At 35.3% G+C, this 71,975-nt stretch overlaps 3 protein-coding genes and 2 pseudogenes across 5 annotated transcripts; 4 read left to right on the top strand and 1 right to left on the bottom strand.

Moving 5' to 3' along the window:
- The first annotated feature begins 4,656 nt into the window (after nt 1–4,656).
- LOC107871613 lies at nt 4,657–13,432 on the top strand (annotated as a pseudogene).
- Nucleotides 13,433–42,321: 28,889 nt separating this feature from the next.
- On the top strand, nt 42,322–48,096 carry LOC107870315 (annotated as a pseudogene).
- A 1,492-nt stretch (nt 48,097–49,588) lies between these two features.
- Nucleotides 49,589–50,029, top strand: LOC107871612 (glutamic acid-rich protein-like). The gene is made up of 2 exons (XM_016718539.2): nt 49,589–49,704; nt 49,807–50,029. Exons 1-2 carry the CDS (start codon nt 49,589–49,591, stop codon nt 50,027–50,029), a joined length of 339 nt encoding a protein of 112 aa, XP_016574025.2.
- A 2,450-nt stretch (nt 50,030–52,479) lies between these two features.
- On the top strand, nt 52,480–59,020 carry LOC107870314 (alpha-glucosidase). Of its 3 annotated transcripts, none has more exons than XM_047412510.1 (6): nt 52,910–53,046; nt 53,617–53,793; nt 54,882–55,591; nt 55,919–56,149; nt 56,403–57,049; nt 57,825–59,020. In XM_047412510.1, exons 2-6 carry the CDS (start codon nt 53,789–53,791, stop codon nt 58,680–58,682), a joined length of 2,451 nt encoding a protein of 816 aa, XP_047268466.1. In that variant the 5' UTR covers nt 52,910–53,046; nt 53,617–53,788; the 3' UTR covers nt 58,683–59,020. The 3 variants fall into 3 exon arrangements, with proteins under 3 accessions (XP_016572292.1, XP_047268466.1, XP_047268465.1); XM_047412509.1 differs by having other exon boundaries at nt 53,617–53,812; XM_016716806.2 differs by lacking the exon at nt 53,617–53,793 and having other exon boundaries at nt 52,480–53,046.
- Nucleotides 59,021–59,480: 460 nt separating this feature from the next.
- LOC124898416 lies at nt 59,481–60,687 on the bottom strand. Its single transcript, XM_047412067.1, has 2 exons — nt 60,217–60,687; nt 59,481–59,939 (listed from the first exon to the last, which is right to left on the bottom strand). The coding sequence occupies exons 1-2, from the start codon at nt 60,685–60,687 to the stop codon at nt 59,481–59,483; spliced, it is 930 nt and encodes a 309-aa protein (XP_047268023.1).
- Nucleotides 60,688–71,975: the final 11,288 nt, after the last annotated feature.

Below are 71,975 nucleotides of genomic sequence, written 5' to 3'. Positions count from 1 at the left end.
GTGTCGCTCTTGGTGAAAATATGAGTGAACAGTAATGTGTTATAATGATGAAGATTTAGCATTTGGTAATTCAGCTAACTTTTAAATTGGATTAAAATTCACAAATAAAAAATATTCATTATTTGTCGTTTTGTTGTATATTGTTCAATCTAATATGAGGCAGATCGGCCAACTGAGGAAGTATCCTTTCTGAAGGTGGACAAGAGTTTGGATTCAAGTTTTGTCATAGAACACACTCCGTGGTGGTTGGATTCACAGCTAAGGTTTATTAATTTTCTAGAGGGTAAGGTTCAATGGATTCTACAAAATTAGGAGCACATTAAGAGCACACTTACCAAAGCATCTAAGATACAAAGTTATTGTTCCATAACTGCTAAAGTTAAATTATCATCAAAGTTGTTGTACTAGAACTGCGAAGTTAAATCATCATTGTTTCGAATGTTATGTTGTGTGTAAACTTTATTTTAATTTGTCATTTAGCTGAAGTAGTTAAATTTAGTACAAAAATAAAGCACTTTTTTGGTTATTTAGATTTTTGGACTGACCTCCTCCACATTTTTGGAACATGATAAGCGAATTTTATTACAATTTCATGGCTATTTGAATGAGATTACTTAGTTTAAGGGGAGATGGGTATGGAACGGCCTAAATGTGCCCAAGCATAGCTTTATTTGTAGGCTTAGTGATCATTACATATTGCTCACACCGAAAAGAATGCAGAAAATGTACTATGGACATGATGTGTTATGCATAGTATGTATTGATGTTGAATAAGACCTCAAACATCTAATTGTCACGAATGTTCTTAAATGACTTACTGTAGTGAGTAGGTATATATGGAATAGAAACATCTCATCCTGACATATGGAGAAGAGTATTTAGAAAATTGAAATGAAGGTTCCGTAGAAGCTTTGAACATAGTGTTTTGGCTACTTTGTTATGTGCTATTTGGAGTGCTAGGAACAAGACACTGTGGAATCACAAAGTCCAACGATCAGCTATGATATGCGGCCAGATTAAAGAGGAGTGTAAATACAGGGTATAGGGCATAAAACAGTAAAGAATAGAAACCATTATAGAAGTTGTACAGGTGAAATAATACTAAACAGAGGTAGATAAGTAGAATGCTCTGATTAGTCCCCGACTAATGAGACATAGAAGTATTAGTGGTGTGCCTATGAGTTTTGTAATTTATTTAGTTGGTGATTATAAGATTTTCTTTTTTTTCACCCAAAAAAATAATAATTAAGGGGGTAATTATCTCTGAGTTCTGTCCCATCTTAACTCTCTTACGAAAAATAATTAAATCTTACTTTTTGAAATGATAACTCGGTATTTTTGTTAAATCCATAAGGACATATTTTTAATCAATATAGGTTGTGGTAGGACTACTCCACCCTTAACTAGGAGTCTCGGGTTCGAGCCCTAGGTATGGAGAAAATCCCTTTGGGAGCGCCACCCCCAGAATGGGCTCTGCAATGCGCGATTCAGATTAGTCAGGGCTCCAATACGGGTACCAAATACCCGGTGGAAAACCAAAATAATAATAATAATAATGACATTTTTAAATAATTTTTTTTCTTCAAATAAATCCCCCATTACTTAAATGAGAACAAAAATATAAAATGTTTTTGAGAATCGTCTATTCTACCATAGTCAAATCTTACATGACATTTCCAGTTAAATTTTTTATCAGTTGTAACTAGAATACACACATTATTTGGTTGGATTTACACTTAAAAGAATGAGTACTCCTTTTGAGAGCCGTGTATTCTTTCATTCATGTAATATGAGCAATCTCAAAAGAGTTTAAATAATTATTAGTTAACTATTCACAATGCTTACCCTACCTCTATGGGGTGGAGAGGTCAATTCTGATAGGGTCTCGATTCATCAAAAACGTTAATCGAGACAGATCTAAAAAACAAGAGTCACAATGAATCCATCTACTTTTTCTACCATATGGTATGCGAAACTCCTTTGTACAACTATATCATATGTATCGCAAGTTGGCGCAGGGTCTATTTACAGTTTATTTAAAAAAAATACTCCATATCAAAATTTCTCCAATCCCCTTAGTCGATCCTGAAGGATCTATCTGTCCACCAAAAAACTTTACACATACATATCTTAACAAAAAAAGATTCACGCCGCCTAGGGTTTATTTAAGAGAGAATGGCTCCCTATAGGAAAGTTCTTCATTTCAATATTCGAATCTATTGATCTACTAACAAGATTTTATCTCACAAACATCAGAACAACATTAAGAAAATTAAAGGAGCATACAAATACTCCATATCCCCTTATTAGATCTTGAAGGATCTATCTGTCTACAAGAAAAAATTCACACATCACATCATAACAACAAAAGATTCATGCCACCCAGGGTTTATTTAAGAGAAAACAACTCCCTATAAGAAAGTTCTTCATTTTAGGATTCGAACCTAAAGAATTTATCGATCTACTAACAAGATTTTATCACACAAACATGAGAACAACGTTTACAAAATCAAAGGAGTATAGAAATACACATAAACAACCAATCAAAAAGGAAAAACAAATCAAGTGTACATACAAACAACAAGTCTATAATTTATTTTAAAACAATAAAGATGAATCAATTAATTTATTAAAGTCTACCTATTATTAGAAGAATACTCATACAATTTTCCTGTACATGAATAAACAATAGTAGCAACTAGAGCATCACAAAAAATGGCTAACTCATTAGCTTTTTTCACTAATCCTTGTCTCCTTTTGGTGAAGGTAACATCGTTCTCAATTTTCTTCATCTCAATTTTTCTTCTCACCATTTTACTTTCCTTTTCAATATGCGAAAAAAAAAAAATGAGTCATTTGTGATGAGTTTATGTGTTTATATAGATATGTTGAATGCTTGAAGGATTGAAAGAAATTTTAGAATTTAGGTAAGAAATTTAGGAACTTACTCGCACACAGTGTTTATACCAGATCGAATTATCTTATCATGATTAAGTTAAGAAGTTTTGTGTTAGCGCACGTCGGTTAGTCATGGTTTATAAAAAATAGGAAAAAGTCATCGTTTACATCCTAAGCTATATTCGAAAAGTCTAAGACACACTCAACTTAACCATGAAAAGATAATTCCATCTGGCATAAAGACTGTGTGTGAGTAACTTCCTAAATTTCTTACCTAAATTCTAAAATTTCTTTCCATCCTTCAACATATCTATATAAACACATAAACTCATCACAAATGACTTATTATTATTTTTTTTTTTCACTTATTGAAAAGGAAGGTAAAATGGTGAGCAGAAAAATTGATATGAAGAAAATTGAGAACTCACAATATAGAGATGTTACCTTCACCAAAAGGAGACAAGGATCAGTGAAAAAAGCTAATGAGTTAGCCATTTTATGTGATGCTCAAGTTGCTACTATTGTTTATTCATGTACAGGAAAATTGTATGAGTATTCTTCTAATAATAGGTAAACTTTAATAAATTAATTGATTCATCTTTATTGTTTTAAAATAAATTATAGACTTGTTTTCTGTAGGTACACTTGATTTGTTTTCCCTTTTTGATTGGTTATTTATGTGTATTTCTATACTCCTTTGATTTTGTAAATGTTGTTTTCATGTTTGTGTGATAAAATCTTGTTAGCAGATCGATAGATTTTTTAGGTTCGAATCCTGAAATGAAGAACTTTCTTATGGGGAACCGTTTTCTCTTAAATAAAACCTAGGCGGCGTGAATCTTTTGTTATGATGTGATGTGTGAAATTTTTCTGGTAGACAGATAGATATCCTTCAAGATCGAATAAGGGGATATGGAGTATTTGTATGCTCCCTTGATTTTCTTAATGTTGTTCTCATGTTTGTGTGATAAAATCTTGTTAGTAGATCGATAGATTCTTCAAATTCGAATATTGAAATGAAAAACTTTCTTATAGGGAGCCGTTTTTTCTTAAATAAACCCTAAGTGGCGTGAATCTTTTGTTGTTCTAATGTGTATGTGTAAATTTTTTGATAGACAGATAGATCCTTCAGGATTGAATAAGGGGATTGAAGAAATTTTGATATGGAGTATTTTTTAAAAAAACTTTAAATAGACCCTACACTACTTTGCAATGCATATGATATAGTTGAACAAATGAGTTTCGCATACCAGATGATAGAAAAAGTAGATGGATTCATTGTGCTTAAAAACTTTTTACTCTTGTTTTTTATATCTGTCTTGAATAACGATTTCGATGAGTCGACACCGTATCAGGATTGACCTCTCTACCCCATAGAGGTAGGATAAGGACCGTTACGCCTCTCCCCTTTTTAGATTTCACTTGTGAAATTATACTGAATTGTTGTTATTATCGTTTCTATAGGCATTTAATAATTTAAAAATGTTTAGGTGGCGTTTTTTCCCAGAGTTCGCGAATACTACATAAAATGAATTATTGTTGTGTTGGGCCATGAGCAATAGGTTGGACTTACAAAATAGAGTGATGAAAAACCCAACAAAAAGGACATATAGATCAGCCTAGATCAAACTTTATTGGGGTTTTTATGATCACCGGCCATAGAAATAGAAGTAACGAACTAACCACAATAGTCGAATACTCAACTACTTAAATTAACCGATATATATTATATGTAGAATTCATTTATAATATGTGTCATTGATATATGCCAACTAGAAATGTATACAGTAAACTAAATCGACTTTTTGTGTAAAGATCCCAATAGAAATGAAGTATTAATCCTTACCAACTTCGCATACGCATACAAAAAAATTACATGTGATTTCTTACTTGGTGGAACGATCACAGATACAAAAAAAGTATGAAATAAACATCAACTTCCAAGACTCAGAAATCTTAGTAGTTCATTAGGTTGGCTACCTGAACTTCCAGTTCTCCGTTCTGAAATACTTGTCATATTTTATTTTACATGTTCCTTAAGAAAAACATTAACTAAATTAATAATTTGACTAAATTATTCTTATTTATTACTCCGTTCAATTTAATATTTAGTCGTTTGTGCGGTAATCGGTGACCATGGATTTGGAGATTGGAAGAGGAGAAGTTGGATGGCAGCTGAACCGATTCGAAGATGGAAAACGAAGCCCCGATAGACTGTTTGGTAAGTAGAGATGATGCCATTTTCCTTCCTTTTCTTCAATTTGGTTGGTGAGTTTGTTGTTTAGGTATTAGACAACATCTTTAAGTCTTTATTAAGATTGTGTTAATTGTTATTTAAATTTTACTTATATGATACTTTTTTTTTGCTAGTAAAATTAAAAGAAATCAATCACTTGCTTATTGCCAACTTGATTTTGATTCTTTTTTTATAATTATATTATTTAGATCAGCTTTCATGTTTGGTGTTTAGTTTTTTAAAAAATTAGATGTTTGGTCAATGGAAGTAGTATTTAAGGAAAGTAGAATAAGCATTTTTTCATAGCTAAAAAAAGTAATTTTCTTCTAAAAGCATTTTTCACTCATGATTAAATTAAACAAATTCATGGTGGTTGAGTGTAAAGTACCATACAATATTTTCTATTTCCCATATAATATGAAATTTAATTTTGCTTTAAAAAATTTCTAAACTTCAAGATTTTGAAACACCAGCTGAAGTTTAGTTAGCAGTTAAAAAATATTTTTTTTATAATGCTGCATTTAGTTCAGCGGTGTTGGGAGAAGGTGGGTGTGTTGTCGGTGGAGGATAAAATGCGGAAAGTGAGGTTGAGATGGTTTGGTCATGTGATGAGGAGGGGCACGGATGCCCCGGTTTGTAGGTGCAAGAGGTTGGCCTTGGATGGCTTCAAGCGGGGTAGAGGTAGATCGAAGAAATACTGGAGGGAAGTGATTAAACGTGACATGGAGCAGTTACAGCTGACTGAGGACATGATCCTAAATAGAAAGATATGGATGAAAAACATTAGGATAGAGGGCTAAGCCGTGTGGGCGAGTAGGCAGTAGTTAGGAGGGCTTTGGTTCTGATAATGTTCAATATTTTTGGGGATGTAGTGCATATGTTATTTTATTATGTCCCATGCCTTGGATGTTTTTTTTTTTTCTTGTATATTGTTCTTTTCTTGTGCCGGGGGTCTATTGAAAATAGTTTCTCTACTTCTTTGGAGGTAGTGGTATGGACTGCGTACGTTCTACCCTTCCCCAGACCCCCCGATGTGGAAATATATTGGGTTTGTTGTTGTTGTTGTTGTTGCATTTAGTTCAGCTTTCATTCGCGACTAGATTTTTCTACTATATAGAAGAGTGAGTTGAGGACGATCAAAGAGCAGATTCAATAATATTTTTCCCAAATAATAAATTTAGATTTTTTATAACAACACATTTTGGCCAAAATGCTGAATATTTATAGACCTTTTTATTTACAATGAGTTCAAATTGAAATTCAAGAGGGGGTTAAGGGAGTTATGAATTGAGAACTTTTATTTGAGTCGACTGATCAGCATTGATAGTCGCTCACCTGCAGGTTAGTATACTATGCAAAACTGAATAGAGTTGAAAACGTAAGGAAGCAAATAAGTAAGAGACACAAAGATTTATCCTGGTTTGAATCACTGATGTGATGTCTACTCCAGTCCCCTTGGGTTACAGGGACTTTCTTTAGAGCTTTCAATGGGAGAAACAAGTTACAGAGTGTTTGAACAACTTTCAAATCTTATTTTGTTATTCAAATCTTGTGACACAGCCTCAACTGGTATAACTACGTTGACTCGATCTTTCTCTTTTTGAAACTATTATTTCTTGAAAATTACAAAGGTTTATGAAGACTTGAAGATTGAGACGCACTAAGGATTTCCTGTGAAGTTGCGTTAGGCTTTCAATCTTTAATCTTCTTATTTATAGCCTTCATGTGATCCGACTTCTTTGCTCTAAAAGATAAACCCAAGGAATTTCTTCTCAATCAAGGATTTGAATTGATTCCTTGATTGAGGATTCACATTGTATTGTACGTCCTATTAGATATATCCCTTCGTATGGTATGATCTTCCTTTCTTAAAAATGGACTCTCAAACATAAATGTTCATATCAAATATGTCCATATAGAGGGTGTGATCTTCCTTCCATGGTTCCTTATGAGATCTACTTTTGACCTGTGATTGTCTTTAGTAGGATTGACTTCCCGATAGTTAGGAATCTAATGAGATCTTCTCATAATTGTTGTTCCAAATCCAGCTTCGACCTCCTTGTAGTTGGGGATCCAAGTTCAGCTCCGGAGAAGATCCTTCTTGCCTTAATTCCATCTTCGGTGTATTCTGCATTTTTCCTTTATTAATTTGTTATTATTAAAACATATTATGTCAATAGGCTAACACAAATTGTATAATCTTCCATTATGTTTTCAACATGTGGCTTATATAATTGTCAGCACTACTTTGCTAATGATGATGATTGTAACTGCAAGCAAGTTATCCGCATTCCCCATATTTCTTTTCTTTAACTATAATAAAATAGTATGGAAGAGAAACATTATCACCATATTACATGATAGTCATCATAAGCTATGTAAATCAAATGGGACACGTCTATCCATACTACTGGTGGTTTGGCAAATGGTAGGTAGGATATTTCACAATCATCAGCAGCAGCAAAGTAGTAGGCATATAATGGTGGTCCTTTTCCAAACTTATTAAAGCTGTGCATCTGCATTCCTAACACCAATTGCAATTTCCAATATGCATAACTGTGATTTATGCACAGGAGTTACAGTTATCTGATGGTGTTAGAATGAGATCCATGGAACATGATATTTCTAAACTGTTATAGGAGAAACACAAGATCTATGTCAAATAAATTTGACTATAAAGCTTATGAAGAACATGTCACCATGATTTTAAGTAACATGTTACTTGCATATCCTTTTAAAAGATCACTGCAAGTTAAAAAGATGGCATGATACATAAACATGCTCTTTAACTTGACCTCAAAGCACATCTATGATCTCCAATTTTGGATGTCCACAAGTTGGCACTTGAACTTGTATAAAGTTGAACAAGTTGATACACATGTTCTATGTAGCATAATACATGTAAGACGTCATGTAGGACAAGAATTGGCCTCGTAGACGCCACATAGGACATATGTGTCTACTTGTTCAACTTTATACAAGTTTAAGTGTCTGCTTGTGCACAACCAAAGTTGGAAGCCATAAATGTGATCTGAGGCCAAGTTAATGGACATGTTCATGTATTATGCCTTAAAAGATTAAGTAATCAAATTAAACGGAGAATAAGCTGTCTTGAAAGACTCTGTTGACACATGCAATATACCCCAAACCAGCATGCATTGCCATGCAAATATCTAATCTAAATGCTCTCTCTATATGGTACATCTATTCATAACTTGGCATACGAATCTCCATTAATCTAAAGACTCTTGACAAACACCGGACCTAAGGTATGTATGTGAATATACCAACTTACGGTGATAGTTAAAAGAATATATACCTATTTATTCTAGCACTGTTTTCTCAGTTGAGTTCTTAACCAAGATATTCTAGTACAATACAATTAATACAGAATGCTAACACTAAATTTTGAACACCAACCTTCCATGTGGAGAACACTGCATATTACAGCTCACCAGCCACATGTCGCGCGCTAAATGAAGAAGAGCTGTGAAAATTCTATTCGCTCTAATCCCCAAAAAGTTGTTTAAAGGTTAAGCAATTGATAAACCAAACGCCATTAAGTACGAAAGTATACCCCAAAGTTCTATTTCTCAGCCTATATATCTTCCAATAGAAACCACATACAGTTGAGTGTTGGACCATTGAATAAAGGACAATACAATATCTTCCATTTCCCATATAATATCATACAACAAAGTTAGATAGTATTATATTTTCCTCATCACAATGAACATACACAGTATTGATAAATCTATAAAATCTTGTACTATTATTGTTCTATCTAATTTTCTCTTGTATTTCACTTTTTTGGTTCAATTATTAGCACTTACAACAAATTCTGAACGAATTGGATATGGCTATATTGTTAGATCAGTAGGTGTTGACTCTTCTGGAAGGACATTAACTGCTCATCAAAAGTTCATCTGTTTTTGGACCTGATATTCAAAATCTCAGCCTTACTGTTAGGTAATGATCTTGATACTGATAACTTTTTATTGAAATTTCATTAATTCTAAGTAATTGCTTCGATATGAATTAAGTGATATTTGTAAAAAAGAGAGTAGTATTTGAAGATTATTTGAAAAAGAGTTGTAGGAAGTTGAATTTGTGTTTGGACTGCAAATTTATTGTAGTTTAGTGAAGAAATATACTCCACAACAACAACAACAACAACAATATACCCAGTGTATTCTCACAAAGTGGGATCTGGGGAAGGTAAAGTGTATGCAGTCCATACCACTATCACAGATGAAGTAGAGAGGCTGTTTCCGATATACCCCGGCTCAGGAAAAACACCAGTATAACAAACAAAAAACATAAAAACACACAACAGAATGATACAAGAAACAAGACACTCATAGATTAATACTATAAACTATCTATCCGAAATCACCAACAACGCCAAAACACATGAAGAGATATACTCGTTATAAAAAAGACGAAATTTCTAGATAGAAGGTTAGTAGGTATTCCAGCGTTGTCTAGTGTCCCATATCAGTATTGTTATTGTTACTTGCCTACTATCTTATTTTTTATTTTATTACCTGCTGTTTTCTTTGATTCATTAACTGTTTTATTTGTTGTTGCTGTTGTTCTTCTCTCCTTTATTAATATCATGGCTTCTTTACTACATTATTACCTTTCAATACTTGATTTTGATGGGCTTTACTGATGGGGAACAACCTTCCTACCTTCACAAGGTAGGAGGGGTAAGGTTGCCTACACACCATCCTCCGCAGACAGACTCATCTATTTTGTGTCAAATCATCTTTTAAATTTGATTATAGTGTTCTTTATAAACAAACTGATTAGCCTTTTCATGTTTACATGCTGATGGATTCTGCATCTTTGAGACAAAAGATCGTTTAAGAGTCAGAATTATGGATGCAGATCATAAAAGATGGGAAGTTCCTCAAGAATTTATCCCCTGTGAAACACATTCATCCCCCCGAAGCTCCCTCCTAGGAAAGCGTTCTTCGACCTCACTTCCATCATCCGAAGACACGCATTACTTCTACAAAATACCATTTATGACCTTAGTTTCACTCTCCACAACACCACCCCTTTTGGCTTCACTATCACGCGTCGTTCCTCAGGTGATGTTCTTTTTGACACCTCACCTAAAAATGACTCTCCAGACACGTTCCTCATCTTCAAGGATCAGTACCTTCAACTGTCCTCTTCATTGCCAGCTAATCGGTCATCTATTTATGGCCTCGGGGAGCATACCAAGAGAACATTAAAGCTCAAGCATAACCAAACATTAACTCTTTGGAATGCTGATATTCGTAGTAGCAATGTTGACGTCAACTTGTATGGTTCCCACCCTTTTTACATGGATGTAAGGTCTCATCCTGGGGTGGGGACCAGTATGGAATCTTGCTGTTCAATAGCAATGGTATGGACGTTGTATATACTGGTGACAGAATTACCTACAAGGTGGTTGGAGGGGTCATTGACTTGTACTTCTTTGCTGGTCCTGTGCCAGAGTTGGTCATGGAGAAGTACACAGAGCTCATTGGCCGCCCAGCACCCATGCCATACTGGTCATTTGGTGCGTAATTATACTAGCGAATTACCTATTGTTTCGTAGTGTTTATTCTGCTTACTAACTTCATATGACCTTAACTTTTGAATTTTGTTCAATACTTAAAAATGAGCACAGTTTCTTGTTGTCTTAAGTACTCGTTAATGCAGAGCCCGGTTATATAACATTATGTGATCCTACTTCTTTCAGTACTCATAATGTGATGGATAGAGCTTTTACTAGTTGTGAATATGAGGATTGTGTGTTCTTTCTACAATATATACATCTATTGTGAATTGTTGGCCACTGGATTTCATCAGTGCCGATGGGGTTATAAAGATATTACTGAAGTTCGGAATGTGGTTGCTGGCTATGAAGCTCAGATCCCTCTTGAGGTCATGTGGACAGATATTGATTATATGGATGGTTATAAGGATTTCACACTTGATCCTGTTAACTATCCACTTGACCAGATGAAGAAACTTGTCGATGCACTTCACCACAATGGCCAGAAATTTGTTCTCATATTGGATCCAGGTGAGTTCCGACATATTCTACTTATTGCTTCATTAGCGTCAGGTAGGCTACCTACATCACGCTCCTTGGGAGTGTAGCCTTTTCAAGGAACTTGTGTGAACGCTGGATGCTTTGTGCACTGAGCTGCCCCTTTTTTGTTGATATTTATACTTTAAGGTGATGTAGAAGTTTGGAAATTGCAAAGGTATTGGGTTGAATGACTTAATCAAAGCACTACTCCTGTTTCGTTTATGATCTCAATGACTTGTTCACAGGGATCAGCATAAATAGCTCATATGAGACGTACAAGAGAGGGATGCAAGCTGACGTTTTTATCAAACACGATGGTGTCCCTTATCGTGGCGAAGTTTGGCCAGGAAAAGTTTACTATCCTGATTTCATATATCCCCGAGCCAGAGTCTTCTGGAGTAATGAAATCAAGATTTTCCATGACCTTCTCCCTGTTGATGGGCTCTGGCTTGACATGAACGAGTTATCTAACTTCATCTCTTCTCCTCCAACCCCATTTTCTACCCTTGACAACCCTCCTTGTATGATCAATAACAATGGAAGCTTATGTCCAATTAACGAGAAGACTGTCCCAGCAACATCAGTACATTTTGGGAATGCCTTAGAGTACAATGTTCACAACCTCTACTCATTCCTGGAAGCTAAAACGACCAATGCTGCTTTCATCGATATTACTGGTAAAAGGCCATTTATTCTTAGCAGATCTACCTTTGTGGGTGCTGGCAAGTACACAGCACATTGGACAGGAGATAATGCAGCCACATGGGATGACTTGGCTTATAGTATTCCCGGCATTTTGAGTTCTGGATTGTTTGGGATTCCCATGGTTGGAGCTGATATATGTGGCTTTGCTAGAAATACTACTGAAGAATTATGTCGCAGTTGGATTCAGGTACAAGTTCTTTTGTCTTTAAAGAAATACTTTGCTGCATATATTGAAAGTTTATGATCTCAGTCCAGAAGTTCCAAATGGCCTATATGATCGTTCTTCTTTTTCTTATTTAAATGTGAAACTTCTAGGAAAAAACTTCAAATTGGGATAGGATATTAGATATACTAATGTCCTATCCCGTAATTCTTAGCTATGCCTTGGATCAAATTGAATTAGTCAAGATTAAGGAACAGAAGGAGATTGAATCAGAGAAGGCACGACTAGCTAGAAATTAAGGAACAAAAGGAGATTGAATCAAAGAACGCACGACTAGTTAGAAATACCCTGTCTATTATGTCTATGCTAAACTTGATGATATATTGAATACTGATACTCATTATATGGTCAGTTATTATTGCATATGAACTTGTGGTCACTGTCCAAAACCCAGAATCCTTACCTCGTTAAATATAAATACTAGATCCGCCTCTGGCACCCCATGACCTTAGAATTATGAGTACCCAACTGGTCCAGGGAGTCTACTTTTCCTGCTAACAGTGTTATCAAGTTAATGAACAATGATCTACAATATGTTGGTTTTCACTTTTCCGGCTAACAGTGTTATCAAGTTAATGAACAATGATCTGCAATATGTTGGTTTTCATAAGACAGAAGCTGAAGTTCATATGGTAATTAGAGTTTTTTTTCCGGATTTTTGGGTAAAATACTATTGTGACGTATATTAGAAAAGAAGGTTAATTTGTATGGCTTAAACCCGTGGAGATTAACAGTGTCTTTTCTGCTCTTTTATTGTTCTATTGTCTTTCTATGTTCTATTCCGTGAAACACAGGTTGTGCTCTATGGAAACAGCATGTCCCTTTTTTGTTCAAATGAAAAATTCAAATTTGACGTATGATACTTTTCGGATATCTGATAATCAAGTTCTCGTCGAATGTAGCTAGGTGCATTTTATCCCTTTGCAAGGGACCACAGTGAGAAGTTCAGAACAATGATGATCTTATCTATGTTGGTCGGACTCTTCAAAATTGTCAACGAGTGCGTGTCAAATTATCCAAAAGTAGTGCATTTTTGGAGAACCCAACACGGGTGCAGCATCGAAACTGAACAATCCACGCAACTTAGGATCTTATTATCTTCATAGTATTGTAGAATATGGAAAATAAAGCATATTTTTATGTGTTGTTATTTCTTGATGAACTGATAAAGTTATGAAGGGTCAGCTTAGCTATATATGTTCATGTAATTCAAACTGTAATATTTTCATCAATGTGTAGTTTGGGGGATGTATTAGTTATGGGATAATTTAGTCCTTTATTTGTTAGGACTTCAGTCGATGCATGTATTAGTTTAACGGTATACAACTAATACATAGTAAACTGTGATATTAGCAATACAAGGGCTATTAATACATGAATAAGCATGCATAAATACTGCTTATTGTATACGCTCTATCAGACAACCTTGACATGTTACAGTTACTCGAGAAAATTGAATAATAAATCTTCATTGAAGTATTGATGACTATTTTGATCAAGGGTCAAAGGCACTTAAATTTTTTATTAAGTTAATTGAGAATTCAATTATGATTTTTAAAACTTCTAATCTTTTTAAAAGTACAAAAAATCCACAACTATTTAATTTTTAGTAAAAAAAACTTCATTTCAATTATTTTTTCAAAATCAATCAACTTCTCACTTTCCTCAAACGTCTCTTCTCTCTCTGTCTCTCTGTCTCTCAAAACCGACCCCAACAAAGCTGCTCTCCATTGACAATAAATCGACGAACTTCGACCTCCGATGACCTCAAGTTCGGCCTCTACATCATTCCTTCTTTCCGTGTAGCCGTCAATTTCTATCTCTTCGCAGGTTAAGACTTCTCTTTTAGTTGGTTTTCAAAAAATTTGTGCTTTTTAGTTAAGGAAGAAAAAGGGAACTTTAGTTGTATTCTCTTCATGTATGGGCTAATAATTTTGAGATTTGATGCTAAAAAAAGAACGAACCCGAGAAAATCCCAATTTGTGGTATTTGTGCTCTTAATATGATGGTTGACGTAAATGAGATATCTTTTCTGAGTGAAATGTAATTTTCTTTTGTTGTTGTTCTTGTTATTTTTGAACATTGTTGTAAAAATAGTGAACTTTAATTTTGACTTTTCTTGGAGATATCTGTTGTGACAATTTTGTCTTGTTGTTTGTGTTATTGTATTGAATCACGTTACTTGATATTTGTTGGTGTTCTTGGCGTTGTTTGTTTTGTTGGTATTGTTTGTGTTTTTGGTGTTCTTCGTTTTGTTGGTCATGGCGTTGTTGTTCTTGTTCTTGAGTATTGTTGTAAAATTAGTGAAACTTGAACTTTGACTTTTTTGGAGATACCTATTCTGACAATTTTGTCTCGTTATTTGTGTTGTTGTATTGATCACTTCACTTGGTATTTGTTGGTGTTGTAGGTGAATAGTTTGTTTGTTTTGTTGGTGTTGTTGATGTTCTAGGTATATTCTTGGTGTTCTTAGTTTTGTTGGTGTTGCTGGTGTTCTTGGTTTTGTTGGTGTTGGTATTATCGTTGTTGTTGTTAATGTATTGGTAAAAACATTGGTGTTGTTCAAGAGGTGATATAGCTTGGTGTTTTTGGTAGTGGTGCGATATAGCTTGTTGTTTGTGGTGGTATTTTTGTTGATATATGTGCATGATAAAAATGTTATCCAACAGATGTGTAATATGTTGCAAAGAATAAGAATCTGTCGGAACACATTAAGCATCTATTGAAAATAACTATATCATTTGTTGGTTTATTATTCTTCTTCTTCTAACAGATGAGTCATCTGTTGAAAATATTATTATATTGTGTTTTATTTATTAAATTTGTTACCTTTTTTTTAATGGTGCACAAATCAATTATGATTTTTTTATTTTTCTCTTATTTGTAGATAAAATGGCTCCCAAAAAAAGAAAAGTGGATCAACTTCTGATAAATTAAGTAATATAGCTAAATTAGAAACAACATTAGAAGAACTTGCAGAACAAGTCCTTTCACAAGCAAATAAAGTGTTACCATAGAAAAAGAATGAAGATATGGCAAGAGATAATGAAGAAGATATTGAAAGAGCATCAGTTGACAGATCTATCGATCTAGAGGAGGAAGATGAAAATAAAAATGAGGAAGACAGATCTATCGATCTAAAGGAGGAAGATAAAAATAAAAATGAGGAAGAAGATCGAAATGGTAAGGATGGAGATGATGAAGAAAGTGATAAAAGGGGGTGAGGGGGAAGAAGATGAAAAGAAAAGTGAGAAAGGAGATGATGTTGAAAGTGGGGAAAATGATGAAGAGGAAAATGAAAGAGAGGATGAAGGGGAATGAGCTGATGATAATATTGATGATGATGTTGAGGCATCGTTGAACAATTATGAACGTAGATCAAAAGTCCAATATAATCTTATCAAAACTTTTAGTATTGACAAGTTTCGATTGAAGAAGTTTATAGATAACCCTACATATTTGATTGATAATTTTGTTGTTAAATCAATCATGAATAAATATTGTGATGGTTTTTGAAAGACATTGAGAGATGAAAAATTGAAGAATTACTTTAAGTACAACTATTATGGACACTTTCTTGATTTAACGGAGGATTATAATATATTCTTTTAAATGACCATGGTGTATAGTCTTTTCAAGTACAAGATAATGAAAAAAGGTGATGATGATGAAACATTGAAGGATGGGCGTAAGAAGATGGATCAGATTTTGATATACTACTGCATATGTCGATTTGTTTTGGCATAAAAGAATTTGCCATATTGACTGAATTGAGATATCATCTATTGTAATTTATTGGTTGATTTAGATATATCTATGTTAGATCCTAAAGTGTGAATTTAGAAAGTAGCGTAGGATTATATGTTAAGTGATTAGGTGGCAAAGCTTAGGTCGTGTATCCGTGTGGCAGCTATGGGATGAGACGAAATAAACGAACGAGATGGATCCTTCATTAAAATGATGAACGGCCAGATGATGGGTGACAGCTAGATCAGGTCCAAGCGGTTATATCAACACAAGTGGAGTTGAGCCTATGCAGATTTGGACTGGTAGTTATTTTGTTTCTCTTTTTCTTTTTCTCTTTTCCTTATTCCTCGAGTAATTCCTTCTCACTATTAACGCACTATCACAGGTTACAAAGCTGGAATCTTATCAATGGAGTTTGTTTCGCAGTAATCTTGTAGTAGTAGATACTATTGTAATAATTGTACTGAACTATTATCAATAAAATTCAAATTCTGTTTGATTGAATCTTCGATTTCTCTCTCACGATTCAATTACGATTTAAGGGACATAACAATTGGTATCAGAGCCACTATTTGCACCTGAGGGTACAACACAAACACAATAATGATGGTTACAGAAACTAAGGCCAAACCCACGGAGGAAAATGCAGAAAAATAGAGTCTCAATTAGAAGGATTCATGGCAGAATCAACTAAAAAATCAGCGGTTACAGATGCGAAACTGGATGATCTAACTAAGAAATTTGATGTGTTGTTAGAGAAGATGCTTCCAACCCAACCTAGAGTGTTGGGTAGTACACCAGTAGTGCACCCATCAGCTGTAGATGCGCCTAGTTGTAGAAAATGGGGTGATCATATGTCCCCAAATATGACGATGGAGAGACCCAAACATCATCATTACAGCTCCAAAATCGAGTTTCCCTATTTTGATGGCACCTCTGTAGATGATCCCTGTTCATGGCTATATAGATGTGAGAGTTATTATGATTATAATCATATCACAAATCCAATACAAAATTAGATAAAGCATTCCTACATTTGACAGGGAGGGCAGAGTCGTGGTACTTCTCGTATCAGTTGAGTAGAGGTGGAGTCACTTGGCAAGAGTTCTCCGAGGAATTGTGCAAAAGGTTCTAAGATGTTGAGAATAGTAAGTTCAATTTAATTGGGGAATTCAAGAAAATTTCACAAACTAGGACTGTCAACGAGTATTTGGAACGCTTTGAGGACTTGAAGGCCTAGGTTTTGATTTGAAGCCCTACTATCCCTGAGGAATTTTTTGTAAAGTTCTTTATGGAAGGGCTCAAGAAAGAAATAAGGCACACTGTCAAGATGCTGAACCCATATACCTTGAGTCAAGCAGTAGAAAAAGCTAGACATTAAGAGAAGGTGGTAGAGTCCTTGATCAAGAAGAATAAGAATGGTTGGGGAAGGGGAACATGGAAAACCAATTCCCCCCAAATTCCAAATTCCAACCTAGTTCAGACTAATAAAGGGGCAAGAGCTAATGGGACTACTCAGAGCAACAAACTATTTGAGCTTCAAAAAGCACAAGTCTTATGCTATAGATGTAGAGAGAAATGTTTTGTTGGCCATTAATGCAAGCCCAAGCAACTTAATACCATGACTGCTGCTACTAACTTACCTGAAGAAGAAGAGATTTAATATGTGACATTAGAGGAAAATCAATTGCAAGAAGGGGAAATTATGGATGAAGCCATAAGTTTGAATGCCTTGTATGGTGTAGAGATGTTTAACACCATCAGATTAAAAGGGGAAGGGAATCTAAGAAGAACAGTCTAACCATTTTGGTTGACTCGGGTAGTACACATAGTTTTTTTGGATCTGGAAATTGCAAAAAAAATGATTGTCCTATTACTTGAGTTATTCCTATGAGAGTCATAGTAGCTAATGGAAATCACATCTTGAGTTAGCACACTTGCCACAAGTTTAAGTGGAAAATTCATGTAGTGGAGTTTGAAGAGTCCATAAGACTCCTGAGGTTGGGTGGTAATAATATGGTATTTGGAGGTGATTAGATGAAGGTGCACAATCCAGTTCTGTTGGATATTGTGGACTACAAAATTCAGGTTACTCATTTAGGTAAGAGGGTAGAATTGAGAGGGATCTACCATCAAGGAGAGTTGAAGAGTATGTTTGTTAAAGGGGTCAAACAGTTACTGAAGAAAGGACAAACTGTTTGGGCCCACCTTTTTACCTTATCAGCTATAGAGGTTGGAAAAGAAAATGCAATACCTGTAGAAGTCAGCCTTGTGTTACAAGAATTTCCTAATATGTTTGTTGAGCCCACGACACTGCCACCTTCTAGAAGCCATGATCACCACATTACCCTAAAACCAAATGCAATTCCTATTAGTATCAGACCTTACAGATACAACTTCTTTCAGAAAAATGAAATTGAAAAACAAGTTAGTAAAATGCTTAATAGTGGTATAATTCAGCCCAACCATTCTATTTTCTCTTCCCCGGTGTTACTTGTGAAGAAAAATAATGAGAGTTGGAGATTTTGCATAGACTATAGAACTTGAACAACATGACCATCAAAGATAAGTTTCCCATTCCTTTGGTGGATAATTTGATGGTTGAACTGAATGAGTCTTGCATTTACTCCAAAATTGACTTAAAGTCTTGTTATAATCAAATTAGGATGTGTATTGAGGACATTCCTAAAAATGCATTTAGAACACATCAAGCGCGCTACGAATTCAAGGTCCTGCCCTTTGGCTTAACTAATGCTCCTGCCACTTTTCAGTCCCTTATGGATCAGGCGTCCAACCCCTACTTAAGGAAATTTGTTCTTGTGTTCTTTTACGATATACTAATCTATAGTGCATCACTTCAAGACTACGTCCTTCATCTTAATAAGGTACTTGCAATCTTGAGGAAAGAACAATTGTTTGCTAAGCTATCCAAGTGTTCTTTGCTCAAGATAAGATTGAGTATTTGGGTCACATTATCACACAAGAAGGGGAGGCTACTAACCCTGCTAAGGTAGAAGTTATGGCAAGTTGGCCCCTTCCTAAAACAATCAAGGCATTGAGGGGTTTCATAGGCCTAAGAGGTTACTATAGGAGGCTTATTAGATCTTATGAAACAACCAGTAGACCACTCACCAATTTGCTGAAAAAGAATGCCTTTCATTGGGATACATCAGCTGACACTGCTTTTCTACTTCTGAAGTAAGCTATGATATCTGCTCCAGTTATAGCTTTAACCAATTTTTCCAAGGTATTTATGGTAGAGACTGATGTATGTTCTACAGGTATAGGAGTTGTTCTTATGCAAGACAACAAGCCTTTATCTTTTTTTTTTAGCAAGGCCTTGTCTCCTAAACACTTATGACTATCTACTTACGAGAAGGAATTCCTGGATGTTTTATCGGCTATTGGCAGACGGAGACATTACCACCAAGCGGCTCACTTCATCATAAAAATTGACCACCATAGCCTGAAATATTTTCTAGAGCAAAGGGTGCATACTATACTATAGCAAAAAGGATTAACCAAGCTCTTTGGATTAGACTATGAGGTGTAGTATAAAAAGGGCACTGAGAACAAAGTTGCAGCTGCCCTATCTAGAAAAAGAGAGGAAGCTGTTGAATGTTATGCTATTTCTTTGGTTGAACCTACATGGATGCAGAAAGTGAGTTTGAGCTACGACCTTGATCCTGTTGCAACTCAATTATTGACAGAACTTATTACTCTACCTGGATCCAAGCCTTACTATTTATTATCTCAAGGAGTTATCTGGTATGACCATAAAATCTATATAGGTAAGGGCACTAATTTGAGGCTTAACATTTTCCAGGCCTTATATCTCCCCCATAGGAGGACATTCTGGTCAACAAGAGACTTATCAAAAGGTCAAGCGGGTGTTCTATTGGCCTAATATGATGGCTGATATTATTCAGTGGGTCTCCAAATGTGATACCTATTAGAAGACCAAAACAGAAAATGTCATCACCCCCGGTCTTCTTCAACCCTTACCCATCCTTGAGCTTCCTTTGCATAGCATAGCCATGGACTTTATAGAAGGTCTTTTAGTTTCAGGTCATAAAAATGTTGTCTTGGTTTTAGTTTATCGACTAACCAAGTACGCATATTTTCTAGCACTTAAACATCCCTACACTGCTCAAGATGTGATTGATTTGTTCCTGAGAGGTTTATGTTGCGTCCAAGCGCACACACAAGTGTACGTGGCTTACCAAGTAATATAGTGGCCTTTTCACAAGCCAAGTATCGATCCCACAGGGACTAGTGTTATGCAACTATCAAATTCTAGTTCACTATTAAAATTAACTTACTGCAAGAGTAATCAAAAGAGTTTTGAAATTGATAAACTAAAATTAAAATAAATAGTGCATAAAGTAAAGGCTTGAGACAATCAATGGAGGAAAGCCCAGGGTTAAGGCACTTTATTGATTCATAAGGTTGCTTATCTTGAACTTCATTCGTTAAATTGAACTTCATTCATTAGATTGATTATCTTGGTTATTGATTCGTAAGGTTTATCGCATGATTATGTTCTTCCAACCTCTAATCGTCTACCTAACTGGACATTACAACTACATCGTTGAGCGGGGATGTTATAATCTAATTAAGTAATTAAAGCTACCATCCTACATGTGAACTAAGAAAGGCTTCTAGGTCCATCCCTTTCCTAGATGCTAATTCAAATTCCTTATTTTATAAAAGAATAAAAACCTTACTTTATTCATCTCCATGTTCTATCTTCCAATTTTCCCTCTTGAGATCACAAGGTCGACAATAGATATATTCTAATGGTCGCGAATCCTTAAAATAGTTAAAATAAGGATGAAAAAACATTCAAATATGATAATCAATCCAAATAAACTCAATTCATAACGATAGCAAACATGTTCTTGGCCTTAACCCCAAAAAGGGGACATTTAGCCACTAATAGACATAATCGTAATCCAAAAATTTGAATACATGATTAAATCCATTAAAAATATTAGTTAAAGAATATGAACCCTCAAAAATCGTGTGCAACAGCCTCTTCAAGCTCCTAAATACGTCCAAAAATCATTAGAATAAGTGAAACAAGTCCTATTTATAAGAGACCAATTAGCCATGTGTGGGAAATGGTCTTCGTCGCATTGGTGGATGTCTATGGGATAAGCCACACGATGCCTTGGATATCTCATGGATAGAGTAGCGTGGGGAGTTGTATATCTCGTGGAGGGAGTGGTGTGTCGCTGTAACGCCCTAATTTTCTGAACTAGAACGCTACATGGTGCCTATGACCCCGAAGGACCACAAGCTAACCCATGACTTATATCTGTACTTGAGCACTGAATAACCATACTGTAAAATATAAGGAAACATAATACTGTAAGGCCATAAGGTTCAAATCTGAATAAATATCTGATAAAATAATATCTAAAAATGGTATAATAATACCAACATAAATCTGAAATAATTATCTGACATGTTGTAGTCTGAAAACCTCTAAACTGAACTGAATAAGGAGTTGAGGGGACATGTTCCCAACTAACTCCGTCTACTGAAATAAATTAAAAACTGAAATAGTGATATGAATAATAACATAATTGTCCTCGAAGGATGAGGACTCACTGTTAATTACTGCTGTTGGCTGACTTTGAAATTGCTTAGGGAGCTATGGATCCCGTGCGTCCAAACCTATGGTATAAGACACCATAGTGCGAGAAAAGTATGCGTCAGTACTTTGAATGTACTGGTATGCGAGTGAGGTAGGCTGAATGCATGGGGTTCATATATATGAACAATACTGACTTACATGAACGTAAGAATACATGCATGAATACATAATAACTATAATTGAAACGGTACTAGTACTGGATACTGAATTCTGTTAATTGACTAAATGCTATTGAGTTTTGTTAGCTGACAGAGTTTACTAATGTCTGAACTGAATACTGAACTAAACTGTACTGATACTGAGATTTACTAAATTTCATAGACTGACGAAATATTACTGAGATTACATAGATTACTGAGTACTGAGTAAAACTAAACTGATACTGCCTTTACATGAGTTTTCCTGAGTCATGAGACTGACTAAGTCTACTGAACATGGCTTGACTGAGAGTATCGTGAAAACATGACATGGCTCTAGGCACCCAACTATATTTTTCAGGTACAAGTACCCCCAGGACTCGATGGAAGGAAACTAACACATCATGAAAATTCTTGATCATAGGACTAAAGTCCGCAATTCATAATACCATAAGTTGGGGATTTCATGAAAACACTTGATAATCATAATCTTGTACATGAATAGGAATGTATCCTAACATATCATAATTTCACAATTTTAATTTCACTTGCATGACATAAACTTGTATACATGCTAACATAATGTAGTTTCATTACTTAAATTTCATGAACCATTTGTCAAACACTTCCAAGACATAGCATCAACATGGAAATCATTTAGATCATGTAGTATTAACATGAATTATTATTTAGATCACCAATGGATCACAAGACACAATTCATTCACTTGAACATTTTCACAAACACAAGAAAGGCATGATTTTATACTTAGGCATATATAACATGCTCCCAATTCATGACCATAACCACCAATTCACATATCAAGGTTTTCAATATATGATGGTCATGATTCAACACACATGGGAAACATGGATATTTCATTCATCAATTAACATATATCAATATTATGGGTATAACATCCAACTTGCAAATCTCAAGAACTCAACATAAATTTCATATGAATAATACCACAAATAAATTAGTTTTCATGATTCTTGAAATAACTCATGGAATTAAAACTCAATTTAACATCAACAATATGATTATAAACATCCCACAACAAAATATTCATGATACATAACTTAAAACTTGATTCTTGAGCTCCATGGATGAAAAGAATCCATGAATGAACACTATGCATACCTTAGATTGATTATCCGCGAAAGTTAACGGTGAAATTGGCTTGAATCTTGAAACCCCCAATTGAACCCTTACTTGTTCTTGATAAATTTTTAGAGAAATTAAGCATATGCTGCTAAATTATGCTGAATCTCATGTTTTTGTATATATATATATAGAGGTGGAAAAGACTTCTGGGGCATGCTATAGAGCATGTGACGCATGCAAATCGCATGGTGCTTCTGTTTTGAAATCCAAACATACCCTAAACGGATTCCAAAAATTCCAAAACTAACTCGATATGTACTCTTGACTTCCCCGATCACAACGCAACTTGAAAATAAAAAAATGGAGGTCAGAAAGGTCGTCAAATAAATCTCCAAAGTTTGGAGGTATAAGATGAAACTAAGTGTTTCTAAAACTTAGCAAAATTCTTCTAAGTGTTGGATTTCCTTATCAAGCCTTAAGGAGCTGAATTTGACTTAGGAATTTTACGGGGTCTTACAATATCTCCCCCTTGGGAACTTTCGTCCTTGAATGAGACTTACTAAGAAGGGGAGAAGAGACCAACTGAGGCATATACTGAATATGAATGACTGAAACATGATTTCATGATTTACATGACTGACAAACTGAATTTTTATCAAACTAACATACATATCTGATGCATGTGTAACTGATTTATGAATGAAGGACTAAGTGTTCTGATGAACTGAGTTTCTCAAAATGAGAATACATATCTGGTGCATAACTGATAAGCTGAATCCATGCATATCTGATGCATGATTATATGATTGAACTGGCTCGTGAACATGCCACTGAATATGCAATAGTAAAAGATGCCAAGTTTAACTAAAAACTGGGCATGAAACTAAATACCAAGTTTGGTACTGAAATCTGAACATGAGAATGAGTAAGTTTAAGGAAGACTGTTACGTTGAACTGAAAATACCGATGAGTCTGAGATTAATCGCTCAATATGCATGAGCGGAAATATGAGAACATAACTTAGTTTGGAACATGATACATGAGTTGAACTGAGTCTATAATGCATGACATAGACAGAGTATAGTGGGATAAACTGAGCCATTAAGAACATGGATTACGACTAAAATTTATAGCTAGAGGGTCAGCTTATAAGTAACCCCTCCTCTAGCTGGATTCATCTAGAGAAAAGAAAGTGGCATGTTTAAATCACATAAGGTCGGGGGATATAGGGTATCTCCCCCTTGGGACTTTAGGTCCCTCGAAGAATACTGACTTAGCTGAGATACTAAGCAAAACTAAGGCGGTGTGCAAAGCACTTATGAACTGAATTGTGACTTAATAGCTGGGATCTGAAACTGAGACATAATGCATGAACTTAGCTGATTACAAGTGCATAAATATACTAACTTATCTGATTAACTGAATAACTGGTAACTGAATATTGGGTATGCAAGACTGAATTGTACTTAGTCTGAATAGCTGGACTGAGACCATAGAGTATTATGCATACGAGAAAGGACTGACTGAGTAACATGAGGTAGCTGAGCATGGATTTCATGAAAGCTATATTGTTTAAAAATGTAGGACCAAGCGTATTACATGATTTTAACACATTCCATAGGATGAGATACTGAAATATCTATAACTGAGTAACTGATAACTGTACGCTATGGTCAAGCAGGTCTAAAACTGAACTGTGTGTCTGAACTGAATAATGATCTGAAGCTGACACTATAACTGGGACTAATACTGGAATTAACTGAAGGGTCTTGATAACTGAATACTAAAAATGAGGTTTAGACTGATACTGAAGAGTTTAATTCTGAGACTGAACACTAATCACCGAGTACTAAAATTGTAACTGGGATGACAACTGGGTTATGATAGTCGCATAATAAAGGCTGACATAAGTCAAGGATTTGAATGCACTCTCACACTCTAAACTTACAAATTTCTAAGTACTACATACTAACATGACATTCAAGCCTATCTTCATAACTACACCCTCATGTAAAACAAGCATGCAACAACCTTTTCTTAACATGAAACATTTATTCTCTCCCACTAAGCAAATGCTCATAACTACACTATTTCACAAAGAAAGCTTACTGAAAGGTTAAATCAGGAAGATCTGTAGCATGAATGGATACAAACTGAACTTAACATATGACTAAAACTTTAAGGAATAGAATATCAACAGCATAGATTTACCAAAAAGATTTGAAATGAGGATATACATGATGTGGTATAAACTTATCTGATCTGTAGGGGCATGGAATGAGTCATGGAAACTGAGTATACTATAAAGTGTGACATGTGTACATGAGTTATGAGCTGCATGACCTGAGTCTGCAATTTTTAAATTCGTAGGGCATGATCTGTAACACTGAGGGAGATGGAAATCCGTATAATAGAAACTGGGATGGCACACGATTTATGAAAAACATACAAATAGAAGCTGTGTTCATGAAACTGAGATGTGAAGCATGCATAGGCATCATGCTGACTGAAGTACAGAACTTTGCACTGAGATGAGGATGGGTTGGAAATTGTCTTCCCTTATTGCTTCTTCTATACATACTAGCACTACTGCTAGAGTTTGAAAGCCTGACTCGGGTACTTGATCTATCATACCCCCCTTAGCTTTAAGCCATCATCTTAAGTCTGCGAATACTTTACTAAACTCTGAACTGAACTGTAATCATAACCACATACTTACTCTCTGTTCAACATATGCTTGCCTTACTAAACCCATTGCTTGTTGTTGTTTCCTCATACACTGTTAATATCATATCCATTGCTTCATGATTAATTTGACTCAATTCAAATCAATAAACTTAAATTCTAGCTTACACTGTTCAAGCCTACTGATTTACTATGGTACAACTATCCCCATGAATACATAATCTGATCAAACTGGATAATACTATCCCAACTCTACCACTGTTAACTCCTGAGTTCATGCTTAAAAATTCTAGGTCTATGCTATCATAGAATTATGAGAAGAGATCTTATGGCATATTTAAAATTGGGTTAGTGAACGAGTTCTCATGGCCTTGAATAAAATGTGTACGACTTGGAACAGAGCAGGATTAATATGGGGAAACCCCATAACTGTATGCTGGAACTAGTTAAGAAAACTTTATCTCTAGAACTTTGAGCTTCACGGATTCTTTTACCTTAAAAGTAAGATAGAGTTAACATGCGTGTAGCATGATGAGAATCTACATGAGTTTTCTTACAAAACTTTTCTATAGCACGATCTGAGACATGGAATAAGGGAAACTATTTCTAAAACACCTCATAGCCTCCTGCACATAAGTGTGGTGCACAACACACCCATGTACAAGACTCTATTGGATGCGGCTTTCAAACTTCCAAGGACACTATTGAATCTTAGGCTCAAGCCAATTTCACCGTTAACTTTCACAGATAATCAATCTAAGGTATGCATAGTATTCATTCATGGATTCATTTCATCCATGGAGCTCAAGAATCAAGTTTTAAGTTATGTATCATGAATATTTTGTTGTGGGATGTTTATAATCATGTTGTTGATGTTAAATTGAGTTTTAATTCTATGAGTTATTTCAAGAATCATGAAAACTAATTTATTTGTGGTATTATTCATATGAAATTTATGTTGAGTTCTTGAGATTTGCAAGTTGGATGTTATACCCATAATATTGATATATGTTAATTGATGAATAAAATATTCATGTTTCCCATATGTGTTGAATCATGACCATCATATGTTGAAAACCTTGAGATGTGAATTGGTGGTTATGGTCATGAATTGGGAGCATGTTATATATGCCTAAGTATAAAATCATGTATTTCATGTGTTTGTGAAAATGTTCAAGTGAATGGATTGTGCCTTGTGATCCATTGGTGATCTAAATAATGAATTCATGTTAATACTACATGATCTAAATGATTTCCATGTTGATGCTATGTCTTGGAAGTGTTTGACAAATAGTTCATGAAAGTTAAGTAATGAAACTACATTATGTTAGCATGTATACAAGTTCATGTCATGCAAGTGAAATTAAAATTGTGAAATTATGATATGTTAGGATACATTCCTATTCATGTACAAGATTATGATTATCAAGTGCTTTCATGAAATCCCCAACTTATGGTATTATGAATTGCGGACTTTAGTCCTATGATCAAGAATTTTCATGATGTGTTAGTTTCCTTCCATCGAGTCCTGGGGGTACTTGTACCTGAAAAATATAGTTGGGTGCCTAGAGCCATGTCATGTTTTCACGATACTCTCAGTCAAGCCATGTTCAGTAGACTTAGTCAGTCTCATGACTCAGTAAAACTCATGTAAAGGCAGTATCAGGTAAGTTTTACTCAGTACTCAGTAATCTACATAATCTCAGTAATATTTCATCAATCTATGAAATTCAGTAAATCTCAGTATCAGTACAGTTTAGTTCAGTATTTAGTTCAAACATCAGTAAAATCAGTCAGCAAACAGAACTCAGTAGCATTTAGTCAGTTAACAGAATTCAGTAGTGTTTCGCAAGTCATCGGAACTTAATAAACTCAGTCCATTTTAGTTCAGTTAAACAGAGCAATCAGTAACAGCTCAGTTAATTCTAGTATGAACTAGGAAATCAGTTCACTATAATCAGTTCAGTGTCATTCAGTTGGGAGTAGGATTCAGCACCAAATGAACCCAAGGATGGGAACTCACCTGTCAGTAGAGGGTGTGATTCTTAGAAGCAGTCCTTGCGTTCCAGAACTATGTAGCCAGCATAGGTTGAGACATCAATACCTGTCAGTTGAGGGTAGATGAGGTGGCCTAACCTGTCAGATGAGGGTTCCCACCGTTCTTATTAGAGTACCTGCCAGATGAGGGTCACTCACAACTTGTCTTTACCAGTGGCGCGGTATTGACACCCTTCCAATTAGGATAGAGATTGGACCCCATCTTAGCTATTATAGTGTATTTGGGGCATGTCAGTTAAATAACTAATTCCCACATCTTTAGTATTAGTCTCAGTAAAAGAACTCAGATAGTTCTTCAGGATATCAGGACTGTCAGATACAGTTAACTCAGATACAGTACGGAACTCAGCTAGTTCCATCAGATTCAGGACTGTCAGATACAGTCATTCATGCTATCAGTTATCAGAACTCATGTTATCAGATATATTAGTTATTAGAATTCAGTTATCAGTCATGATATGTTATCAGTAAATACATGTCATCAGTATTCATACTCAGTAGTCATGTTATCACGAACTCAGTTTCAGGACTGTTATATACGATCAATTAGATCAGTTTTTCATAATCAGAACTATCAAAAACAATTATTTTCTTTATCAGTAATAAACATCAGTTCCCCTTTATTCAGTAAACTCAGATGTCAGTAAATCAGTACACAGAATTCAGTATCCAGTACTAGTACCATATATTCTCACGTTTATGTTAGTCAGTATTGTTCATACATATGAAACCCATGCATTCAGCCTACCTCACTTGCATACCAGTACATTCAAAGTATTGACGCATATTTTTCTCGCGCTATAGTGTCTTATACCATAGGTTTGGACGCACGGGATCCATAGCTCCCTTAGCAATTTCAAAGTCAGCTAGCAGCAGTAATTAACAGTGAGTTCTCATCCTTTGAGGACAATTATGTTATTATTCATATCACTATTTCAATTTTTCAGTTTATTTCAGTAGACGGAGTTAGTTGGGAATATGTCTCCTCAACTCCTTATTCAGTTCAGTTTAGAGGTTTTCAGACTACAGCATATCATACAATTATTTCAGATTTATGTTGGTATTGTTATACCATTTTCAGATATTATTTTATCAAATGTTTATTCAGATTTGAACCTTATGGCCTTACAGTATTATGTTTCCGCATATTTTATAGTATAGTTATTCAGTGCTCAGTTACAGATATAAGTCATGGGTTAGCTTGTGGTCCTTCAGGGTCATGGGCACTGTGTAGCATTTCAATTTAGAAAATTGGGGCGTTATAGTCGAGGCCCAAATGCGTAGGCTCACTAGAAATTGCCTCTTGACACCTATATTTTTCTAAATGTTTCTCTTTCCATCCCTTGCCTTTTGGTATTGTTTTCCTTTGGTTTTCGGCTTATATTTCATCAATATATCACCATAATTAAATCACCAAGCATCCTACATGATCAAACACTAAATATTAGAGTTTAAAATAATACAACATTCACAGCAATTAACTAAAACACGATCTAAGACTAGGCTTGTCCACATTGATGGCAAAATGACCTTTTGGACCCCTGTATTATGTCAATTTTGTAAGTTGGACACTTCTACTTGCATGTTTGTCATCTGAACCCTGAACCCACTAAAAGCAACATTTTAAACCCTTTTGTTGGTGAGTGTAACACACTCTCCCCTACATCAACTGCCATATCAGCTGCCAGGCCTAACACGTCTGCCACATCATCTGTCACATCATTTTTTTTTAAAAAAGTATTACATTAAATTTTAAGTCATTTTTAAAATTCTACATAACCAAATTAAATATTAAAATTAATTTAATTAAATAAGAAAAATTTATAAATTGTAGAAAAATTTGAATAATCATGTTTTTATTTTTTCCAAATAATTAAAATTCTTCTCCAACTAATTTAAATTTCTAACTACAAATTCGTATATACAAACATAATAAATTTTTTATTTTTAAATTTGAATATTTTTAACAAATTCACAAAAATTTTAATTTTTTTCAAGTAAAATTCACTAATTTTTTTCAATATTCACTATCACTCACTTTCAATTTAAATTTAAATTTTAATCCCCAAAAAAATAAAAATATTTCAAATTTAAATTTTAATTAAAAAAATAAAAATAATTGAATTGAGAGGGAAAATTAAAATAAAAAATTAAAAGTGAACGTGGGGGGGGAGGGGGCTGGAAGAGTGTTGGGATAGGGTGTGGGGGCTGGAAAGGGATGGGGTGGGGTGGGGATGGGTCTGGGAGGGGTTGGTGAGGTGGAAGGGGGTGGGGACGGGGCTGGGTGGGGTGGAGAAGCTGAGGGTGGGGTGTGATGGGGTAGGGTAGGGTGTGGGGGTGGGGATGAGGAAGGGCTAGACGGGTGTTGAGATGGGGTGGAGTGGCTAGGGATGGAGTGGGACGGGGCTGAGTGGGGTGTGGGGGTGAGGACGGGCTGGTGTGGGGAGGGAAAAGATATTTTTATTTTTTTTAAATTTTTAAAAAAATTTAAATTATTTTTAAATTTATAAAAATATTTTTAAATTAAAAAAGATAAAGGAAAAAATGTACCCTTTTTTATTTTTTTTTATTTTTAAAATATTTTTAAATTATTTTTAAAATTTTAAAAATATATTTAAATTATTTTTAAAATTTTAAAAATATATTTAAATTATTTTTAAATTTTTAAAAATATTTTAAAATTATTTTTAAATTTTTTAAAATATTTTAAAATTTAAAAAGATAGAGGGAAAAAAGGATCCTTTTGAAATTTTTTTAAATTTTAATATTTTTTTATTTTTTAAAATTATTTTAATGTAAAATTGGCCAAAAAATGACCCCCACTCGCACCCCAGGCGAGTGGCTACACTCTCTGTCTTAGTCACCATGACCTTGCCACATAGGCAAGGTCAAAGGTCAAAGGGTGCAAAATATTGCTTTTTTATGGGTTCAAGGGTCCAGATGACAAACATGTAAGTAGAAGTGTCCAACTTACAAAACTGACATAGTACAGGGGTTCAGAAGGTCATTTTTCCCCACATTGATCTTTAACTTATTGTTCCGACTCTTGACTCGATCCAATTGAACTTTGCACATTACAAACAAGTTGTTCCAGATATAATTACACAATAATAACCTGAGGAACTCAATACACCCACTAGAATCTATAGAAAACAACTAGAACAATACCTAGCAAAAGCTAGTAAACTAGTTTTCTCGTCTAGACTCTAAATGATCAATTTAAACCCAAACTTGTTTGAAAACACCATTGAACATTGTAATTACATACTTGAACACTTAGATGCTTATTTATATCAACACATAAAGAACATGAATTGTCCTTAAAACAAGACTAAATAAGTTAGGATAGCAACACTAAAGTGTATAAATACACCCAACATCAACTTACAAGCTACATGGTCTTCCCTAGAGTATCGTGGCTAATCGTGACCCATTATTACTAGCTAATTCTGGCAAACTATATTTAAATCTATGGTCACTCAACTCAAACTATCAACCTCCTACCACCCCCAGATCGATGGTCAAATGAAGCGTTCAAATCGTTGTCTTAACTTCTACTTACGGGCTATGACCTCTAACAATCCTAAACAGTGGACCACCTTTCTACTACTATCTGAGTGGTGGTACAATACTAACCACCATACTGCTATCAATACACTTCTTTTCAGGCCTTATACGGGTTTGCCCCACCTCATATTTCGCTAGGGCCCCTTCTACATCCTACTAATCCCAGGCTGGGATGTACTTGACTCACTAACAATAACTCTTGTACTCTCTGAAGGACAATCTTTTCCAGGCTCAGTCACGTATGAATTTTTATGCTGATCAAAATAGATCGTAATGTGTGCTCTAGGAAGGTGACTTAGTCTATCTCAAACTCCAGTCTTACCACCAGAGTAACATTAGTCATTCGACGGAATTTAAAATTGAGTGCTTGCTAATATGGACCCTACAGGATCTTACAGAGAATTGGTACAGTAGCATACCATTTGGAATTTCCTGCTGGATCCATAATCCACCTTGTTTTCCATGTTTCGTAGTTGAAATATTGCATTGGTCCTTCTGTTGTACTACATCGTAAGGCCCCAATCTATGATGACGAAGGTCTAGTCATTGTGCAGCCATTGGCCATTCTTCAGTGTTGTATGATGAAGGAGAACAACACTTCTGCAGTAAAGGTTTTGGTCTGTTGGACTAATTTTAGCCCTGAGGAAGAAACCTGGGCGGACTGAAATTACATTCATCATCAATTTCTGGCATTTTCATCTCAATCTTGACCTTGAGGACAAAGTCAATTTGATCAGAGGGGTATTGTTAGATCCTAAAGTGTGAATTGGGAAAGTGTGAATTGGGAAAGTAGTGTAGGATTATATGTTAAGTGATTCGATGGCACAGTTTAGGTTGTGTCCTTGTGGAAGCCATAGAATGAGATAAAATAAACGGACAAGATGGATCCTTCATTAAAGTGATGAACGACCAAATGATGGGTGATAGCTAGAGCAGGTCCAAACGGTTATACCAACACACGTGGAGCGGAGCCTAAATAGATTTGGACAGGGTTATTTTGTTGCTCTTGTTCTTTTTGCGTTTTCCTTCTTCCTCGACTAATTCTTCCTCACCATTAACGCACTATCACAGATTACAAAGCTAGATGCTTATCAATGGAGTTTGGTTCGCAATAATCTTGTAGTAGTGAATGCTATTGTAACAATTTTACTGAACTATTATCAATAAAATCTCAATTCTGTTCGATTGAATCTTCGATTTCTCTCTCACGATTCAATTACGATTTAAAGGACATAACAATCTACTTTTGTTTATAGATTCATCCCTGATTTGTCCTTACTGAGCAAGAGTTGGCATGAATCAGGTAAATAAAGATACTAATGAAATTGAATAATTATAAGATTAAAAGAAGTAACTTATTCAGTCCACCTGCCAAACATCCATACTAGTCTTGTTCTTGAAATTTTTGCACCAAATTTATACATGAAGGAGAGGTATCACATAAATTTAGCTTTAGAGTTACCTGATATCTATCCATCGCTAGTAGGAAGTGGACAGATATCATGCGAAATTATTTAAGGTGCACATAAACTGACTCGGACACCATAGTTCTCAAAACAAGAAAATTGTAAGAAAGTTTAAAACCCAATGTCTTAATTCACACAAAAACAAGGAAAAAGGTGATAAACCTAAAGTTGTTCATTCAAACATTTTAACAAACAGGTGGAGGGCACAAAGTTTCACCTACTCGTTTAGGCTGCAATCGGTGAGCTAGGAGTTTGAAGGTTAGAAGAGGAGAAGTTGGATGGTAGCTGAACCGATCCGAATCTGGAAAACGGAGCCCCGATAAACTGTTTGGTAACTAGAGACGATGCCATTTTCCTTCCATTTTCTTCAATTTGGTTGGTGAATTTGTTGTTTAGGTATTAGACAACATCTTTCAATTTTCACAATAATCTATTGGACGATTATACTTATACTTGTCCGAATTTGTAACATAGACACTACTAGCTATAGTTTAGTTAACAGTAAAAAAATGATTTTCTTACAACGTTCCTCGACCAAATTCACATAATACTTGTCACCTTCCACCACCACCAATAGATACTTGAGTATGTAACCATTGAATGAAGGACCATACAATGTTTTCCATTTCCCACATAATATGAAATTTAAATCCGCATTAAAAAACCACTAAACTTGAAAATTTTGAAACACTATAGTTGAAACTTCAAAAATTATTTTTTTTATAATGTTGGCATCTAGTTCAACTTTCATGCACCTCGACTAAATTCGTGAAATACTTGCCACCTTCCCAGGGGCTGCTCAAGAAAATCGGTGGCCTAAGGCGAAAGTCAAACGGAGGCCTTAAAATTTTAAGAAAAAAATATTTTTTTAATAAACTTTATTTTAAAAATTATATAATTTATTTTTTAAATTATTCCTTTTTAAGAAATAATAAATTAATACATTTAATCTTTCATGAGACAAAACACTCTAGATATATGAACTTTTAATAATTCTTTCCTTTTATCTAAAATAACTTAATTTTTCTATTAAAAATATTTTTTCATTTTTTAAAAATATTTATAATATATTATCCTAAAAAATGATGCCTCTCAAATTTGGGGGTCTAAGGCGGCTGAAAAATTTTACTATAGGCCTCATGCACCATCTCATATTTGCATGAGGTCCCTATTATTTTGACACATAAGCTTTGTGGGCCCCACCACCTAAATTAATTTGCATTTTTATATTCTTTTATTTCCTAAGTTATTTAATTTTTTCATTTTTTGGACAAATCACTTTTTTCCTTTTCCTTTTTCTTTTATGGGGTTAACTTTTATTTACTTTTTTTTTAATTTTTCTTTCTTTGTCTGTTCTTCAATTTTTTTTCTCGTGTTACTGTACTAAATAAATTGATGTTTTTATTATTTTTCTTTGTTTTTATTTCCTCCTAATTTTTATTTATTGGTATTTATAAACAAATTAATTTTTTTTCACTCAACTATGGTGGTAATTTATTTTTAATTATATTCTCTTAATTTTTTGTTAGTATAAAGAATTTTGGATATTGAAAATTTAAAATTAAATTTCACAAGTAATAAATTTATCTTTCGTAATTCTATATGACATTATTTATTATGATTTAATATTATTAAATTTATATCTAAAATTTAGAAATTAAGAATCATCACATATTTTATATTGTTAAGGGTATCTCTTGTATAGTAAAATTTAAAGTTGATAGGATCAAAAAATGGAGTGGGTCCTATATTGTAATACCCCGTAGTTCTACCTAACTTAAATTCATCCCGAAGATGTCAAAGAAATGCTTTAAGGATGAATACACTTTTATATACTTGGAATTTTTAAGATTTTTACTTTTTGTTGTGTGAAAAATTCAATAAGCTTTCCATCGATATCAAATTCGCCCAAATCCGACACCCGGGCAAAGAGTTGAACCTTTTTAGTGAGACAGTGTATCACCTGAGCAATCAGCGCATCGCGGAGCCAACTTAAACGGAAATTGTCAATTTCCATTGTTGCTCCGCGATAGTGGCACGTCACGCCAAAGGCCCAGTTCACAATTTTCCTTTTTCAGTGTTCCAACGCGATACCACCGTGTCGCGGTGAGATTCCAGGTCGCGTCCAAGGTGGCAACGTGATTGTACCGCGTTGCGCCACCATGAAATTTTTTAGTTTTCACTTTCCAGAGACATGTAGCTATAGCGCCGCTTCACGCCAGGGGTTCAGATCGAAAAATTTTCACAAAAATTAAAAGACGCGTCCAGAGTTAAATGGGTCTTTTGTCATGATTTTATTCCACTAAGATGTGGGATTTAAGCCTTAAAAACATCCTTAGCTACTTATTATTCACTTTTTCCCCACTATCAAGAACATTCTCTCTCAAGAAAATAAAACCCTAGCCCTTGAGAATCAAGGTCAATCTCAAGAAATCCATCCAAGAACTCCAAGAACCTTCAAGGTTTCCTTTCTTAGGTATGCATAGTGTTCATTCATGGATTCCTTTCGTCCATGAAGCCCAAGAATCAAGTTTTAAACTATGAATTATGATATTCATTCTATGTGGTGATTATGTTCATGTGGTGGTTGTTGTTGTATGATTCTCAAGTTGGAATCTTAATGTGTTTTTATGAAAATATGTTAGCATGTGAGTTGAAAACCATGAATTTTAGTTGGTTATGATATGTTAATTTGATGATTATTCCATGCCTTAAGTCATGCACCTTAAGTGTTTGACAAAATGCCTAAGAGACTAGAAATTATGTAATATGACTCAATTGTCACTTAAGTGAAGGATTCATGTTTTACCCTTATGTTCGAATGACTCCCATGCTATTGATGTGCAATATAGATGTTTGTTGGAATGCTCATGATGTTAGAGTATGAAATTATGATATTGAGTATATGCATTCCTACCATGTATAAGATTATGATAACCATGTACTTCATGAAATCCCCAACTCATTGTATTATAGATTATTGATGTTGGTTGTGTTCAAGAATGTCATGCCTTGTCAGTTTCCTTCTATCGAGTCCTGGGGATACTTGTACCCGATAATTTAGCTGTGTGCCTAGAGCCAGTGTCATGTTCTCACGATATCCTCAGTCAAGTTATGTTCAGTAGAATTCAGTTAGTCATATGACTTAAGAAAACTTAGTAAACTCAGTAATCCCAATAATCTCAGAAAGCTCAGTAATTCAGTAATCTCAGTAGTATTCCAACAGTCAACGAAACTCAATAAACTCAGTCCAGTTCAGTTTAGTTAATCATGTTTAGTGTCTATTCAGATGGAAGTAGGATTTAGCACTGAGTGAACCCAAGGATGAGGACACAGTGACAGTTGAGGGTGTTATCCTTAGAAGCAATCATTGCATTCCAGAACTATATAGCCAGTATAGGTTAAGACATCAACACTGACAGATGAGGGTTGATGAGGTGGATAAACACTGTAAGATGAGGGTTCCACCATTTTCTTTTGGGGACACTATCAGATGAGGGTCACCCACAGCTTGTCTTTATTAGTGGCGTGATATTGACACCCTTCCAATTGAGATTACGAATTGGACCCCAACCTAGCTATATTGCTTTATTTGGGGCATGTCAATTAGATGACTACTTCCTACAGCTACAGTTTTAGAATCAGTCTCAGTAATAGAACTCAGATAATTCTTCAAAATTTAAGGACTATCAGATACAATCAACTCAGAACAGTACGAAACTCAGTTAGTTTCATCAAAACCTAGACTGTCAGCTACAGTCACTCAGTATCAGTTATATCAGTTATTAGTGACTTATGTTATCAGTAATCAGACTCAGTATCCAGTACCATCACGAATTCAGTCACAGTCACTTATTCATGCATGTATTCTCACGTTCATGTTATACAGTCAGTTAGCATTGTTCATGCATTTGAACCCTTTGCATTCAGCCTACCTCACATGTATACCAGTACATTCAATCGTACTGACACATTTACGCTATGGTGTTTTATTCTATACCATAGGTTCAGAAGCACGAGCTCCAGAGCATCAGTAGCATTCCAGTTTTAGCAGTCAAAGTTAGCAGTGAGTCCTCATCCTTCGAGGACATGATCATTACTTTATTTCTTCATTATTTAGTTTATTTCAGTAGTTGGAGTTAGTTGAAGACATGTCTCATCAACTCCTTATTCAAATAGTTTAGAGGCTTTCAAACTACAGTGTTTTCAGACTAGATGTTTTCTGACATTGTTTCAGTTTTAGTATTGTCGTACCATATTATTCAGATATTGTTTTATCAGATGTTTATTAGTTTTGAACCTTATGGCATGTTTCAGCCTACTATTTCCGTATTTATACAGTATATTATGCAGTGTTCAGATACAGATATCAGTCATGGGTTAGCTTGTGATTCTTCGGGATCATGAGCACCGTGTAGCATTCAGGGTACTAGATTCGGAACGTTACATACATAAATCTAAATATTGATTTTAATTTTTTTAGTACTCTTTTCCTAAAATTTTAGAGTTGCCCTATCATTAAATAGACATAAAAAATTAAATTAAAATAACTTTTAGAGTTCGTTTGAATAAGATTAAAATCTGATCAAGTCAACTTTTAATTTCCTTTTAACTTTTTTAGATGTGTGGTAGAATTAAAAAGTACTTAAAAATGTTAAAATTTGCTTTTAAAAAAAAGTGAGACGCCGGGTACCCCCAATTTTTTACCTTTTAAACTAAAATTCTCTTTAGTTTGACCTAGACATTTACCTTCTTATTCCTTATATTTTTCTTCAATTTCAACAATACCCTAAATTTGCAGCCTTTAAATATATTAGTTTTCTTTATTTTTCTCTTTGCCTCTTCTCTCCGTCTCTTTCTTCTAGTTTTCTCTTCATATTTTTCTTTGTTTTTGAATTATTAGAATTAAAAATTATATATAATTTAACTTATTTATGGTATTAGCAGCTTTAAAAGTATTTAAGTCATTTTGATAGTAAAAAAGTGTTTAACAACCCTTGTTTATCAAGCACATCCACAACTTCTTTTCAGTTTCAACACTTTTATCCAAACATTTATCTTCTTAATTTCTAAACATTTATTTTCAGCTTTTAAACATATAAATTAAAAAGTTAGTTTTAATCCTATCCAAACCGGCTCTTGATTGATCTTAAATTTAAAAAATATAAAATATATTCAAGTATTCTTTAACTTTTGTGATTTTAAACATGTCATGTAAACAGTTAAAATAAAAAAATAGAAAATAAAAAAGACATTCTTTTTGAAATGAACTTATAGAAAAGTGACATATCAACAATAGTCCCAGTGTATTCCCACAAAGTGAGGTCTGGGGAGGGGTAAGATGTACGCAGTTCATACCGCTACCTCCGCAGAAGTAGAGAGGTTGTTTCCAATAGACCCCCGGCTCAAGATAAAGAATAGTACATCAAAATCGTAATGAAACATGAAACAGGATAGATAGCATAAACGAAATACGAGATAAGAAATAATAAACATAAAATACAAAATAAATATCAGAGAAATACTAAAATAAGCGAAATACTAGCAATTCGAAATAAGAAATAAGAAAGAGGACACCCACCTAGTAGTAACATGCACTCACAGACCAAAGACACCCACCACACCCAAACTCTCCTAACTAAAGGCTCCTACTCACGAACACAACCCTAGGATTACTAACCCGGCTACACAAGCGCTCTCCTACCACCTTGCTACAATCCACACGCTCACATTATCCTTCTACCCTAATCCGCGACCTCCACACCTTCCTGTCTAGGGTCATGTCCTCAGTAAGCTGAAGCTGCTCCATGTCAGGTCTAATTACCTCCCCCCAGTATTTCTTCAGCCTACCTCTACTCCTCCTGAAACTATCCAAAGCTAGCCTCTCGCACCTCCGAACTGGGGCATCCGTGCCCTTCCTCATTACATGCCCAAACTATCTCAACCTTCTTTCTCGTATTTTGTCCTCCACCAAATCTATTCCCACCTTATCCCGGATAGTCTCATTCCTAAATATATCCCCTCTAGTGAGTCCACACATCCAATGCAACATTCTCATTTCCGCCACTTCCAATTTTTGAATGTGGGAGTTCTTGACTAGCCAACACTCCACTCCGTACAGCATGGCCGGACGGACTATCACTCTGTAGAATTTACCTTTAAGCTTAAGGGGTACCTTCTTATCACACAACACTCCCAAGGTGAGCCTCCACTTTATCTAACCTACTCTAATATGTTTGGAGACTTCCTCGTCAATCTCGTTATTTCCCTGAATCATAGAATCCAAATACTTAAAACTATCCCTCTTACAAATATCCTAGAAATCCAACCTTCCCGTCACTTCGTCCTCCTGACTCGAGTCGCTAAACTTGCACTCCAAAATACTCCGTCTTGGACCTACTCAACCTGAACCCTTAGATTCAAGGGTTTGCCTTCAAACCTCCAATTTCTCATTCATACATCCCCGCGTCTTATCAATCAACTCTACATCATCCGCAAATAACATACACCAAGGCACCTTCCCTTGAATACTTTGCATCAGCACGTCTATCACTAACGCAAAAAGGAATGGACTAAGAGTCGATCCCTGATACAAACCTGTCTCAACCGAAAAATGCCCTAAGTCTCCTACCGTCGTCCTCACCCGAGTCTTTCCTCCATCGTACATGTCCTTAATAGCTTTGATGTACACCACCGAAGCTCCACTCACCTCCAAGCACTCCAAAGAACCTCCCTAGGGACTTTGTCGTACGCCTTCTCTAGGTTGATGAACACTATGTGCAAGTCCCTCTTTCTTTTCCTATACTGCTCCACCAATCTTCTCACCAGGTGGATTGCTTCTATCGTCGAATGACTAGGCATAAAACCAAACTGATTCTCCAAAATGGACACAACCCTCCTCAATTTCCGTTCAACCATCCTCTCCCAAAATCTTCATAGTGTGACTCAACAGTTTAATACCACTATAGTTGTTGCAACTATGAATGTCACCCTTGTTTTTATATAACAGAATCATCATACTCCATCTCCAAGCCTCAAGCATTCTCGTCGTCTTAAAAATAACGTTAAACAAATCAATCAACCACCTTAAACCTGCCCCACCAGTATACTTTTAAAAATCCACCGGAATCTCGTCAGGCTCCATCACCCTACCCCTCTGTATCCTACGAATAACCTATCTAACCTTCTCAACCTTAAAACGTCTACAGTAACTGAAATCACGGCTCTTCTCCGAGCGCTCCAGCTCCCCTAACACAATGCCTCTGTCCCCCTCCTCGTTTAGAAGTCTATGAAAATACTCCTACTATCTCTTCTTAAGGTGAGCATCCTCCACCAAAACTCTACCACTCCCCCTTAATGCACTTCACTTGATCGAGGTCACAACCCTTCCTCTCCCTAGCCTTAGCCAGCCTATAAAACCTTTTTTCCCATCCTTTCTCATCTAACCTCGCATACAAGCTTTCAAAAGCTACTGTCTTAGCAGCCATAACTGCTAACTTAGCCTCTTTCCTTGCTACTTTGTAAACCTCACAATTCCCCCATTTTCCCTTTTCGTCTTTACTCTCAATCAACTTCACATACGCCCCCTTCTTTTCTCCACTTTCTTTTTAACTTTTTCATTCCACCACCAGTCCCCCTTATGCCGACCTGCTAGACCCCTTGAAACACCCAAGGACTATATAAATAAATTAAAACAAAAAAATACTATATAAATTTGATATGATTGCAAATATCTACAAGTAGGAATTAGGAAGATAAAAAGATCATTAATTTGATTAGTTTCATGAGCACGAAAAAAATTAAAAAGCTAAGATAAAGAAAGACAAAATAAATAAATAAATAAATAAATAAAAATTAACTCTAAAACAAAAGAGCAAAAAGATGAGTTATTTAAAAAAAAAAAGGTAAAGGAATATGGAGAAAGAAAGAACTGATTTGATAGATAGGACCAACAAAGTTTATGTATCAAAATAATAGGGTCTCATGCAAATATGTTAGGTGGTGCATGAGGAAAAATTTTAACATGAGTGAAACACAACCAACAATAGTTGTGTGAGGCATCTTTTATATATTGACACGTGTATTTGTGGGCCTGTTGGGTCAGAAAATGTATTCCTTCCCCTCATCTCCTCATATATCTTTTAGTTAATTTTGCACATATTTTCTATTTAAAACCCAATTTTGTTACTCTCTTTATTTTTTTATTTGGCCCACTGAAATAATTTTTCTTTTTATTTATGTATTTTAAAAAATAAAAAGTTGATGTTAATTTATTAGTATTCATCACTAAAAAATTATATAAACTATTAGTAATCAAATTTAAATTTTCAAAATATAAATAATAAGATTAGTTTGATAAATATTTCCTCCGTTTCATGATAAGTTAATTGTTGAATCTTGACATACATGTTAAGAAAAAAAAGTAAAGACATAAATTTATCATGTTTTTCCACTTTTACCCTTTTCAAATTTATAAACCTTAATATATAATAATACATCACTCCCAATGCACATTTAATAGAAGGTAAATTTTAAAAAAAAATTCAAAATCTACCTTGAATTGTGAATCAGTCACTTATTTTGAACCCTAAAAATACTCCAATAATTCACTTATTGAAGAACTGAGGGAGTAAACTTCTAATACAAACACAATTTAATTTATGTGTAAAAATGAACTTATAAGAAAATAGTGAAACGACGTTTGAAGTTTATGGAGAAGCATGAGGTTCTTTTAAAAAAAATTATCATTCAGCTGAACCTATTGACGGAAGTCACAAGTTTTTTAAATTTCATTTTTGTTCATTTAATTATTTTTTTTTTTCTGAAAATGTTATATTCAAAGTTTTCTAACAAAAAATTTCCAAGTTTTCTGATATTCGAAAATTTAACTATTAAAATCTTATGTAGTTATTTAATTATGATATTAGTATTAAAAATGATATTTATTTATTTACTTGTTAAAATAAATAAATAAATAAATAAATAAATAAATAAATGAATGAATGTTTATTTTCAACAAATCAAATACTTCCTCCGTTTTATTTTACTTGTCACAATATTACTTGACACATTGATTAAGAAAAATAATTAATAACATGACTACTTAACCGTAATATTCCTATTAAATGATGTTTATATTTTAATTTGAATAAAAAATAATTAATAGTAAGAATAAAAAAAATATTTTTTTTTGATAAGTACCAAATGACAAATAAATATAGAAATAAAATTAAAATATTTATGACAAGTAAAATAAAATGAAGGGAGCAAAACAAAACTAACGGAGTATAAAATTGATAAATCCAAAAAAATGTGAAAAAAGAAGAAGAAGAAGAGGTAAGAGTAAGGACAGGAGGATAGACAAATAAAAAGCAAAGGAAAAAATGGGTCGGATGAATAGGACAACTAAGTTGATGTGGTGGGTCCCACAGAATATTATATTATCAATTAAAAAAATCCCTTATACAACTAATAATAGTTGTGCATCGCCCATGTTAAAATTTTCCATGCATGAGACCCATAGTAAAATATCATTAGCCGCCCCTGTTCCTTCCATTAGCAGCTACATATAGTTGAGTGCGGGACTATTTAATAAAGGACCATACACTATCTTCCATTTCCCGTATAATATCATACAACAAAGTTCCATTAGCCGCCCCTGCACCTTCCATTAGCAGCCACATATAGTTGAGTGTGGGACCATACAGTATCTTCCATTTCCCATATAATATCATACAACAAAGTTCAGACATTATTATATTTTCCTTATCACAATGAGTACTGATAAATCTATAAAATCTTGTCCTATAATTGTTCTATCCAATTTTCTATTGTATTTCACTTTATTGGTTCAATTATTAGCACTTAAAACAAATTCTGAACCAATTGGATATGGCTATATTGTTAGATCAGTAGGTGTTGACTCATCTGGTAGGACATTGACAGCTAGTCTTCAGCTCATCAAAGGTTCTCCTGTTTATGGACCTGATATTCAAATTCTCAGCCTTACTGCTTGGTAATGATCTTGATACTGATAAATTTTTATATTATATAATTATTGAAATTTCATTAATTTCAGAGAAAATGCATCAAAACCCTCCTGAACTTGTCTGTCCAACTTACTTTAGCACATAAACTAATCTTCTATTCATTTATCCCGTTAACATCTTTAAAGTAAAACAATTTCACCCCTTAATATATAATAACACTCTCATAATAGAGAGTGCATCACACTCATTGATACATCAGCGCCACATCACCTCCATGTCGGAGCAACATAAATAAAGTGTTTTTTAAATATTTTTTCTATAAATATATATAATATTAATAAATATTTATATATATATATATACATATACATATTTTTAAATATATATAAAATATTTTAAATTTTAAAAATACCCACCCCCATTTTCCATCTTCTTCATAACCATCCCTCCTTCCCCTCCCCCTCACGTCCACCGCCACACCTGCACCCCCCATCCATCTCTGTCCACCCCTACACAGCCACACCTGCACACACACGTCAGATTTCGCCATTACCACCATAAAAAAATATCATAAAGTAGCGATAAAAAACTTAACCCACCTAATAAATTCGATCAAATCAATACTAAATTCTCTAAAATCAACAACCAAGCATCCAAACCAAGCATTTCCAGCATAGAAAAAGATGCAGGACTTAGATAAGTTAATTAATTCTATAGTACCAATTTTATTTTACCAAATTATCCTGCAAAAAAAAGAACATAATCAAAGATGAAATGATCCAGATTGAAAAAAATTATAGGAACAAGATAAATAGAACATCATAAATTTCTAAAAAAAAAACATAATTAATTAGCACTTGCATTCAAATTTGTGAATTTACATCAAATGATTCATTTTATAATAAATCCCCAAAGACCAAAATCAGAATGTAGATTCAACAACAAATCAAGAAATTTTATTTTTTTGTTGTCAAATTCAAGAAATGAGTGGTGGTGGTGGTGGATATGACAATTGAAGGGAGGAGTGGGGTGGGGGTGTTGAAGGGTGGGATAGGTGAAGAAGAAGGGGGAATTTTTTTTTTCTATTATATATATATATATATATATATATATATATATATATAAGATTAGTTGGCTTTTAAAATAAAAAATAAAAATAATTCACGCATTTTTTTTCTTTTCTTTTTTTTAGAAAAATGTCACGTCAATATTAGGTTTGAAATTAATTTACTTTAAAGATGTTAAGGGGTAAATAAAAGGGTAAATAAATAGAAGATTAATTTAAGTGCTAAAGTAAGTTGGACAGACAAGTTTGATTGAATTTTGATGCATTTTCTCTTAATTTTAAGTAGTTGTTTGTACATGAGTTGAGTGATATTTGAAAAAAAAAAAAGTAGTATTTGAAGGTAATTTGAAAAAAGGTATTCCAAAGATGGGAAGTTCCTCAAGAATTTATCCCCCGTGAAACACATTCATCCCCCCGAAACTCCCTCCTAGGAAAGCTCTCTTCTAACGAAGACACGCATTACATCCACACAAACACCATTTCTGACCTTAGTTTCACTCTCTACAATACCACCCCTTTTGGCTTCACTATCACGCGTCGTTCCTCAGGAGACGTTCTTTTCGACACCTCACCTAAAAATGGATCTCCGGACACATTCCTCATCTTCAAGGATCAGTACCTTCAACTGTCCTCTTCATTGCCAGATAATCGGTCATCTATCTATGGCCTCGGGGAGCATACCAAGAGAACATTTAAGCTCAAGCATAACCAGACATTAACTCTTTGGAATGTTGATATTCCTAGTCTCAATGTTGACGTCAACTTGTATGGTTCCCACCCTTTTTACATGGATGTCAGGTCTCATCCTAGGGTGGGGACCAGTCACGGAGTCTTGCTGTTCAATAGCAATGGTATGGACGTTGTATATACTGGTGACAGAATTACCTACAAGGTGATTGGAGGGGTCATTGACTTGTACTTCTTTGCTGGTCCTGTGCCAGAGTCGGTCATGGAGCAGTACACAGAGCTCATTGGCCGCCCCGCGCCAATGCCATACTGGTCTTTTGGTGCGTAATTATGCTAGCGAATTACCTATTGGTTCGTAGTGTTTATTCTGTTTACTAACTTCATATGGCCCTAACATTTAAATTTTGTTTGATACTTAAAATATGCACAGTTTCTTGTTGTCTCAAGCATTCGTTAGTGCAGAGCCCGGTTATATAACGTTATGTGATCCGACCTCTTTCAGTACTCATAATGGGGTGGATAGAGCTTTGACTAGTTGTGAATATGAGGATTGTGTTTTATTTCTACAATATGTACATCTATGGTTTGAGACAGATAGATGGACATATTGTTTTCATGCAATCTATTGTGAATTGTTGGCCACAGGATTTCAGCAATGCCGAATGGTTATAAAGATATTACTGATGTTCGGAATGTGGTTGCTGGCTATGCAAAAGCTCAGATCCCTCTTGAGGTCATGTGGACAGATATTGATTATATTGATGGTTATAAGGATTTCACACTTGATCCTATTAACTTCCCACTTGACCAGATGAAGAAACTTGTCGATGCACTTCACCACAATGGCCAGAAATTTGTTGTCATATTGGATCCAGGTGAGTTCTGACATATTCAACTTCTTGCTTCATTAGCGTCAGGTAGGCTACCTACATCACACTCCTTTGGGGTGTAGCCTTTCCCGGAACTTGTGTGACCGCGAGATGCTTTGTGCACCGAGCTGCCTCTTTTTTGTTGATATTTATACTTTAAGTTGATGTAGAAGTTTAGAAATTACGAAGGTAATCGGTTAAATGACTTAATCAGAGCACTACCCTTGTTTCATTTATGATCTCAATAACTTGTTCACAGGGATCAGCATAAATAGCTCATATGAGACATACCAGAGAGGGATGCAAGCGGACGTTTTCATCAAACACAATGGTGTCCCTTATCGTGGCGAAGGTTTCCCTGGAAAAGTATACTTTCCTGATTTCATAAATCCCCGAGGCAGAGTCTTCTGGAATAACGAAATCAAGATTTTCCATGACCTTCTCCCTGTTGATGGGCTCTGGCTTGACTTGAACGAGATAACTAACTTCATCTCTTCGCCTCCAACCCCATTTTCTGCCCTTGACAACCCTCCTTATAAGATCAGTAACAATGGAAGCTTACGTCCAATTAACGAGATTACTGTCCCAGCAACATCAGTGCATTTTGGAAATGCCTTAAGAGTACAATCTTCATAACCTCTACGGATTTCTGGAAGCTAAAACGACCAATGCTGCTTTAATCGATATTACTGGCAAAAGGCCATTTATACTTGGCAAATCAACCTTTGTGGGTTCTGGCAAGTACACAGCACATTGGACGGGAGATAATGCAGCCACTTGGGATGACTTGGCTTATATTATTCCCAGCACTTTGGGTTCTGGATTGTTTGGGATTCCCATGGTTGGAGCTGATATATGTGGCTTTTTTGAAAATACTACTGAAGAATTATGTCGCCGTTGGATTCAGGTACAAGTTCTTTCGTCTTTAAAGAAATACCTTTCTGCATATATTGAAAGTTTATGATCTCAGTCCACAAGTTCAAAATGGCCTAGATGACCGTTCTTCTTTTTCTTATTTAATTGTGAAACTTCTAGGAAAACTTCAAATTGGGACGGCGATCCTCATCTAAATTATGTAGTATTTGATACACTAATGTCCTATCCCGTAAATCTTAGCTATGCCTTGGGTCAAATTGAATTAGTCAAGATTAAGGAATAAAAGGAGGTTGAATCAGAGAAGGCACGACTAGTTATAAATACCCTGTCTTGTTATATGTCTATGCTAAACTTGATAATATATTGAATATTGATGCTCATTATATGGTCTGTTATTATTGCATATGAACTTGTGGTCACTGTCCAAAACCCAGAATCCTTACCTCGTTAAATATAAATACTAGATCCGCCTCTGGCACCCCTTGACCTTAGAATTATGAGTACCCAACTGGTCCAGGGAGTACTCTTTCTGCTAACAGTGTTATCAAGTTAATGATAATGCTCTGAAAAATGTTGTTTACAGATTTTTGAGTAAAATACTATTGTCAAGTGTATTAGAAAAGAAGGTTAATTTGTATGGCTTAAACCCGTGGAGATATCTATAGCAATGGTTTTCTTCTCTTTTATTGTTCTGTTGTCGTTCTATGTTCTATTCAGGGAAACATAGATTGTGCTCTATGGAACAGCATGTCAGTTTTTTGTTCAAATGAAAAATTCAAATTTGAAGTATGATACTTTTCTGATATCTGATAGTCAAGTTCTCGTCGAATGTAGCTAGGTGCATTTTATCCCTTTGCAAGGGATCACACTATGAAGTTCAGTATCCATCAAGAACTTTATATCTGGGATTCAGTAGCTGCAACTGCCAAGAAAGTGCTTGGACTACGCTACCGGCTCTTACCATACTTCTACACATTAATGTTCGAGGCACATACCAAAGGCATCCCTATAGCGCGGCCTCTTTTCTTCTCATTCCCCGAGGACACAAACACTTACTCCATCGACTCTCAGTTTCTCATCGGTAAGGGGCTAATGATATCACCAGTACTGACATCTGGTGCGGTTTCAGTTAATGCATATTTTCCATCCGGTACCTGGTTCAACATGTTCAACTATTCAAACTACGTAAACATGAAGTCCGGTAGCTACATCAGCCTAGACGCGCCTCTTGATCATATCAATGTGCACCTCCAAGAGGGAAACATTGTGGCAATGCAAGGAGAAGCAATGACGACAAGAGCAGCAAGGGAAACTCCATTTGAACTACTTGTTGCCATCAACAGCAGGGGAAATAGTTCAGGAGAAGTCTTCTTGGACAATGGTGAAGACGTTGAAATGGGAGGAGAGGGAGGAAAATGGAGCCTTGTGAAATTTCACACTGATTTTATGAATAACAAGTTATTTCTCAGATCAAAGGTTATGAATGAAGAGTTTGCTTTGAGTAAGAATTGGACAATACAGAAAGTCACTTTTCTTGGACTGAAAAAGGAGGTGAGAAAAATAAGTGCATATAATTTGGCCACTAAAATTGGAACAAAAATTGATAGAGCTACATCTGGTGTTCCGGAGATGACAGGTTTACCAGTTCTTATTGGAAAAGAATTTACTATTGAGCTAACAATTGCCAAATAATTATGAACTGAACAGTGATGATCTTATCTATGTTGGCCGGATTCCTCAAAATTGTCAACGAGTGCATGTCAGCATTTTTGGAGAATCCAACACGGGTGCAACATCGACAGCATCGAAACTGAACAATCCACGCAACTTAGGATCTCATTATCTTCATAGTATTGTAGAGTATGGAAAATAAAGCATATTTTTATCTGTTGTTATTTCTTGATGAACTGATAAAGCTATGAAGAGTCAGCTTAGCTATGTATGTTCATGTAATTCAAACTGTAATATTTTCATCAATGGGTCGTTTGGTGGGATGTATTAGTTATGGTATAATTTAATCCTTTATTTGTTAGGACTTTCAATCTATGTATGTATTAGTTAAACTGTATATAACTAATATATAGTAAACCATGATATTAGCAATATAAGGGCTATTAATACATGGATAAGCATGAGTAAATATTGCTTATTGTATACGCTCTACTAAACGACCCTGAATAGTGGTGACTTAAGTCTTCATTGAAATAGTGGTGACTATTTTGATCATGAAAGGGTCAAAGACACTTAACTATTAGATTAAGTTAACAAGAGACTCAATTAACTTTTTTAAAACTTATAATCTTTTTAAAAGTACAAAACAATCCACAATTATTTAACTTTTCATGACAAACTTTCACTTCCAGCGACCTCAAGTTCGCCTCTACATCGTTTCTTCTTTCCTCGTAGCCGTTAATGTTTTTGTTGGTTTTCATAAAATTAGTGCTTGTTAGTTAATGAAGAAAAAGAAAACCTTAGTTGTATTCTCTTCAAGTATGGATTAATAATTTTGAAATTTGATGCTCAAACAAAAAAAAAAAAAGAACCCAAGAAAATCCTAATTTATGATATTTGTTCTCTTAATATGGTGGTTAATGTAAATGTCGTATCTTTTTTGAGTGAAATATGACTTTTTTGTTGTTGTTGTTGTTGTTGTTGTTCTTGTTCTTGTTCTCGAACATTAATTATAAAAATCGTGAAATTTGAAATTTAACTTTTTTTGAAGATATCTGTTGTGTCAATTTTGTCTTGTTATTTGTGTTGTATTGAATCGCTTCACTTGGTATTTGTTGGTGGGTGTTCTTGGTTTTGTTTGTTTTATTGGTGTTATTTGTATTCTTAGTTTTGTTGGTGGTGTACTTGTTCTCGAACATTATTGTAAAAATAGTGAAACTTGAACTTTGACTTTTTTCGAAGAAATCTGTTGTGACAATTTTATTTTGTTGTTTGTGTTGTTGTATTGAATCACTTCACTTGGTATTTGTTGGTGTTGTAGGTGAGTGTTGTTTGTTTTATTGGTATTGTTTGTGTTTTAGATATGTTTTTCATGTTCTTAGTTTTGTTGTTGTTAGTGGTGGTGTTCTTGGTTTTGTTGTGTTGTTAGTGTATGGTAAAAATATTGGTGTTGTTAAAGTGGTGATATAACTTGGTGTTGTTGTTGGTGTTCTTGGTGTGATATAGCTTATTGCTGGTGTTGGTGGTGTTCTTATTGATATATGTGCATGATAAAAATATTGTCCAACAGCTATAAAACATGTTCCCAAGAATAAGAATCTATTAGAACATATTAAGCATCTGTTGATCATTGGAACTTTGAGTTTCTTCTTCTTACTTATCTTTAAGAAAACGATATTTAGTCATTTGTTGGAAACAACTATATCATCTGTTGATTTGTTGTTATGCTTCTTCCAACAGATGAGTCATCTATTGAACTATTAGTGTACCATGTTGTATTTATTAAATTTACTATTATCCCTTTTTTTAATGATGCACAAGTCAATTGTAATCTTTTTTGTTTTTCTCTTATTTGTAGATAAAATGATGCGCAAAAGAAAAGATAGTGGATCAACTTATGATAAACCAAGTAAAATAGCTAAATTACAAGTATCATTAGAAGCACTTGTTGAACAAGCTCTTTCACAAACAAATGCAAAGTGTTAACATCTGTAGATGTACAGAAAGAGAATGAAGATATGGGAAGAGATATGAAGAAGATATTGAAAGAGAATGAGTTGAAAGATCTAGAGATGTTGTAGAGGGGAAGATGAGAATAAACATGAGGAAGAAGATGGAGATGGTGAGGATGGAGATGATGACGAAAGTGATAAAGAAGATGAGGATGAAGACGAAAAAGAAAGTGAGAAAAGAGACAAGGAGGAAGAAGATGAAAAGAAAAGTGAGGAAGGAGATGATGTTAAAAGTGGGGAAGATGCTAAAGAGGAAAATGAAAAAGAGAAGAGGAAAGAACCAATGAATTAATGTTGTTGATGATGTTAAGGCATCATCAATCGATCATGAATGTAGATCGAAAGCCCAATATAATCCTGTCAAAACTTTTAGTATTGACAATTTTCAAGCGGAGATGCCTATAAATAACCCTACAGCTTTAACTTGTGATTTTGTTGTTAAATTGGTCATAGGTAAAATTTTTGATGGTTTTCGAAAGATATTGAGAGATGAAAAATTGAAGGATTACTTTAAGTCCAGCTATTTTGGACACTTTCTTGATCTGCCGGAGGATAATAAAGTACACTTTTAAATGACTATGGTGTATAGTCTTCTCAAGCGCAGGATCAAGTATAAGGGTGACGATGAATAAATTTTAAAGAATGAGAATAAGAAAATGGATGAGATTTGGATAAACTACTATGACATGCCCGTTTGTTTTGGCATCAAAGAATTTGCCATAGTGACTGGACTAAGATGTCATCTGTTGCAACACGTTACCTATCTGTTGCAAGTTATAGATTGATTTTAGTATATCTAATTTTGTTTATAGGCTTTGCAGGAGATGTCTGCCTATCTTACTCTGGAGATTGTTGACACCAAATCAGACTCTAAGGCGGACTTGATAAAAAAGAATTGGCTGGAGCAACAATCATAAAAAGAGAAGCACCTAGGGAAGGTCAGCTTGTTCTTATTGAGCCTGTTGTTGTTTTTTTGGTGATGTTGCAACAAATTTGGGGTTGGTGTTGGTGTTGTTGATGCTGGTGTCAGAGATGGTGATGATGCTCATGAAGATTCTTTTGAAAAAAAAGTTTGCCATGATGATGGTCATATTAGTGGCGAATATGGTTATTCACCCCCTTCAATGGACATGCCACCTCTTTTGATCCATCTGTTAGCTCATGTTTAGCATGTAAATGCAAAGAATGTAAGGACAAATATGAGAACTTGATTAACTCTATTGATGCTTTGATTGTTGTTGTTAAGGAATTGACGTTTAAGAGTGGTGGCATTCCATCAAAATTACGGAGCCATTCACTCTATTGGAGGTTAAGAGGAGGAAAACAATAATTTTCAAGGTCCTATAAGATATTAAATCAAGGAAAATTGTACCTCCTCCTTCCTTTTCTTACACCTTTTTTTTTTTTTTTTTTTTTTTTTTAATTTGGTTGATGAGTTTGTTGCTTACCTTATAGACAAAAGATTTTTCAAGTCTTTATTAATCTTGTGTTAATTGTTATCTAAATTTTATTATATGATATTTTTTTTAATAATCCTGGTGTTTTGGTCAGTTTTTACGCACCTCGACTAAATTCACAAGAGCAACAAATATCACTTGACTCCATATGTCGTAGCTTTAAAGGTCGTTTGGTTGGAAAGAATTATTTGAAGATAATTAATCCTGAGATTAGTTATCTCAGAATTAGTTGTCCCACCATGTATATGAGATAACTTATTTCATCACTATAGTGTGAATAATGAACAAACAATTCTGGTACTAACAAATATCTTACACCGAACATCGGATAAAATAGTCCTTCATTTTATTTCGGGACTATTTATCCCTTATACGTCACATCAAATAACCCCTTCGTAAATAGAACTACTGATATCTGTTGTTAGTGGAAGGCAGACAGGTATCAAGTGAAATTAACCTTAGCTAATAACCATTGCTAGTGGGAGGCGAAGAGATATCGCGTGAAATTAGATTTAGGGGTCGTTTGATTGGGAAAGAGTTATCTCAGGATAATTAATCCCAGAATCAGTTATCCCAAAATAACCCGGGATTAGTTATCCCACTATGTATATATGGAATAACTTATTCCATCACTATAGTGTAAATAGTGGCATAAATAATCCCAATTATAGCTAATACTTCAAACCAAATACTTTATTTTATTCTGAGACTATTTATCCCTATACCTCACACTAGACGACCCCTTAGAGTTACTTAGATATCTATCCTTTTGTGAGAGGAGGGCAGGTATCGTGAAATTAATCTAGGTGCACGCATGCTGATTTGGACACCATAATAATTAACACACGAAAATTGTAGTTGTTCATTCAGACATTTCAACAAACAGATGGAGGGCAAAATGATTCACCTAGTCGTTTGTGCTGTAGTCGCTGAGCTGGGATTTGAAAGTTGGAACAGGAGAAGTGGGATGGTGCTGAACCGATCCGAAGCTGAAAACGGAGCCCCGATAGACTGTTTGGTAAGTAGAAACGATGTCATTTTCCTTTCTTTTTCTTGAATTTGGTTGGTGAGTTTGTTGTTTAGGTATTAGACATCTTTCAATTTTCAAAATAATCTATTGGATCCTTATACTTATATTTGTTCGAGTTTGTATGGTGGACACACTAGCTATAGTTTAATTAGCAATAAAAAAAAATTATTTTCTTATAACGTGGGCGTGTAATTCAATTTTCGCCCATCGACTAAATTCACGAAATACTTATCATCTTTCAACCACCACCACCAACAACAGATAGTTGAGTGTGGGACCATTGAATTAAGGACCATACAATATTTTCCATTTCCCACATAATATGAAATTTAATTCTGCATTGAAAAACCACTAAACTTCAAAATTTTGACTAGCTAAAGTTTAGTTAGCAGTCATTTTTTTTTTTATAACGCTGTTGTCTAGTTCAGCTTTCATGCGCCTCGACTAAATTCATGGAAAATAACATATAGTTGAGTGTGGGACCACTGAATGAAGGACCATACACTATCTTCCATTTCCCATATAATATCATACAACAAAGTTAAGATATTATTATATTTTCCTCATCACAATGAACATACACAGTACTGATAAATCTATAAAATCTTGTACATTTATTGTTCTATCCAATTTTCTCTTGTCTTTCACTTTATTGGTTCAATTATTAGCACTTACAACAAATTCTGAACCAATTGGATATGGTTATATTGTTAGATCAGTAGGTGTTGACTCATCTGGAAGGACACTGACTGCTAGTCTTCAGCTTATCAAAGGTTCTTCTGTTTATGGACCGGACATTCAAAATCTTAGCCTTACTGCTTGGTAATGATCTTGAATACTTTTTATATTACATATTTATTGAAATTTCGTTAATTCTAAGTAGTCGTTTGGACATGAATTGAGTGATATTTGAAAAAAGAGGTAATATTTGAACGTAATTTTGAAAAAGATACTGTAGTTTTGTGAAGTAATATGCTCCACAACGACGACAACAACAGCATAGCCAGTGAGTGTATTTCCACAAAGTGGGGTCTAGGGAGGGTAAAGTGTACGCAGTCCATACCACTACCTCAGATGAAGTACAGAGATGTTTCCGATCGACCCCTAGCTCTGGACAAACAGCAGTATAACAAATCAAAAACATAAAAACACACAACAGAATGCTACAAAAAATAAGACATCCATAGATTAATACTATAAACTATCTATCCAAAATCACCAACAACACCAAAACACATGAAGAGATATACTCTGTGTTTTAATGTTTGTCGAGTTTTGACTTTGTGTGGAGTTTATGCAAATAAAGAATACTTTTGAATCTTGTTGTCTTTAACTAAAGATAGGTCGAATGTATCAAAATGTTCTTTAATTTTGTGGTCTTTAACATATTAGGTGGAAAGTTGCAACTAAAGTGGTGCTAAAAAAGGAAAGAGAGATTCTTTTCCAACGGCCCAAAAAGGAAAGAAAGATAAACAAATGGAAATGGAGGAAGTAGTATTTTGAAGTTGCAGATGTGTTTGGACTTCAAAAAGATGTGTTTGGACTGCAAAAATGTTGAAGTTTTATGAAGTATGCTAATATTGAACAGGTTTGGGTGTTTAGATGTAGCCCTGTGAAGTAAAAGGGGCCGCTTGTCAATGCGGGACAAGTAGGAGTGTCTGCTAGTCTATTCAGCCTTTTTTTCTGAGCTTGCATTTTTTTAAAATCTTGAGTCTTTGAAGTTCTGTTTGAATATGCATTTCACACAAAAAAAGAAAAATTCAAGTTTTGTGAAGAAAAAGAAATAAGGGTCAAAAACACAGATATTTTAGTTTTTTGAGTTTCATATATGAAGTATCTTGAGCCGGGGGTCTATCGGAAATAGCCTCTCTACCTCGTTAGGGGTAGTGGTATGGACTGCGTATACTCTACCCTCCCCAGACCCCACTAAGTGGGAATATACTGGGTTTGTTGTTGTTGTTGTTGTTGAGTTTCATAAATGAAGTATCACTTGATAGTTTAGGTAGGAAACTCGCACATCTAATAGTTCATGTGTGAAAGTCGAGAAACTGGGATACTAATTTTGAACACATTCAAGTGTTTAGATGAAGCCCTGTGAAGTAAAGTGGGTGTTTGTCATAGCGAGACAAGTATGGGTGTCTGTCAGACTCCAGCCTTTTTATTTCTGAGCTTGCTTTTTAAAAAATTAATAAAATATCAGTACTTTTAGGAGTTCATTGCTCATATTGGAGATGATGTAAAGTTATCTTTCTTTATTTTGTCACAGAAAAGTCACTTGCCATTTCATACCAAAAATTTTCCTAGCTGATTTTGTGAACATTTCTATAACGAAATGAAAACAAGATGACTTTTCTAGATAGAAGGTTAGTAGGTAATCAGCATTGTCTAGTGTCGCATATCACTATTGTTTTTCTTACTTGTCTGCTATCTTATTTCTTGTTTTATTACCTTTCAATACTTGATTGTGATGTGCTTTACTTATGGGGAACAACCTCTCTACCTTCACAATGTAGGAGGGGTATGACTGCCTACACACCATTCTCCGCAGACAGACTCTGTCTTTTTTGTGTCAAAAGATCTTTTAAATTTGATTAGAGTGTTCTTTATAAACAAACTGATCAGCCTTTTCTTGTTTTACATGCTGATGGTTTCTGCAGCTTTGAGACAAAAGATCGTTTAAGAGTCAGAATTACGGATGCAGATCATGAAAGATGGGAAGTTCCTCAAGAATTTATCCCCCGTGAAACACATTCATCCCCCCGAAGCTCCCTTCTAGAAAAGCGCTCTTCTACCTCACTTCCATCATCTGAAGACACCCATTACTTCCACACGAGCACCATTTCTGACCTTAGTTTCACTCTCTACAACACCACCCCTTTTGGATTTACTATCACGCGTCGTTCCTCAGGTGACGTTCTTTTTGACACCTCACCTAAAAATGACTTTCCGGACACGTTCCTCATCTTCAAGGATCAGTACCTTCAATTGTCCTCTTCATTGCCAGCTAATCGGTCATCTATCTATGGCCTCGGGGAGCATACCAAGAGAACATTTAAGCTCGAGCATAACCAGACATTAACTCTTTGGAATGCTGATATTGGTAGTGTCAATGTTGACGTCAACTTGTATGGTTCCCACCCTTTTTACATGGATGTCAGGTCTCATCCTGGGGTCGGGACCAGTCACGGAGTCTTGCTCTTCAATAGCAATGGTATGGACATTGTGTATACTGGTGACAGAATTACCTACAAGGTGATTGGAGGGGTCATTGACTTGTACTTCTTTGCTGGTCCTGCGCCAGAGTTGGTCATGGAGCAGTACACAGAGCTCATTGGCCGCCCCGCGCCCATGCCATACTGGTCTTTTGGTATGTAATTATGCTAGCGAATTACCTATTGGTTTGTAGTGTTTATTCTGTTTACTAACTTCATATGGCCCTAACATTTAAATTTTGTTTGATACTTAAAAAATATGCACAGTTTCTTGTTGTCTCAAGCATTCGTTAGTGCAGAGCCCGGTTATATAACGTTATATGACCCCACCTCTTTCAGTACTCATAATAGGGTGGATAGAGCTTTTACTAGTTGTGAATATGAGGATTGTGTTTTCTTTCTACAATTTATACATCTATGGTTTGAGACAGATAGATTGACATATTGTTTTCATGTAATCTATGGCGGATTGTTGGCAACAGGGTTTCATCAATGCCGATATGGTTATAAAGATATTACTGAAGTTCGGAATGTGGTTGCTGGCTATGCAAAAGCTCAGATCCCTCTTGAGGTCATGTGGACAGATATTGATTATATGGATGGTTATAAGGATTTCACACTTGATCCTGTTAACTTCCCACTTGACCAGATGAAGAAACTTGTTGATACACTTCACCACAATGGCCAGAGATTTGTTCTCATACTGGATCCAGGTAAGTTCTGACATGTTCAACTTCTTGCTTCATTAGCGTCAGGTAGACTACCTACATCACACTCCTTTGGGGTGTAGCCTTACCCGGAACTTGTGTGAACGTGGGATTCTTTGTGCACCGAGCTACCCCTTTTTTGTTGATATTTATACTTTAAGGTGATGTAGAGGTTTAGAAATTGCAAAGCTATTGGGTTGAATGACTTAATCAAAGCACTACTCCTGTTTCGTTTATGATCTCAATGACTTGTTCACAGGGATCAGCATAAATAGCTCATATGAGACATACAAGAGAGGGATGCAAGCTGATGTTTTCATCAAACGCGATGGTGTTCCTTATCTTGGAGAAGTTTGGCCTGGAAAAGTCTACTTTCCTGATTTCATAAATCCCCGAGGCAGAGTCTTCTGGAGTAATGAAATCAAGATTTTCCATGACCTTCTCCCCGTTGATGGGCTCTGGCTTGACATGAACGAGTTATCTAACTTCATTTCTTCTCCTCCAACCCCATTTTCTACCCTTGACAACCCTCCTTATAAGATCAATAATTCCGGAAGCTTACGTCCAATTAACGAGAAGACTGTCCCAGCAACATCAGTACATTTTGGAAATGCCTTAGAGTACAATGTTCATAACCTCTACGGATTCCTGGAAGCTAAAACCACCAATGCTGCTTTAATCGATATTACTGGTAAAAGGCCATTTATACTTAGCAGATCTACCTTTGTGGGTGCTGGCAAGTACACAGCACATTGGACTGGAGATAATGCAGCCACATGGGATGACTTGGCTTATAGTATTCCCGGCATTTTGAGTTCCGGAATATTTGGGATGCCCATGGTTGGAGCTGATATATGTGGCTTTGCTAGAAATACTACTGAAGAATTATGTCGCCGTTGGATTCAGGTACAAGTTCTTTCGTCTTTAAAGAAGTATTTGATGAATACATTGAATGATTATTATCTCAGTCCAGAAGTTCAAAAGTGCCCTATATGATGGTTATTCTTTTACTATTTAAATGTGAAACTTCCTGGAGAAAACTTTGAATTAGGAGGGCGACCCTCGTCTAAATTATGTATTAGATACTTAGATATACTTATACCCAACCCCATTCATCTGAAAATCTTGGTTTCAACTCTTTGCTAGGCCTTGGATCAACTTGAATTGACGAAGATTAAAGAACAAAAAGAGATTGATTCGGAGAAGGCCGACTAGTTAGAAGAGCCCGGTCTTGTTATGTGTCTAAGCTAAACTTGGTGATCTGTTGAATATTGATACTCATTATATGGTCAAGTATTATTGCATATCAAGTTATGGTCACTGTCCAAAACCGATAATCCTTACCTCATTAACTATAAATCCTAGATCCGCCTCTAGCACCCATGGCCTTAGAGTTATGAGTGGCCAACTGGTCCAGGGAATCTACTTTCGTTAAAATTCTCATACAGAAGCTGAAGTTCATTTGTTAATTAGAGATTTCGTTTACAGATTTTTGAGTAAAATACAATTGGGAAGTGTACAAGAAAAGAAGGTTTGTCCGGCTTAAACAGAAGTGGAGATATCTGTAATATGCGTCTTTTTTCTCTTTATTGTCTATTGTCGTTCTATGTTCTATTTGGGGATTCAAATTGATGTATGATGCTTTTCTGATATCTGATAATCAACATCTCGTTGAATGTAGCTTGGTGCATTTTATCCCTTTGCAAGGGACCACACTGAGAAGTTCTCTATCCATCAAGAGCTATATATTTGGGATTCAGTAGCTGCAACAGCCAAGAAAGTGCTTGGACTACGCTACCGACTCTTACCATACTTCTACACGTTAATGTTCGAGGCACATACCAAAGGCATCCCTATAGCACGGCCTCTTTTCTTCTCATTCCCCGAGGATACAAACGCTTACACCATCGACTCTCAGTTTCTCATTGGTAAGGGGTTAATGATATCACCAGTATTGACATCTGGTGCAGTTTCAGTTGATGCATATTTTCCATCCGGTACCTGGTTCAACATGTTCAACTATTCAAACTACGTGAACATGAAGTCTGGTGGCTACATCAGCCTAGATGCGCCTCCTGATCATATCAACGTGCACCTCCAAGAGGGAAACATTGTGGCAATGCAAGGAGAAGCAATGACAACAAGAGCAGCAAGGGAAACTCCATTTGAACTACTTGTTGCCATCAACAACAGGGGAAATAGTTCAGGAGAAGTCTTCTTGGACGATGGTGAAGACGTTGAAATGGGAAGAGAGGGAGGAAAATGGAACCTTGTGAAATTTCACACTGATGTTGTGAACAACAAGTTATATCTCAGATCGAAGATTGTGAATGAAGAGTTTGCTTTGAGTAAGAATTGGACAATACACAAAGTCACTTTTCTTGGACTGAAAAAGGGGGTGAGCAAAATAAGAGCATATAATTTGGCCACTAAAATTGGAACAAAAATTGATAGAAGTGCATCTGGTGTTCTGGAGATGACAGGTTTATCAGTTCTTATTAGAAAAGAATTTTCTATTGAGCTAACACTTGCCAAATAATTATGAACAGAACAATGATGATCTTAGTTGGCCGGACTCTTCAAAAATGTCAATGAACACGTCAGATTCTCCAAAACTAGTGCATTTTTGGATAATTTAACACGGGTGCAACATCAAAGTGAATAGTTCGCCCAACTTAGGATCTTATTATCTTCATAATATTGTAGAATATGGAATAAAGCATATTTTTATTTGTTATTTCTTGATGAACTGATAAAGCTATGAAGAGTCAGCTTAGCTATATATGTTCATGTAATTCAAACTGTAATATTTTCATCAATGGGTCGTTTGGTGGGATGTATTAGTTATGGATTAATTTAATCCTTTATTTGTTAGGACTTTCGATCTATGCATGTGTTAGTTAAACAGTATATAACTAATACATAGTAAACCATGATATTAGCAATACAATGGCTATTAATACATGGATAAGCATGAGTAAGTACTACTTGTTATATACATGATGCACCTTGATGAGCTAAGTCAATCCAGGAGTTTAACGTCGAGGAAGGAGGAAGCTAAGATCAGGTTATTTAGCCGAGAAAAATAGCTAAATTTAGAAGAATAAGAGAAAAGGGAATTTGCATTATGATTTCTGAATAGCTTTGTATCATTATACATGAGTATTTATAGCTGATCATTTATCGATAACCGCCTAAGTATTGGACTCTACTACAGTAATTTTGTTACAACAGTAAAAACAAACAAGTGTTACAATACTCAGCAGACTTAAGTAACTTTTAAGTCCTAACTGTTTTTGCCTTGTATCAATACCTCTCTGTGAAGAACATCCTTGCCTCAAGGATGGAAAGCAGGAAACCTAGTGTGTAACCCTGAAACATACTCCCAAGTAGCTTGAGCTGTATCAAGGTCAGTCCATTTGACTAAGACTTGACCTATTGCCTTGATGCCGTGCTTGACCATCCTCCTATCTAGAACTAACTCAGGCTCTGGACAAAAGGGACTACATAAATGCAAAACAGGTAGATGGTTGAAGCTCATGGGGATTGCATAACACTTCTTAAGCTTAGAGACATGGAAAGTAGGATGAATAAGAACATCCTTGGGCAACAACAACCTGTAAGCAACAACTCCAATCCAAGCATCCACTATATAAGGTCCATAATACTTGGCTGCAAGCTTATTAGATGGCCTAGTAGCAACTGTAACTTGCCTATAAGGTTGAAGTTTTAAGTACACCCAATCTCCCACTGAAAATGACCTGTCAGTTCTGTGCTTACAGCAGTGTCTTTTATCCTTTGTTGAGCTTTAGCCATGTGAAATTTCAGCAGTTGAATGATGGATTCTCTAGCTTTTAGTGACCTGTCAACCATCTCAGAAGAACTCTCACGACTAAGTAAGGCAAATGGATAGGAGGTTTTTAACCATACAACACCTCATAAGGAGTGCACTTGATGGTGGAATGGTAAGTGGTATTGTACCACCCCCAAGCCAAGGGAATATAGGTAGCACACCCTTTAGGTTTGTCTGAGAAAAAACAACTCAAGTAAATCTCTACAGTATTGTTGAGTACCTCAGTTTGACCGTCAGTCTGAGGATGGTAAGTTGTGGATCTCTGTAATTGCACTCTTTGAAGTGTAAAACGTTCTTGCCAAAAGGAGCTTAAGAACACAAGATCTCTATCACTTGTCATGGTCACTAGTATACCATGAAGCTTAAAAACATGGTCCAAATAGCATTGGGCTATTGATTGAGTTGTATAAGGATGGTGCAAGCATAAGAAATGACCATACTTGCTCAATCTGTCAACCACAACCAATATGACATCCTTCCCATTAGATTTAGGAAGACCTTTAATGAAATCTAAGCAAACATCAGTCCACACACCTTTACGAATAGGAAGAGGTTTCAAATAACCAAGATAAGCAGCTGCATTATACTTGTTTCTTTGGCATATGTCATATTGTTGTACAAAAGATCTAACATCCTGCAAAAGGGATTTCCAATAGAACAATGACTGTAATCTCCAAGTAGTAGCATCCATCCCTGAGTGTCCTCCTTGGGGAGTGCTATGCCACAATTCCATGATCTTTCTTTTCAATTGTTAATCATCACCCACCACCAGTCTACCTTTCCATCTCAGTTATTCATGACACCAAGTACACTGCTTAAAAGGTTGAACCTACAATTTTGTAATAATTTCCTGCAACTTAGGATCTCGTATCCAACTCACTTTAATTTCATAGAACATCATGTGGAGACAAAATGGATATAGCCAAGAGTTCAACACTAGGCATTCTAGACAAGGCATTAGCAGTCTTGTTCTCAGACTCCTTATCATACTCAATAGAGAAATCAGAAGCCATGAGTTTAGAAGTTCCTGCAACTTTAAAGTTAGTGTGTATCTGCTGATCTAACAAATATTTTAAGGCCTTCTGATCAGTCTTAACAACAAAATGTCTCCCCAACAAGTAATTAGACCACTTTGTAACATCAAATATAAGAGACAAAAATTCCCTATCATATATAGACATGGCTTGATATTTTGGAGCCAAGGCTTTACTGATGATATATGCAATAGGGTGACCTTGTTGCATCAACACAACACCAATTCCCTTTCCACTTGCATCAGTCTCAACCAAAAAAAGCAAGGAATAATTGGGCATAGCCAACATAGGAACAAAAACTAGGACTTGTTTGAGTGCATGGAAAGTTGTAGTATCTTGTTTAGACCAATTGAATCCTTTTTTTTTAACAGATCATGTAGTGGTCTACAAAGAGCACCAAATCCTTGAATAAAGCTCCTATAGTATCCAACAAGACCTAAGAAACCCCTCAATTGCTTGATGTTGCTTGGAAGTGGCCACTACTGCACAACACTGATCTTTTTAGAATCAATTGAAACAACTTCAATGTTTATATAATGGCCTAAGTATTCTACCTTATCCACCCCAAATGCATACTTAGACATCTTTGCATACAACTGATACTACTTCATCAATTCAAATGCAACCTTAACATGTGCAACATGATTATTCAAAGTCTTACTATAAATGAGTATGTCATCAAAGAACACAAGAACTGATTTCCCTTATAAAGGTTTAAAAACAACATTCATCAATCCTTGAAAGAAGGAAGGTGCATTAGTTAAGCCAAAAGGCATTACTAAAAACTCATAGTGACCTTCATGATTCTTAAAATCAGCTTTATAAGTATCATTCTTATCTATTCTCAACTGATGATACTCTGCCCTCAAGTCTATTTTGGAAAACAACACAGAACCACCTAATTCATGAAGCAAGTCTTCAATCATAGGTATAGGAAACTTATCTTTGATAGTCAACTGATTCAAGCTTCTATAATCCACACAAAGCTTCCATGTACCATTTCCCCCTACTAACACCACAGGAGAATAATAAAGGATAGTACTATGTTGTATTACCCCTCGTTCCATCATTTCTTGAACAAGTTTGTCAATGATATCTTTTTGAAAGCATGATATTTAAGGTCTTTTACTGACAGGATTAACAGACTCAATCAATGAAATTCTATGGTCGAATGCACCTCTGTGTGGAGGTAGTGTGCAAGGTATTTCAAACAAACAAAAGTATTTCTTAACAAGAGAGTCTAAAGCAGGATTTATACCAGTAGATGAGGTAGCTTGGATATTGTATCAACCAGTGTAATCTGTTGTACTATCCACCAGCCATAAAATAAACAATTGAGCATCTTGTGCTTCTTGTTTAATCACCTAATTTTCCTTAGCAGACTTAAGTTGATCACTAGCTTCTCTCAACACATGTTTATTTCCCTTGTAAACAAATTCCATTCTATTCTTAAATTCAAATAGTATCCTTTCCAGTTTGCTTAACCACTGAGCTCCCAACATAATATCCATATTCCTTAATGGTAATAACAGAAAGTTTGAAGAGAAGGTGGTACCTTGTAGTAACCACTACAAATATCTACACACAACAGCAGTCTGTACTTTTCTACCATCTGGAATACTGATAGATTGTTCCACTATAGGATCATCTTGACAACCCAACCTTATGGCCATAGATTGATCAATGAAATTATGTGTAATCCCAGTGTCAATTAACACCTGTAACGGCTTTTTCTTATGATACCCTATGACTCTAATAGTTTGATAACCAAGAACACCAGTAAAAGCCTGAAGTGATATAGTCATACAATTTTCAGGTTCATTCAACAATTTTTGCACTATATCACCATCACTTATCTTTGTAGTATGTTCATCTTCTAGTACCTCTACCATATATAGTTTCTTCTTACTTCTACAATTATGACCTTGTACATAAGGTTTATCACAGAAAAAACAAAGGCCCTTTGCTCTTTTCTCATTTATTTCAGCAGAACGTCTTCTACCTGGGAATTTACTAGCAACATTCTGATGTACCATCTGACTAGTCACTTAATTAGTCCCAACATTCTTCTTAACTACACGAATGTTAGTAGAGGGTCTTGGTTTTAAGAGAGGTTTAGGGGTAGGTAATAGCCTGGCATCTTGGAACCCCAAGATTGAACTTCAGCTTTAAAAACCTCTTCTTGCAATCTAGTGATTTTGTTGGCCTGTTCAAGTGTTCATGGAGTCTGATTCCAAACAGCTTTGCTAAGTTCAGGTTTTAACCCTCTTAAGTGGCAACTCAAGGCATTTTCATCAGACAAATTAACCCCACATAACAACCTGTCAAACACATCTTGGTAAGCCTTCACACTATCCGTCTGTTGTAAATTCTTAACAGCTGAATTTTCAAAATTATCACCAAATCTATCAATAATGGATAGTACATATTCAGAACAAGAAGGATCTTTTGCGGCAGTTCTAGCTCTTATATATGACCTATGCTAGGCTATAACATCACTATCTAGATGAATTGAAGCTACCCTAACCATTTCACAGGTGGAACCTCATCTATGGGAAAAAACTGGTCTACTTTGTACAACCAGGTTCACAAATCATGGCCAGAAAATCAAAGGAATTCAAGCTTAGAACAACGAGTAAGAAATTTACCACTAGAATTCTGAAATTCTTTGTTCTATTGGAAACAACCTTGCCCTCTTTGTTTATCTCCACCTACTGAAGATTCATACTTTTCTTTATTTACATCTCTTTTCTTCTGATTCCAATTTCCCAAAGCTTGTTTAATCTTCATCAATCCCTTATCTGTACGCGCATTTCGATCATTCAAGCTCAACATTCAATCCATCAATTTTTGCAATTGATCTTGGATTTGTGGCAATTTCCAATTGACCTCTTCTATTGATTTATTCACGTTTTTATCACGCACAACCATGATTATTTAGCTGAGAATCACGAGCTCTGATACCAATTGATGCACCTTGATAAAATAAGTCAATCAAGGAGGTTAACCTCGATGAAGGAGAAAGCTAAGAATAGGGTATTTAACCAAGAAAAATAGCTAAACTGAGAAGAATAAGAGAAAAGGAAAGTTGTATTGTGATTTCTGAATAGCTTTGAATCATTACACATGAGTATTTATAGCTGATCATTGATCAATAACCGCCTAACTAACTATTGGATTCTGCTATGGTAATATCAAGACCCGAACTAAGGCCTGACCATGATGGACATCCCGAACCATGAAGGCACGAAACACCCTTCTCTATAAGGTAATCATGAACAACATTCATATAATAAAAGAAGTTGCGAAAACATAAATTTCTATGGAAACATGGTCAGTTTTGAATTTCAACATAAGTATGGAAAATTGAAAATCAACTACATCTAATAACATCTGATTCAGTCTGCAAAATCTCTACTATATAAAAATCTGACCACTGTCTGAAACTGGGACAAGGCCCCCAGTAGACCAAAATAGAAATAAATGACATAATCTGAAAAGACAGGCCTTCTAGAATAAAGAAGACTCACCAACAAGACGCCTACAACTCTGTCTGATAAACTCTACTACTTTTCTGGACCCCTAGACTGAGCCTCAAAACCTGGAGGGAGAAGGGGGATCAATACAGATGTACTGGTACGCAAAATAATCCAAAATAAAGCTTTTATATAAATAAAATATTTGAGAACAACTTTGTCAAGACATTATACATCAAGTGGTTTTCAAAATACGCGGGCACTTTTTGAAAATATGGAACCTTTCTGTCAATGTAAATTCTGATCTTTGTATTACTTTTGAGTTAGGTGGCACTCCCCTACAAGTCTGATATTCCACGGGCTATATGGAATCCGCCATTGACTTGGCGGGGAATTCCCCAACCCAAGTGTGCCACAAGGGTTGGAGTTTTTGAGTCTAATACGCCACAGGGCTCTAGGCCAGCGTAATATATAAACCCAGATCGACAAATCACGATTTTAGGTAATGAGTTGTCTGAACTCATACCTTCTTTGGGGAATCACCTAAAGTCTCTTTATGCCCAATTTTATCCTGTTCTGAATCATGCATGTTTCTAGTTTCAATATCTGAAAAGTCTAATTTCAAATGTACATTCTATTCTGTTCTGAATTATCATGGCATAATCTGAATTGGTGTTGTCACACCAAGACTTGCAAGTCCTATTTCTGAGCCATAATGCAGCATGTATAATCCTTTCATTAAAACACAGTTCAGACCACCCAAACATGCAAACAGTATAAAAGATTTCATGTTCCGAAAACACAAGTCAAAACTATGCTGAGATTATTCAAATATATGGTGGTCATGTGCTTTTAGCAAAATCATGCACTCTCTCATTATATGAATATTTTCAACATTTGTCAACATAACTACCCTCTCTTTTGAAATCCAAATCATAATCCAATCACAACATAATTCAAGACATTTTATACCATGCTTTTCAAGGATCCATTCAAAACAAACCATATCATATCATGAATAAAGGAAAAATCATAACAAGAGAGGGATTTTTCATGAGTCTTGTTCTCAATTCAATCATCAAATCTTTAAAACACGTGCTTACATATATATATATATATATGCAATTTCAAGTCAATTTGGGAGAAGGTCAAAAGACCAAAACAATACCGTCAAGATTTCTAAAATATGAATGTATTCATAAATCTAAAAACCCCTTTCTTAGAAACATGATTTCTATGCCCATGGGATTTTAGGAAAACCCCGCGTACCTTAATTTTAGATGATAATAGGTAATTCTTGAAGCTTACGGATTGGGGATTCCGAATCTTCAATCGCTTTTGAACACCCACGGTTGAATCTTAAGTTATTTAGGCTTCTAGTTTGAAACCTTAGGAAGTGTTCTTGAAGAAAATTGAGAGAAATAAACTTATTTTGGTGTTATGGAAGTTTAATCCCGTGTTAGATATGATATGGGGTTGAAAACTATCATATTTACCCTTAATGAGTCGGAGAAGGAAGATGAAAATTGACCTTAGGCTATACCCAGGGCGGAGCCCTGCTTAATCCACCGCTCTAGCCCGGGCGTCACCCCTCTTAGAGCACTGCTTTAGCCCGGGCGGCGCCCTGCTTATAGCCTCTTTCTACTGGTCACGAAAATGGCTATAACTTTTTGCTTCGGTATCGGATTTTTGCAAAATTGATATCGTTAGAAAGCTAATTCAATTATCTACAATTTGGTGGGTCTTGGGATGAAAATTTCCATGTATATAAAGAGTCATACATATTTGAAGTAGATCCTTGTAGAATTGAATATCAAATTTTGAACGAATCAAATGATCTTAGCTTAACTTTGTTCTAAGTCATTGCTATGAAAATTTGTCACCTCTAAACTACTTCATAGATTAGGATAATGATCATGAAACTTGTATTCACATTCAACTCATTTGGATTAGAGCTTAGACAGGTAGGAACGATGGTTCGATTTCTAGTTCAAAAATGTGGGGTATTACATTATCTCCCCCTTGGGATCATTCGTCCCCGAATGATGGGTAGGAACTTTTTGAAGCTTAAAGGTATGGAATAACGAGGACATAATGTGTCCTCTAAGAAAGATATATCCGATCTGAAATATTTAAACTTCTATCATGAAACTGAATTCTGAGCTACTTGACTTTACTTGCTTCAAGAAGATGATTCATGTTGAGAGTTTAGGATTCCCTTAAAGTATTCATGATCCAATTATACATATTGAATTGAGAAGTTATAACTAATGAAAGTACGAATCTTGAGACAACCAGACTTAGGTCACACAAGGGTATTACACTGTATGTGCTAAAATACTCTAAAATTTTGAGATTATGGGCTGAACTTTTATGCACTGAGCCATGACCAAATAGCTGAATCTGAAACATAATGCTTGAAATGAACTGAATTCATAATTTATATGGATGGAATAGGTTATATCCTGGGGTGGTCATACGCATAAGACTTCAGATAGTAGGACTGCGTGAAAAGGTAGAAAACTACAGTAACTGATTAGCCTGACTGTCAAACTAAATTGTTGGATATACAGACTGAATTACACTGGACACTTATACTTAACTGGAGTATTCCTTCAACACCCTTTCTAAAGAAGTTCTAGTAGCCTTAGAAAGCAAGAGATCTTGGGCATGAGTTACACAAGACCTCCAACTAGGGAATCACAACAATGACATTACTCTTTAACATGGAATATAGATATATAACTCATAAACTAGGATAGAATTACTACACCTTAAGCAAAGTAACTTCTTACTTTTAGGTTAGCCATACTTCTAAAATACTCTCTCAACTATGCTTTTCCCCTTAAATATCATGCTCATTGATTCCACTTATTTTTCTCACATGGACGCTGATATCTCCATCTACTAATGTCTAAACTGAACTAAATCCTCTCACTGTCTTCAAGCCTAACTCAAACCACAAGGCGCACCACATAATACTGTAGTACTAGTCTGAATCATAAATTTAGTATACCCTGCATTTCACAATTCCTCATCTTATGCATAATTCTTATTGCCACTCCCACAATCACCTTTAACTTTTGATTAGACATTCACAAACACTTAAAGCATCCATCTGCATGTAAACAAACATGACATTCAAGCCTATATTCTTACCCGCATATGCACTTCTAAATAAAAACTTGTAAAGCACCTTCCTCATATTCTCTAATACTTCTATCCATAACAACTTCCCTACACTATTCAGATGATACACACAAAATATTCTCAACTAACCGAGCCATACAAGAACCTTCACCTCAAAATTCTTTCGAACTTATAGACTTGGACTCAATCTTACTCCACAATTACTACCTTAGCTCAACTAAGAACACAACCATCTTTCATCAATAATAAATGTTTACTCTCTCCCATTTAGACAATTTTTCATCAACACTATCTCGACCTAAGGGGAAGGTCACCAAAAAGTTAGAATATCGAGATTCGGAACATGAGGGGAGTACTAAGCATAACTTGATACCCTTCTGAGGCATGGGGAATAGAGCACTCAAGGCATGGACTCATTAAAGAGGTCTAATCTGAGGACGTACCCAACTGGGAACTCATCATACTAGGATCTAGGAGAGTACATGATTCCCTATCATATCCATGAATACGAACTATGATCGTGGAGCTGAAACATAAAGCATGAGTATGTATCGGAATAACTGAAGCAAACTGCTGAATTAAGAATAGATTGAGCATCACTCTTCTCACGACTATTCCACCGCTTACTGGCACAACAATTATAATTTGAACGCTTAACTTGATTACTCGTTCTATTATCTTTCCCTTAGATTCAAGCCATCACTTTGAGTCTGTGAACCACTGTATACACGCTGGTATAAGCTGAAATCACTGTATACACGCTGGTATAAACTGAAATCACTCTACTCTAGAGTTTGGGATATACAATACACATAAAACTAAACTTACTAGTTTGGGATATACAATACACATAAAACTAAACTTACTCTGAAAGACGATATCTTTGTGTATAACACCCAATACTAATATCTCCTTCTAAGATTCAACCTTTAGGCTTCTATAGCCCCAAAAGTCATCATATAACAACTTAAACATTCACCAACTTAGAGTCTAACACTAAACGTGGATATCATCAACCTTTGATGAATCATACTACTAGTCTTTCTCCACCTAGCAACTCAACGGTACTACTATGTCTACTAGCCACACGCAACATGTAATAGTCTTAGAAAATGCCGCAACTCCATATCACCTTAGGCATACTTCTACCTCATACATACAACATCATACTTTGTTACTAATCAAATAAACTTAATCTATTGTATACACCATTTAAGCCTATTAGATTACTCTCATATAACCAGTATCATTAACCAAGAAATCATCACATCCACCTTTATGGACATCAACTGTTCAAACTTAATGTCTATTGCTAAGCATGATTTACATCCCAACCTGACACACAATTCTCACAAAACATTCATCATTAATCTTAAGCTACTATTCTTACATCCACATCCTACATTAAATTCAAGCCAATAGTCTAGCATCAATCATCTATCACTAATGAAGAAGGCAACATAATATACTAGTCCGTCAAATTGGGACATTCTATCCAAATACCTCAAAAATCTACTACATACCTTCTCACAAGTAGTACTAGTTTACAACTACCAACGAAAAGAAGGTCAGGTGGGTAAAGTCACACAATAGGCATGGTCAACCTTAATCTTGTATTATAACCCCATACAATCTTATCTACTTATATTGCTTTCTCACATCACACTTACTTACCCAAGCGTACATTTAGACTACCTTCAAATTCCACAAACAACCATGAGTCTATAATTATAACTTACTGACTCATATAGCCATTTTCATACTTCAAGCAGACAACAATTCACCTTAACTAATAACTCCTTCTCTACCTTCTACTAAACTAACACACAAGGACATATCACTTCATTACCAACTCAATCTCATGCGAAAAGATTCTACTATACATATATTCAACCAACACAAGAACAAGAAGTTGCTAGTGAATCAAAATAGGCATCACACGGCTTCACTAGACTTTGATTTTTGTGGTTTGAACAAGGAAATGAAATGAATAACAAACCAACTATGCTAGTGAATCGAAAGAGCCCCATACGGCTTCACTAGACTTTGATTTTTTTTTTTCAAAAACACTATGATAACAAGATTACATATTTTAAGAGATAGAAAATTGACACATAATATTCAATGATCTAAGGATACACATCTTACTCTGTATAAGTAAAAATCTGAGTCAAATACTTTCCCCACAGACTACCATACAATCCGTACATGCTATTAGCTACCACATTAGTCTATCACTATAAAGTGGTAAATCATCCTCAAACATCGATTATTCAACTAAAATATTTATTTACATAAAAGTCACCCTCACTTTGACTTCTAAGTTTGTGACTTCATATCGCCAACCTCTTGGTCTAATCTCAATAACAATAGGTCATGACACCGACACTTTAGCTTATACTACTAATCGGGTGGAAATACAGTTCCAACATTTTGCTACACATCATTCCCCTGAAGCGTGACATCTGCAACATAAATTTTTGAAAAGAGACGGAATACTCTTAATACCGCAGGCCAAAAAACACGATTTCATCAGAATCAATGTTCACGCAAAAATCAATACACTCTGACGCACTAACAGACTCTTCTAAAGTCCATGCACAAATTTTAAACTCTTATATGGCTCAATCAGAAAGGATCATACCATTTAGACTCTAAACTTTTGGTCTTGAATCACCCCAATAACGAGACATATCTGGGCACATCAAAGTAAGGAAAGAATTGGGATAACTTTACTTTCGTATGGGAGATACCATAGCACGAATTAAAGTATGGAAGAGGAACATTCTGTCTCAATAGCACGAACTAGAGCATGAAGAAAGGAAAACATTTCTAAATGCCTAGTAGCCTCCTGCTTATAAGTGTGGCACGCTACACACCCATAAACAAGACTCTATCCGACGCGATTTCACAGACACCCTGGGACCATGAACCATTCTGTGATACCAAGTTTGTCACGACTCGAACTAGGGCCTGGCCGTGGCAGACATCCCGAACCATGAAGGTATGAAACACCTTTCTTTATCTGGTAGTCATGCACAACATTCATATAATAAAAGAAGATACGGAAACATAAATTGCTATGGAAACATGGTCAGTTCTGAATTTCAACATATGTATGGAAAATTGAAAATCAACTACATCTAATAACATTTGACTCAGTCTGCGAAATCTCTACTATATAAAAATTTGACCACTGTCTGAAACTGGAACAAGGCCCCCAGTAGACTAAAACGAAAATAAATGACATAATTTGAAAAGACAGTCCTTCTGGAATAAAGAAGTCTCACCAACAGGATGCCTGCAACTCTGTCTGATAAACTCTACTACTTTTCTGGACCCCTAGACTGAGTCTCAGAATCTGGAGAGAGGGGGGGTCAATACAGATGTACTGGTACGCAAAGTAATCCAAAATAAAGCTTTTATATAAATAAAATATTTGAGAGAAACTTTGTCAAGGCATTATACATCAAGTGATTTTCAAAACACAAGGGCACTTTCTGAAAACATGGAACCTTTCTATCAATGCAAATTCTGATCTTTGTATTACTTCTGAGTTAGGTGGTACTCCCCTACAAGTATGATATTCCACGGGCTGTATGGAATCTGCCATTAACTCGGCGGGAAATCCCCCAACCCAAGTGTGCTGTAAGGATTAGCGTTTCTGAGTCTGATACTCCACAGGGCTCTAGGCCAGCGTAATATATAAACTCGGATCAGCAAATCACGGTTTGGGCAATGAGTTGTCTGAACTCATGCCTTCTTCGGAGAACCACCTAAACTCTCTTTACGCCTAATTTTATCCTGTTCTGAATCATGCATGTTTCTACTTTCAACATCTGAAAAGTCTAATTTCAAACGTGCATTCTATTCTGTTCTGAATTATCGTGGCATAATCTGAATGTCATACCAAGACTTGCAAGTCCTATTTCTGAGCCATAATGCAGCATGTATAATCCTTTCATCAAAACACAATTCAGACCACCCAAACATGCAAACAGTATAAAATATTTCAAGTTCCGAAAACACAAGTCAAAACTATGCTGAGATTATTCAAACATATGGTGGTCATGTGCTTTTAGGAAAATCATGCACTCTCTCATTATATGAATATTTTCAACATTTGTCAACACAACTACCCTCTCTTTTGAAATCCAAATCATAATCCAATGACAACACAATTCAAGACATTTTATACCATGCTTTTCAAGGATTCATTCAAAACAAACCATATCATATCATGAATAAAGAAAAAATCATAACAAGAGAGGAATTTTTCATGAGTCTTGCTCTCAATTCAATCATTAAATCTTTATATA

The sequence above is a fragment of the Capsicum annuum genome, chromosome 5 (assembly GCF_002878395.1).
Source record: "Capsicum annuum cultivar UCD-10X-F1 chromosome 5, UCD10Xv1.1, whole genome shotgun sequence".
In the NCBI taxonomy this organism is placed as follows: Eukaryota; Viridiplantae; Streptophyta; class Magnoliopsida; order Solanales; family Solanaceae; genus Capsicum; species Capsicum annuum.
The sequence above is the reverse complement of the archived record's forward strand: the minus strand, read 5'-3'. Positions and strand labels throughout refer to the sequence as shown.

Excerpts from the sequence above, each read along its gene's own strand:
- LOC107870314 (XM_016716806.2), top strand. The coding sequence starts at position 52,796 with ATGAACATACACAGTACTGATAAATCTATAAAATCTTGTACATTTATT. Across the intron at positions 55,592-55,918 it reads CATGCCATACTGGTCTTTTG|GGTTTCATCAATGCCGATAT; the intron begins GTATGTAATTAT and ends TGTTGGCAACAG. Across the intron at positions 57,050-57,824 it reads TATGTCGCCGTTGGATTCAG|CTTGGTGCATTTTATCCCTT; the intron begins GTACAAGTTCTT and ends CGTTGAATGTAG.
- LOC124898416 (XM_047412067.1), bottom strand. The coding sequence starts at position 60,687 with ATGGATGCTACTACTTGGAGATTACAGTCATTGTTCTATTGGAAATCC. Across the intron at positions 59,940-60,216 it reads AGACTGACGGTCAAACTGAG|GATAAAAGACACTGCTGTAA; the intron begins GTACTCAACAAT and ends AGCTCAACAAAG.
- LOC107871612 (XM_016718539.2), top strand. The coding sequence starts at position 49,589 with ATGATGCGCAAAAGAAAAGATAGTGGATCAACTTATGATAAACCAAGT. Across the intron at positions 49,705-49,806 it reads CTTTCACAAACAAATGCAAA|AGGGGAAGATGAGAATAAAC; the intron begins GTGTTAACATCT and ends GAGATGTTGTAG.